General features: G+C 44.3%; 5 protein-coding genes across 6 annotated transcripts; 2 read left to right on the top strand and 3 right to left on the bottom strand.

The window, feature by feature from the left end:
- Window positions 1-28,157: 28,157 nt before the first annotated feature.
- On the bottom strand, window positions 28,158-29,544 carry LOC123401969. Its single transcript, XM_045095835.1, has one exon. It carries the CDS (start codon window positions 29,518-29,520, stop codon window positions 28,360-28,362), a length of 1,161 nt encoding a protein of 386 aa, XP_044951770.1. The 5' UTR covers window positions 29,521-29,544; the 3' UTR covers window positions 28,158-28,359.
- Window positions 29,545-38,765: 9,221 nt separating this feature from the next.
- Window positions 38,766-43,035, bottom strand: LOC123401968. Its single transcript, XM_045095834.1, has 2 exons — window positions 41,765-43,035; window positions 38,766-39,099 (listed from the first exon to the last, which is right to left on the bottom strand). The coding sequence occupies exon 1, from the start codon at window positions 42,955-42,957 to the stop codon at window positions 41,788-41,790; it is 1,170 nt and encodes a 389-aa protein (XP_044951769.1). The 5' UTR covers window positions 42,958-43,035; the 3' UTR covers window positions 38,766-39,099; window positions 41,765-41,787.
- Window positions 43,036-45,251: 2,216 nt separating this feature from the next.
- On the top strand, window positions 45,252-46,762 carry LOC123401695. Its single transcript, XM_045095546.1, has one exon. It carries the CDS (start codon window positions 45,353-45,355, stop codon window positions 46,514-46,516), a length of 1,164 nt encoding a protein of 387 aa, XP_044951481.1. The 5' UTR covers window positions 45,252-45,352; the 3' UTR covers window positions 46,517-46,762.
- A 7,523-nt stretch (window positions 46,763-54,285) lies between these two features.
- Window positions 54,286-55,772, bottom strand: LOC123403648 (transcription termination factor MTERF8, chloroplastic-like). The gene has a single exon (XM_045097564.1). The coding sequence runs from the start codon at window positions 55,690-55,692 to the stop codon at window positions 54,520-54,522; it is 1,173 nt and encodes a 390-aa protein (XP_044953499.1). The 5' UTR covers window positions 55,693-55,772; the 3' UTR covers window positions 54,286-54,519.
- A 3,581-nt stretch (window positions 55,773-59,353) lies between these two features.
- Window positions 59,354-61,217, top strand: LOC123402667 (peroxidase 45-like). 2 transcript variants are annotated; one of them, XM_045096608.1, is made up of 4 exons: window positions 59,354-59,676; window positions 59,750-59,875; window positions 60,469-60,628; window positions 60,719-61,217. In XM_045096608.1, the coding sequence occupies exons 1-4, from the start codon at window positions 59,452-59,454 to the stop codon at window positions 61,093-61,095; spliced, it is 888 nt and encodes a 295-aa protein (XP_044952543.1). In that variant the 5' UTR covers window positions 59,354-59,451; the 3' UTR covers window positions 61,096-61,217. The 2 variants fall into 2 exon arrangements, with proteins under 2 accessions (XP_044952543.1, XP_044952542.1); XM_045096607.1 differs by having other exon boundaries at window positions 59,750-59,926.
- The last annotated feature ends 10,872 nt before the right edge of the window (window positions 61,218-72,089 follow it).

The raw sequence follows: 72,089 nt of genomic DNA, 5'->3' as shown, positions 1-72,089 counted from the left end.
CCTCCACCACCGGAACCACGTCGTCTCCACCGTAACCTTCGTGCAAACTCCGGCTTCACCGGTCCGTCTCGTCACCGTCGGTGAGCCCCTCCTCGGGCTCCTCCCACCATGTCGATCTCCTCACCGTCCCGGTTCCGTTCCGGCAAACGGGACCTCGATCCGTCGACGGTAGACTCCGGTAGGAGGATTTGAACTTTAGGTTCTTCTATGGAGTTAGGAGAGAGTTCTCTGTCTGTGTTAACACAAAGAGAGATGAGTGTTGTGAGAGAAAAGAAAAATAAAAATAAAAACAATTGATGTATTAGATGCGTATGTATGTATGTATGTATGAGATGTGATGTATGTATTTGCGTATATGGATATTTAGAGGAATACGGTATTTGCACGGTTAGGTATCTAATAAAAAAATGGGAAAATAGCCTTAGGCCACTTACCGGTGGGGCCAATGCACCCGCTGTCTATGACAGGGAAGCCCCACGCGATAGTTACTATAAATAATAAAAAAATAATGTTTTATTAAATAAATAAATAGATATATTAGTTAAAATAATTAATTAGAATAATTAGAGTATGACACGTGGGTCCCTCGTTGAATTAATCTGATTAATAAATAATTAACCTTAATAAAAACTTGTGCCTATGACGTTCGGGACCCGCAGGTCAGTTGACCGGTCAAATGTTGATGTCAGCCTGACATCGCGGTGATGTCATAATATGATTGTATTTAAAATAGCTAAATCTGTTTTTAATTCCTAAATAATTAATAAAACTTTAAAAATTAATATTAAATAATCCGTAAGTCAGATCGAAATATTTTCAACATGAAAGTTGATCAGCAAAACGAGACGAACCCGGATACACGGCCCGTTCGTCTGTCACGCGTCCCTAGCATAGCAAACATGGAACTTTTCCATCGTTTCCAGTGTAACCGGTAGTAGCCCGAGACCTGGAAAATATCGTCAGATATTCTTCCGACCCGTCTATGACGGATGTTGCTGCGTTAGCTCATGTCTAGCCTGCATCTTTCCATGTCATGCTTTGTGTTGCATCGGTGCTATTATTTATTGTTTCTTCCCCCTCTTCTTACCGGTAGACCCCGAGACTGACGCTGCTGTCGGGTACATCTACGACCCGGCCGATCAGTCCTTTGCCGCAGAGCAGCAAGGCAAGCAAACTCCCCTTGATCATTCCTATATCGCCTATGTCTTTCTTCCTATTGCTTGCATTAGTATTTTGCTATTGTTGTAGTTAGCTCCTATATATGATGCATAGCCTATTTTTGATGAACTGCTACTTTCAGTCCTGTACTTTTAATATGCTTAGTATAGGTGGAGCAGTCATCCCCTCTGACCCCGTAGCTCAGTTGCCCCGCTTGTTTTCAATCTCGATCCCTGATCGATGAGCCAGACCCGACACAGCACATACACCCCCTTCGTTGTACGACGCTACAGCGATACTATCGGGTACCGAGGGTGACACCTCGCTAAGTACTCCTGATGATATCTCTGTAGTATAGCTAGTCGGTCGTGGTTATCGAGGGTGATTCCTCTTTCACCATTCCCGATGACGTCTCTGTCGTGCCACCCCGTGAGTGTGGGACCCCCGAGGGTGATTCCTCTAAGCCCACCTTGACGGGTACATCGTTCGGAATCCAACGAGGGTGATACCTCGGATTCCCCCCGATGTTACAACCACACAGTTACTCGACCATGTTGCTGGGATCATTGGTGATTAGTTGTAAGACGGGTGGATTCCCGTGAGACTGTGTTGTTGGCCTAATTAAAATGCTAATGGATTTGGGTATTTGATCTGGGTTGGTCGGAGACCTTTTCGCACTAACCGGCTACGCGGGAAGAATTATGGGTACTCGACGTCGCGGTATCAGCCGAAGCTTTTCAGATGCCAGCAATGTAGCGGCGCGCGCCCGAGTGGTCCCGAGATGCATCGCGCTTGTGATTAAGGGATGCTAGGACTGACGTCGGCCGCCCACGCCACGTGCAGGAGCGTGAAGGGGAACTGGGCCCATGAACCCTTTGTGCTTAGGATTTAGACCGGCGGGCTGGCCTCTCTGATTAGTCTTAGGTGGGGCTGCGACGTGTCGATATTCCGAGGCCGGACAGGACCCAGAAAAGTATGTCCGACCAGAGTGTTATCGAGCGTGACGGGACATGTGGTGCACCCCTGCAGGGATGAAAATTAACTATTCGGATAGCCGTGTCCACGGTTACAGGACGACTTGGAGTTGTGCCCCGATCTTTTACAACTACAATTGTTACTTAACTGGAATTACTTTGCCTCGGGATTGCTTCCTCGCAGGGAGTCGAGGGAGGATCTTTAGGCATGACCTCACTTTAATATTGCTGCAACAATATGACTATTAATGTGGTACCCCTGTTCTACTCTCGTCTATTGCTGCAAGACCCTGAAGATGCTAGTCTTCGATAGGACTAGGCCTTCTCTCTCTATTCTCGCATTGCTGCAGTCAGTCCACATATAACCCCCTTCTTTGATACTGATGCATAATTAGAATAGTTCTGATGTAAGACTTGCGAGTACTTTGGATGAGTACTCACCGCTGCTTTGCTCCCCCCTTGTCCCCTTGATCCGTTTGCTGCGACCAGATGATGAAGCCCAGGAGATGGAGGTCCCCGCCACCGACGACTGCTACCCCGACGGTGCCTACTACTACGTGGAGGCCGCTGATGATCAGGAGTAGTTAGGAGGTTCCCAGGCAAGAGGCCTCGCCTCGTTCGATCGTTGTATCTTTTGTGCTAGCCTTCTCTAAGGCACCCCTTGTTTTATGTCTGTACTCACATATTTGTTGCTTCCGCTGACTCGTGTGCTTATCGAGCTTTCGTATTCTAGCCCTCGAGGCCCCTGGCTTGTAATATGAAGCTGATGTTATTTTATTTTGTGTCTAGAGTTGTGTTGTGATATCTTCCCGTGGGTCCTTGGGTTTGATCGTACGCATTTGCGTGTATGATTAGCGTACGATTAGCGTATGATTAGCGTATGATTAGCGTATGATTTCCGGAATGGTCCTGAAACGAAGATTGATATATAGGATGACCTCATTTGATTACCGGAAGGTTTTCGAAGTTACCGGGAATGTACCGGGAATGACGAATGGGTTCCGGGAGTTCACCGGGGGGGGCAACCCACCCCGGGGAAGCCCATAGGCCTTGGGGGTGGCGCACCAGCCCTTAGTGGGCTGGTGGGACAGCCCAAGAAGGCCTGATGCGCCATAGGAAGAAAATCAAAGAGAAAAGAAAAAAAAGAGGAGGTGGGAAAAGGGGGAAGGACTCCTCCTTCCAAACCTAGTTGGACTCGGTTTGGAAGGGGAGGATTCCCCCCTTTGGCTCGGCCGACCCCCTTGGGAGTCCTTGGACCCCAAGGCAAGCCTCCCCCTCCTCCCCCTATATATACGAAGGTTTTAGGGCTGATTTAAAAAAACTTTGCGACGGCAGCCCGACCACATATCTCCACGGTTTTGCCTCTAGATCGCGTTTCTGCGGAGCTTGGGCGGAGCCCTGCTGAGACGAGATCGTCACCAACCTCCAGAGCGTTGTCACGCTGCCGAAGAACTCTTCTACCTCTCCGTCTCTCTTGCTGGATCAAGAAGGTCGAGATCATCGTCGAGCTGTACGTGTGCTGAACTCGGAGGTGCCGTCCGTTCTGCACTAGATCGTGGGACTGATCGCGGGACGGTTCGCGGGGCGGATCGAGGGACGTGAGGACGCTCCACTACATCAACCGCGTTCACTAACGCTTCTGCTGTACGGTCTACAAGGGTACGTAGATCACACATCCCCTCTCATAAATGGACATCACCATGATAGGTCTTCGTGCGCGTAGGAAAATTTTTGTTTCCCATGCGACGTTTCCCAACAGTGGCATCATGAGCTAGGTTCATGCGTAGATGTCTTCTCGAGTAGAACACAAAAGTTTTTGTGGGCGGTGATGTGCGTTTTGCTGCCCTCCTTAGTATTTTCTTGATTCCGCGGTATTGTTGGATCGAAGCGGCTCGGACCGACATTACTCGTACGCTTACGAGAGACTGGTTTCATCGCTACGAGTAACCCCCTTTGCTCAAAGATGACTGGCGGGTGTCAGTTTCTCCAACTTTAGTTGAATCGGATTTGACCGAGGAGGTCCTTGGATGAGGTTAAATAGCAACTCATATATCTCCGTTGTGGTGTTTGCGTAAGTAAGATGCGATCCTACTAGATACCCATGGTCACCACGTAAAACATGCAACAACAAAATTAGAGGACGTCTAACTTGTTTTTGTAGGGTATGCTTGTGATGTGATATGACCAACGATGTGATGTGATATATTGGATGTATGAGATGATCATGTTGTAATAGATAATATCGACTTGCACGTCGATGGTACGGCAACCGGCAGGAGCCATAGGGTTGTATTTATACTAACGTTTGTGCTTGCAGATGCGTTTACTATTTTGCTAGGATGTAGCTTTAGTAGTAATAGCATGAGTAGCACGACAACCCCGATGGCGACACGTTGATGGAGATCATGGTGTGGCGCCGGTGACAAGAAGATCGTGTCGGTGCTTTGGTGATGGAGATCAAGGAGCACGTGATGATGGCCATATCATGTCACTTATGAATTGCATGTGATGTTAATCCTTTTATGCACCTTATTTTTCTTAGAACGACGGTAGCATTATGAGGTGATCTCTCACTAAAATTTCAAGACGAAATTGTGTTCTCCCCGACTATGCACCGTTGCTACAGTTCGTCGTTTCGAGACACCACGTGATGATCGGGTGTGATAGACTCAACGTTCACATACAACGGGTGCAAAACAGTTGCGCACGTGGAACACTCGGGTTAAGCTTGACGAGCCTAGCATGTGCAGACATGGCCTCGGAACACATGAGACCGAAAGGTCGATCATGAATCATATAGATGATATGATTAGCATAGGGATGCTTACCACTCAAACTATACTCAACTCACGTGATGATCGGACTTGAGCTAGTGTAAGTGGATCATGAACCACTCAAATGACTAGAGAGATGTACTTGTTGAGTGGGAGTTTAGCGAATAATCTGATTAAGTTAAACTCTAATTATCTTGATATAGTCTAAGTCCACTTTGAATATATTTGTGTTGTAGATCATGGCTCACACAACAGTCACCCTGAATTTTAATATGTTCCTAGAGAAAGCTAAGTTGAAAGATGATGGAAGCAACTTTGTAGACTGGGCTCATAATCTTAAGCTAATCTTACAAGCTGGGAAGAAGGATTATGTCCTTAATGATGCGCTAGGAGATGAACCACCCGCTACGGCTGGTCAGGATGTTAAGAACGCTTGGTTAGCATGTAAGGAGGACTACTCAGTAGTTCAATGTGCAGTCTTGTATGGCTTAGAACCGGGACTTCAACGTCGCTTTGAGCGTCATGGAGCATTTGAGATGTTCCAGGAGTTGAAGTTTATCTTTCAGAAGAACGCCCGGATCAAGAGGTATGAGACCTCCAATAAATTCTATGCTTGCAAGATGGAGGAGAACTCGTCTGTCAGTGAACATGTGCTAAGCTGGGGATTGAACTCACGCAAGAAGCTATCACTGACAGAATCCTTCAATCACTTCCACCAAGCTATAAAGGCTTTGTGTTGAACTACAACATGCAAGGGATGAACAAGTCTCCCGGCGAGTTGTTTGCGATGCTAAAAGTCGCAGAGTGTGAACTCCGTAAAGAGCATCAAGTGTTGATGGTGAATAAGACCACTAGTTTCAAGAGAAACGGCAAAGGCAAGAAGGGTAATTCAAAGAAGAGCGGCAAGCCTGTTGCCAATCCGACGAAGAAACCCAAAGCTGGACCTAAGCCTGAAACAGAGTGTTGCTATTGCAAGGGTATTAGTCACTGGAAGCGCAATTGCTCCAAGTATCTGGCTGATAAGAAGGCGGCCAAAGAAAAATCAGGTATATTTGATATACATGTTATTGATGTGTACTTAACCAGTTCTCGTAGTAGTTCCTGGGTATTCGATACCGGTTCTGTTGCTCATATTTGCAACTCGAAACAGGAACTGCGAAATAGACGAAGGCTGGCGAAAGATGAAGTGACAATGCGCGTAGGAAATGGTTCCAAGGTTGATGGAATCGCCGTCGGCACAGTTTCACTTCAGTTACCATCAGGATTAGTTACGAACTTGAATCATTGTTATTTAGTGCCTGCGTTGAGCATGAACATTATATCCGGATCTTGTTTATTGCGAGACGGTTACTCTTTTAAGTCAGAGAATAATGGTTGTTCTATTTCTATGAGTAACATCTTTTATGGTCATGCACCCAATGTGAGAGGATTGTTCATATTGAATCTTGATAGTGATACACACATACATAACACTGAGACCAAAAGAGTTAGAGTTAACAATGATAGCGCCATATTTTTGTGGCACTGCCGCTGAGGTCATATTGGTGTAAAGCGCATGAAGAAACTCCATGCCGATGGACTTTTGGAGTCACTTGACTTTGATTCACTTGACAAGTGTGAACCATGCCTCATGGGCAAGATGACTAAAACTCCGTTCTCCGGAACAATGGAGCGTGCAAGTGACTTGTTGGAAATCATACATACCGATGTATGTGGTCCGATGAGCGAAGAGGCACGCGGCGGATATCGTTATTTTCTCACCTTCACTGACGATTTGAGTAGATATGGTTATGTCTACTTAATGAAGCATAAGTCTGAAACATTTGAAAAGTTCAAGCAATTTCAGTGTGAAGTTGAAAATCATCGTAACAAGAAGATCAAGTTCCTACGGTCTAATCGTGGGGGTGAATATCTGAGTTTCGAGTTTGGTGCTCACTTAAGACAATGTGGAATTGTTTCACAGTTAACACCGCCTGGAACACCACAGCGTAATGGTGTGTCCGAACGCCGTAATCGTACTTTATTAGAGATGGTGCGATCTATGATGTCTCTTACCGATTTGCCGTTATCGTTTTGGGGCTATGCATTAGAAACAACTGCATTCAATTTAAATAGGGCGCCATCAAAATCCGTTGAAACGACACCATACGAACTGTGGTACGGCAAAAGGCCAAAGTTGTCGTTTCTTAAAGTTTGGGGATGTGATGCTTATGTCAAAAAGCTTCAGCCTGAAAAGCGGGAACCCAAAGCGGAAAAGTGCATCTTCATAGGTTACCCAAAAGAGACAGTTGGGTACACCTTCTATCTCAAATCCGAGGGCAAAGTGTTCGTTGCTAAAAACGGAGCTTTTCTCGAGAAGGAGTTTCTCTCGAGAGAATTGAGTGGGAGGAAGATAGAACTTGACGAGGTTGTCAAACCTCTCATCCCTCTGGATGGTGGCGCGGGGCAAGGGGAAACCTCTGTCGTTGTGACGCCGGTTGAGGAGGAAGTTAATGATGATGATCATGAAACTCCGGTTCAAGTTTCTGTCGAACCACGCAGGTCGACGAGACCACGTGCTGCTCCAGAGTGGTACAGTAATCCCGTCTTATCAATCATGTTGTTAGACAACAATGAACCTGCAAATTATAAAGAAGAAATGGTGGGCCCAGATTCCAACAAATGGCTAGAAGCCATGAAGTCCGAGATAGGATCCATGTATGAGAACAAAGTGTGGACTTTGGAAGTACTACCTGAGGGCCGCAAGGCTATTCAGAACAAATTGATCTTTAAGAGGAAGACGGACGCTGACGGCAATGTGACCGTTTATAAAGCTCGACTTGTGGCAAAGGGTTTTTCACAAGTTCAAGGAGTTGACTACGATGAGACATTCTCACCCGTAGCGATGCTTAAGTCCGTCAGAATCATGTTAGCAATAGCTGCATTTTTCGATTATGAAATCTGGCAGATGGATGTCAAAATGGCGTTCCTTAACGGTTTCCTTAAGGAAGAGTTGTATATGATGCAACCCGAAGGTTTTGTCGATCCTAAGAATGCTAACAAGGTGTGCAAGCTCCAGCGATCCATTTATGGACTGGTGCAAGCATCTCGGAGTTGGAACAAACGCTTTGATGAGGTGATCAAAGCATTTGGGTTTATACAAGTGGTTGGAGAATCTTGTATTTACAAGAAAGTGAGTGGGAGCTCTGTGGCGTTTCTAATATTATATGTGGATGACATATTGCTGATTGGAAACAACGTGGAGTTTTTGGAGAGCATAAAGGATTACTTGAATAAAAGTTTCTCTATGAAGGGCCTAGGATAAGCTGCTTACATTCTAGGCATTAAGATCTACAGGGATAGATCAAAACACCTGATAGGACTTTCACAAAGCACATACCTTGATAAAGAGGTTCAAAATGGAACAGTCCAAGAAAGGGTTCTTGCCAGTTTTACAAGGTACGAGATTGAGTAAGACTCAGTGCCCAGCAACTGATGAGGATAGAGAGCATATGCGCTCCGTCCCCTATGCTTCAGCCATAGATTCTATCATGTATGCAATGTTGTGCACTAGACCGGATGTTAGCCTGGCCATAAATATGGCAGGCAGGTTCCAGAGTAATCCAGGAGTGGATCACTGGACGGCGGTCAAGAATATCCTGAAGTACCTGAAAAGGACTAAGGAGATGTTTCTCGTATATGGAGGTGACGAAGAGCTCGCCGTAAAAGGTTACGTCGATGCAAGCTTTGACACAGATCCGGACGACTCTAAGTCGCAGAAAGGATACGTATTTATTCTTAATGGGGGTGCGGTAAGCTGGTGCAGTTCCAAGCAAAGCGTCGTAGCAGATTCTACATGTGAAGCGGAGTACATGGCTGCCTCGGAGGCGGCTAAGGAGGGTGTCTCGATGAAGCAGTTCATGACGGATCTTGGAGTGGTGCCAAGCGCACTGAATCCAATAACCTTGTTCTGTGACAACACGGGTGCCATTGCCTTAGCAAAGGAACCACGGTTTCACAAGAAGTCCAGACACATCAAACGACGCTTCAACCTCATCCGCGACTACGTCGAAGGGGAGGACGTAAATATATGCAAAGTGCACACGGATCTGAATGTAGCAGACCCGCTGACTAAACCTCTTCCACGGGCAAAGCATGATCAACACCAGAACTGTATGGGTGTTAGATTTATTACAATATAATTCGCATGATGATGTGAGGGCTAGATTATTGACTCTAGTGCAAGTGGGAGATTGTTGGAGTTATGCCCTAGAGGCAATAATAAATATAGTTATTATTATAATTCCTGTATCAAGATAATCGTTTATTATCCATGCTATAATTGTATTGAATGAAGACTCATTTACATGTGTGGATACATAGACAAAACACTGTTCCTAGCAGCCTCTAGTTGGCTAGCCAGTTGATCAAAGATAGTCAGTGTCTTCTGATTATGAACAAGGTGTTGTTGCTTGATAACTGGATCACGTCATTAGGCGAATTACGTGATGGACTAGACCCAAACTAATAGACGTAGCATGTTGATCGTGTCATTTTGTTGCTACTGTTTTCTGCGTGTCAAGTATTTGTTCCTATGACCATGAGATCATATAACTCACTAACACCGGAGGAATACTTTGTGTGTATCAAACGTCGCAACGTAACTGGGTGACTATAAAGATGCTCTACAGGTATCTCCAAAGGTGTTCGTTGAGTTAGTATGGATCAAGACTCGGATTTGTCACTCCGTATGACGGAGAGGTATCTCGGGGCCCACTCGGTAATACAACATCACACACAAGCCTTGCAAGCAATGTGACTTAGTGTAAGTTGCGGGATCTTGTAGTACGGAACGAGTAAAGAGACTTGCCGGTAAACGAGATTGAAATAGGTATACGGATACTGGCGATCGAATCTCGGGCAAGTAACATACCGAAGGACAAAGGGAATGACATACGGGATTATATGAATCCTTGACACTGAGGTTCAAACAATAAGATCTTCGTAGAATATGTAGCATGGCATTGACTAGACTAATGATATACTGATCTTGAGCTAACCTAGCACATACTACGCATATAGTGGATACATCTATGCAGACAAGTAGTACTGCTAGGATAAATACGAACATGAGGATAAACGAGTCATACCCTCCAATCGGCCAGTTGGCCGTAGCAGCAGCGGCGGCGGCGGCAGTATCCTCTGCCGCCTTTTTCTCGGCTTCGGCCTTCTCGCGGAGACGGTCAGCTTCGCTTGGTGAAGACATGGCGATGATGAGGGCGACGCGGACGTAGACGAAGCAGACGGACGGAGGCGAGCAGTCGCATGATCGCTCCCCAAAAACCTAATCGCCCCTGTCCCGTACAGGAACCGGAGAGGCGACGTTTCGGAGGCCTGCTCTCCCGTCGACCGTGTACGCGGTAAACGGGACGGAGTCGCCGGCGGCAGCAGCAGATTAAGGACCGAACGCGTGAGGCAGATGTGATCTGATTCTCGTGACGGCTAGGGTAGGCGATCGCGTCGCGTCGCGTCGAGGCGTGGCGAGGCGGGCGGCGGAGGAGGAGTGTGCGAGGGCACCTTCTCTTCTCACTCTCCAATAGCATGTGGAAGAGAGACCCTTATAAAGGGTTCCAAACTCTCCTCCACTAGCGGGGTGGGACTAAACTCCCACCACCTACATGGGCCCTTGGAGATTTTTTCTGAAATTCTCTAATGGGCCTAAAGCCCACCTCCAAATTTCAACAAAAAGAACCCATCATAAACCAGATGAGCTAGAGTAAAGGGCTAAATAATTGACCCTACTTTCATTAAACAAGTTTGGTAGTAGCCAGGTTGGTGACACCAGCTTAACGATGTCTTTGTAAGGTAGGTTTTCATAAGTGCATGCAGTGTGACCATAGATAAACAGGAGACTAGTCTAGCATTAGGGCTTGTTGAAAGGGTGCTTTGGCTTTTCCAGGAAGACAGGGATGTATTGATTCCCCAACACATTATCCAATATGTTGTATTACTCCTAGATGTACAAATATACTACCTCTATTTTCATTTACTCTGCATATTAGCTTTGACATAAGTCAAACTTTACGAAGTTTGACAAGTTTATATAAACCAATATGAACATTTATAATTAAGAAAGTTGACAAAATTCGACTTAAGACGGTGTTAATATGCAGAGTAAATAAAACGGAGGGGGTACAAGAAAATTAAGCGGGTGTTACACGGCAGGAAACAAACTACTCCCGTATTTACATATAGGACAATGCTAACTTCTAGTCGAAGTGGATCCCATGCTCGCTTGCATTGATTTTTTTTTTCCTTCTATCAAAAACCGTAGTGAATTGCTAGTTGTTGTTTTTTTTTTGGTTTTTCGCTGCATAATATGGAAAGAAAATAAAAATGCTTGAAAGAGGAGTCAAACACAGGCCTATATAATAGCTATTGAGCCTAATAACCAACTAAGCCATCTTTTGTTGTTGTCTATTATAGGTAAGCAAATTTATTTGAACCTTTTTTATTTTTGCCATATTCGAAAAAATTATAAAGATTGGCTTGATAACTTTGACATGATCATACCTGGCCAAACGGCCGGCACGGCCCATGCTAAACGTGCCTGGCCCGGCACGGCCCGCCGCCGAGGCACGTTTAGTAATTGGGCCGTGTCGTGCCAGCCCGTGGGCTGCGCCTCCAGGCCCAGGCACGGCCCGGTTACTAAACGGGCCGGCATGTTCGCCCGATTAGCACGCTGGGCTGCACAATTTCAGCCTCATGGGCTTATTTTTATGGCTATTGAGCCATATATTATGTATATATATATTAAAAATATCTAAAAATATATAAAAAAACGGCTCGTGTCGTGCCGACCCGCGTGCCCAACCTCCAGGCCCAGGCACGGCCCGAGGCATGCCGCGTGCCTAGCACGGCCCGTTTAAATCGTGTCGGGCCGGGCCCGTGTCATGCCATCTTGGCGGGCTGGAGGGCCGGCCTATTTAGCCCGGCCCGTTTGGCCAAGTATGGACATGATCAATGTGATAAATATAGTATGAACAACATGATAACTATCCCATGATAAGGCTGGTGACTACAGTACGAGAAGGTTAAAGCATTGGGCAGTATGGTAATTTAACACAGAAATTACGGTAAAATGTTTTAAAACCTTTTTCCCCTTGGATGAAAGAAACCATGGTGCTTAAACATAAGATATTAGGCTTGTGATGCATAAAATTGTCATAAATTTACATGAAAGTTACTGGAAAAGTTATGTTTCAATTTTTTTCCGAAGTCAAAGTTAACATTGTTGGAATTATGCCCTAGAGGCAATAACAAATATAGTTATTATTATAATTCCTGTATCAAGATAATCGTTTATTATCCATGCTATAATTGTATTGAATGAAGACTCATTTACATGTGTGGATACATAGACAAAACACTGTTCCTAGCAAGCCTCTAGTTGGCTAGCCAGTTGATCAAAGATAGTCAGTGTCTTCTGATTATGAACAAGGTGTTGTTGCTTGATAACTGGATCACGTCATTAGGAGAATCATGTGATGGACTAGACCCAAACTAATAGACGTAGCATGTTGATCGTGTCATTTTGTTGCTACTGTTTTCTGCGTGTCAAGTATTTGTTCCTATGACCATGAGATCATATAACTCACTAACACCGGAGGAATACTTTGTGTGTATCAAACGTCGCAACGTAACTAGGTGACTATAAAGATGCTCTACAGGTATCTCCGAAGGTGTTCGTTGAGTTAGTATGGATCAAGACTGGGATTTGTCACTCCGTATGACGGAGAGGTATCTCGGGGCCCACTCGGTAATACAACATCACACACAAGCCTTGCAAGCAATGTGACATAGTGTAAGTTGCGGGATCCTGTATTACGGAACGAGTAAAGAGACTTGCCGGTAAACGAGATTGAAATAGGTATACGGATACTGACGATCGAATCTCGGGCAAGTAACATACCGAAGGACAAAGGGAATGACATACGGGATTATATGAATCCTTGACACTAAGGTTCAAACGATAAGATCTTTGTAGAATATGTAGGATCCAATATGGGAATCCAGGTCCCACTATTGGATATTGACCGAGGAGTCTCTCGGGTCATGTCTACATAGTTCTCGAACCCGCAGGGTCTGCACACTTAAGGTTCGACGTTGTTTTATGCGTATTTGAGTTATATGGTTGGTTACCGAATGTTGTTCGGAGTCCCGAATGAGATGACGGACGTCACGAGGGTTTCCAGAATGGTTCGGAAACAAAGATTGATATATAGGATCACCTCATTTGATTACCGGAAGGTTTTCGGAGTTACCGGGAATGTACCGGGAATGACGAATGGGTTCCGGGAGTTCCCGTGGGGGGGGCAACCCACCCCGGGGAAGCCCATAGGCCTTAGTGGGCTGGTGGGACAGCCCAAGAAGGCCCTATGCGCCATAGGAAGAAAATCAAAGAGAAAAAAAAAAGAGGAGGTGGGAAAAAGGGGATGGACTCCTCCTTCCAAACCTAGTTGAACTCGGTTTGGAAGGGGAGGGTTCCCCCCTTTGGCTCGGCTGACCCCCTTGGGAGTCCTTGGACCCCAAGGCAAGGCTCCCCCTCCTCCCCCTATATATACGGAGGTTTTAGGGCTGATTTAAAAAAACTTTGCGACGGCAGCCCGACCACATACCTCCACGGTTTTGCCTCTAGATCGCGTTTCTGCGGAGCTCGGGCGGAGCCCTGCTGAGACGAGATCATCACCAACCTCCGGAGCGTCGTCACGCTGCCGGAGAACTCTTCTACCTCTCCGTCTCTCTTGCTGGATCAAGAAGGCCGAGATCATCGTCGAGCTGTACGTGTGCTGAACGCGGAGGTGCCGTCCGTTCGGCACTAGATCGTGGGACTGATCGTGGGACGGTTCGCGGGGCGGATCGAGGGACGTGAGGACGTTCCACTACATCAACCGCGTTCACTAACGCTTCTGCTGTACGGTCTACAAGTGTACGTAGATCACACATCCCCTCTCGTAGATGGACATCACCATGATAGGTCTTCGTGCGCGTAGGAAAATTTTTGTTTCCCATGCGACGTTTCCCAACAGTGGCATCATGGGCTAGGTTCATGCGTAGATGTCTTCTCGAGTAGAACACAAAAGTTTTTGTGGGCGGTGATATGCGTTTTGCTGCCCTCCTTAGTCTTTTCTTGATTCCGCGGTATTGTTGGATCGAAGTGGCTCGGACCGACATTACTCGTACGCTTACGAGAGACTGGTTTCATCGCTACGAGGAACCCCCTTTGCTCAAAGATGACTGGCGGGTGTCAGTTTCTCCAACTTTAGTTGAATCGGATTTGACCGAGGAGGTCCTTGGATGAGGTTAAATAGCAACTCATATATCTCCGTTGTGGTGTTTGCGTAAGTAAGATGCGATCCTACTAGATACCCTTGGTCACCACATAAAACATGCAACAACAAAATTAGAGGACGTCTAACTTGTTTTTGCAGGGTATGATTGTGATGTGATATGGCCAACGATGTGATGTGATATATTGGATGTATGAGATGATCATGTTGTAATAGAAATATCGACTTGCACGTCGATGGTACGGCAACCGGCAGGAGCCATAGGGTTGTCTGTATACTTACGTTTGTGCTTGCAGATGCGTTTACTATTTTGCTAGGATGCAGCTTTAGTAGTAATAGCATGAGTAGCACGACAACCCCGATGGCGACACGTTGATGGAGATCATGGTGTGGCGCTGGTGACAAGAAGATCGTGCCGGTGCTTTGGTGATGGAGATCAAGGAGCACGTGATGATGGCCATATCATGTCACTTATGAACTGCATGTGATGTTAATCCTTTTATGCACCTTATTTTGCTTAGAACGACGGTAGCATTATGAGGTGATCTCTCACTTAAATTTCAAGACGAAATTGTGTTCTCCCCGACTATACACCGTTGCTACAGTTCGTCGTTTCGAGACACCACGTGATCGGGTGTGATAGACTCAACGTTCACATACAACGGGTGCAAAACAGTTGCGCACGCGGAACACTCGGGTTAAGCTTGACGAGCCTAGCATGTGCAGACATGGCCTCGGAAGACATGAGACCGAAAGGTTGATCATGAATCATATAGTTGATATGATTAGCATAGGGATGCTTACCACTGAAACTATACTCAACTCACGTGATGATCGGACTTGAGCTAGTGTAAGTGGATCATGAACCACTCAAATGACTAGAGAGATGTACTTTTTGAGTGGGATTTTAGCGAATAATTTGATTAAGTTAAACTCTAATTATCTTGAACATAGTCTAAGTCCACTTTGAATATATTTGTGTTGTAGATCATGGCTCACGCGACAGTCACCCTGAATTTTATACGTTCCTAGAGAAAGCTAAGTTGAAAGATGATGGAAGCAACTTTGTAGACTGGGCTCGTAATCTTAAGCTAATCTTACAAGCTCGGAAGAAGGATTATGTCCTTAATGCTACGCTAGGAGATGAACCACCCGCTACGGCTGATCAGGATGTTAAGAACGCTTGGTTAGCACGTAAGGAGGACTACTCAACAGTTCAATGTGCAGTCTTGTATGGCTTAGAACCGGGACTTCAACGTTGCTTTGAGCGTCATGGAGCATTTGAGATGTTCCAGGAGTTGAAGTTTATCTTTCAGAAGAACGCCCGGATCGAGAGGTATGAGACCTCCGATAAATTCTATGCTTGCAAGATGGAGGAAAACTCGTCTGTAAGTGAACATGTGCTCAAAACGTCTGGGTACTCAAACCGTCTAGCTGAGCTGGGGATTGAACTCCCGCAAGAGGCTATCACTGACAGAATCCTTCAATCACTGCCGCCAAGCTATAAAGGCTTTGTGTTGAACTACAACATGCAAGGGATGAACAAGTGTCCCGGCGAGTTGTTTGCGATGCTGAAAGTCGCAGAGTCTGAACTCCGTAAAGAGCATCAAGTGTTGATGGTGAGCAAGACCACTAGTTTCAAGAGAAACGGCAAAGGCAAGAAGGGCAATTCGAAGAAGAGCGGCAAGCCTGTTGCCAATCCGCCGAAGAAACCCAAGGCTGGACCTAAGCCTGAAACAGAGTGCTTTTATTGCAAGGGTATGGGTCACTGGAAGCGCAATTGCCCCAAGTATCTGGCAGATAAGAAGGCGGGCAAAGAAAAATCAGGTATATTTGATATACATGTTATTGATGTGTACTTAACCGGCTCTCGTAGTAGTGCCTGGGTATTTGATACCGGTTCTGTTGCTCATATTTGCAACTCGAAACAGGAACTGCGGAATAGGCGAAGGCTGGCGAAAGATGAAGTGACGATGCGCGTAGGAAATGGTTCCAAGGTTGCCGTCGGCACAGTGTCACTTCAGTTACCGTCAGGATTAGTGATGAACTTAAATCATTGTTATTTAGTGCCTGCGTTGAGCGTGAACATTATATCTGGATCTTGTTTATTGCGAGACGGTTACTCTTTTAAGTCTGAGAATAATGGTTGTTCTATTTCTATGAGTAACATCTTTTATGGTCATGCACCGAATGTGAGAGGATTGTTCATATTGAATCTTGATAGCGATACGCATATACATAACATTGAGACCAAAATAGTTAGAGTAAACAATGATAGCGCCATATTTTTGTGGCACTGCCGCTTGGGTCATATTGGTGTAAAGCGCATGAAGAAACTCCATGCTGATGGACTTTTGGAGTCACTTGACTTTGATTCACTTGACACGTGCGAACCATGCCTCATGGGCAAGATGACTAAGACTCCGTTCTCCGGAACAATAGAGCGTGCAAGTGACTTATTGGAAATCATACATACCGATGTGTGTGGTCCAATGAGCGTAGAGGCATGCGGCGGATATCGTTATTTTCTCACCTTCACTGACGATTTAAGTAGATATGGTTATGTCTACTTGATGAAGCACAAGTCTCAAACATTTGAAAAGTTCAAGCAATTTCAGAGTGAAGTGGAAAAGCATCGTAACAAGAAGATCAAGTTCCTACGATCTGATCGTGGGGGTGAATATCTGAGTTTCGAGTTTGGTGCTCACTTAAGACAATGTGGAATTGTTTCGCAGTTAACACCGCCTGGAACACCACAGCGTAATGGTGTGTCCGAACGTCGTAATCGTACTTTGTTAGAGATGGTGCGATCTATGATGTCTCTTACTGATTTGCCGTTATCATTTTGGGGTCATGCATTAGAAACAGTTGCATTCACTTTAAATAGGGCACCATCAAAATCCGTTGAGACGACACCATACGAACTGTGGTATGGCAAGAGGTCAAAGTTGTCGTTTCTTAAAGTTTGGGGATGTGATGCTTATGTCAAAAAGCTTCAGCCTGAAAAGCTGGAACCCAAAGCGGAAAAGTGCGTCTTCATCGGTTACCCAAAAGAGACAGTTGGGTACACCTTCTATCTCAAATCCGAGGGCAAAGTGTTTGTTGCTAAAAACGGAGCTTTTCTCGAGAAGGAGTTTCTCTCGAGAGAATTGAGTGGGAGGAAGATAGAACTTGACGAGGTTGTCGAACCTTTCATCCCTCTGGATGGTGGCGCAGGGCAAGGGGAAACCTTTGTCGTTCCGACGCCGGTTGAGGAGGAAGTTAATGATGATGACCATGAAACTCCAGTTCAAGTTTCTGTTGAACCACGCAGGTCGACGAGATCACGCGCTGCTCCAAAGTGGTACGGTAATCCCGTCTTATCAATCATGTTGTTAGACAACAATGAACCTGCAAATTATGAAGAAGCAATGGTGGGCCCAGATTCCAACAAATGGCTAGAAGCCATGAAATCCGAGATAGGATCCATGTATGAGAACAAAGTGTGGACTTTGGAGATACTACCTGAGGGCCGCAAGGCTATTCAGAACAAATGGATCTTTAAGAAGAAGAAGGACGCTGACGGTAATGTGACCGTTTATAAAGCTCGACTTGTGGCAAAGGGTTTTTCACAAGTTCCAGGAGTTGACTACGATGAGACTTTCTCACCCGTAGCGATGCTTAAGTCCGTCAGAATCATGTTAGCAATAGCTGCATTTTTCGATTATGAAATCTGGCAGATGGATGTCAAAACGGCGTTCCTTAACGGTTTCCTTAAGGAAGAGTTGTATATGATGCAACCCGAAGGTTTTGTCGATCCTAAAAATGTTGACAAGGTGTGCAAGCTCCAGCGATCCATTTATGGACTGGTGCAAGCATCTCGGAGTTGGAACAAATGCTTTGATGAGGTAATCAAAGCATTTGGGTTTATACAAGTGGTTGGAGAATCTTGTATTTACAAGAAAGTGAGTGGGAGCTCTGTGGCGTTTCTAATATTATATGTGGATGACATATTACTGATTGGAAACAACATTGAGCTTTTGGAGAGCATAAAAGGTTACTTGAATAAAAGTTTCTCTATGAAGGACCTAGGAGAAGCTGCTTACATACTAGGCATTAAGATCTATAGGGATAGATCAAAACGCCTGATAGGACTTTCACAAAGCACATACCTTGATAAAGTTTTGAAGAGGTTCAAAATGGAACAGTCCAAGAAAGGGTTCTTGCCAGTTTTACAAGGTACGAGATTGAGTAAGACTCAGTGCCCAGCAACTGATGAAGATAGAGAGCATATGCGCTCCGTACCCTATGCTTCAGCCATAGGTTCTATCATGTATGCGATGATGTGCACTAGACCGGATGTTAGCCTGGCCATATGTATGGCAGGTAGGTTCCAAAGTAATCCAGGAGTGGATCACTGGACAGCGGTCAAGAATATCCTGAAGTACCTGAAAAGGACTAAGGAGATGTTTCTCGTGTATGGAGGTGACGAAGAGCTCGTCGTAAAAGGTTACGTCGATGCAAGCTTTGACACAGATCCGGACGACTCTAAGTCGCAAACCGGATACGTATTTATTCTTAATGGGGGTCCAGTAAGCTGGTGCAGTTCCAAGCAAAGCGTCGTAGCAGATTCTACATGTGAAGCGAAGTACATGGCTGCCTCGGAGGCGGCTAAGGAGGGTGTCTGGATGAAGCAGTTCATGACGGATCTTGGAGTGGTGCCAAGCGCACTGAATCCAAGAACCTTGTTATGTGACAACACGGGTGCCATTGCCTTAGCAAAGGAACCACGGTTTCACAAGAAGTCCAGACACATCAAACGACGCTTCAACCTCATCCGCGACTACGTCGAAGGGGAGGACGTAAATATATGCAAAGTGCACACGGATCTGAATGTAGCAGACCCGCTGACTAAACCTTTCCACGGCCAAAACATGATCGACACCAGAACTGTATGGGTGTTAGATTTATTACAATGTAATTCACATGATGATGTGAGGGCTAGATTATTGACTCTAGTGCAAGTGGGAGACTGTTGGAATTATGCCCTAGAGGCAATAATAAATATAGTTATTATTATAATTCATGTATCAAGATAATCGTTTATTATCCATGCTATAATTGTATTGAATGAAGACTCATTTACATGTGTGGATACATAGACAAAACACTGTTCCTAGCAAGCCTCTAGTTGGCTAGCCAGTTGATCAAAGATAGTCAGTGTCTTCTGATTATGAACAAGGTGTTGTTGCTTGATAACTGGATCACGTCATTTGGAGAATCACGTGATGGACTAGACCCAAACTAATAGACGTAGCATGTTGATCGTGTCATTTTGTTGCTACTGTTTTCTGCGTGTCAAGTATTTATTCCTATGACCATGAGATCATATAACTCACTGACACCGGAGGAATGCTTTATGTGTATCAAACGTCGCAACGTAACTGGGTGACTATAAAGATGCTCTACAGGTATCTCCGAAGGTGTTAGTTGAGTTAGTATGGATCTAGACTGGGATTTGTCACTCCGTGTGACGGAGAGGTATCTCGGGGCCCACTCGGTAATACAACATCACACACAAGCCTTGCAAGCAATGTAACTTAGTGTAAGTTGCGGGATCTTGTATTACGGAACGAGTAAAGAGACTTGCCGGTAAACGAGATTGAAATAGGTATGCGGATACTGACGATCGAATCTCGGGCAAGTAACATACCGAAGGACAAAGGGAATGACATACGGGATTATATGAATCCTTGACACTGAGGTTCAAACGATAAGATCTTCGTAGAATATGTAGGATCCAATATGGGCATCCAGGTCCCGCTATTGGATATTGACCGAGGAGTCTCTCGGGTCATGTCTACATAGTTCTCGAACCTGCAGGGTCTGCACACTTAAGGTTCGACGTTGTTTTATGCGTATTTGAGTTATATGGTTGGTTACCGAATGTTGTTCGGAGTCCCGGATGAGATCACGGACGTCACGAGGGTTTCCGGAATGGTCCGGAAACAAAGATTGATATATAGGATGACCTGATTTGATTACCGGAAGGTTTTCGGAGTTACCGGGAATGTACCGGAAATGACGAATGGGTTTCGGGAGTTCACCGGGGGGGGCAACCCACCCCGGGGAAGCCCATAGGCCTTAGGGGTGACGCACCTGCCCTTAGTGGGCTGGTGGGACAGCCCAAGAAGGCCCTATGCGCCATAGGAATAAAATCAAAGAGAAAAGAAAAAAAAGAGGAGGTGGGAAAAGGGGGAAGGACTCCTCCTTCCAAACCTAGTTGGACTCGGTTTGGAAGGGGAGGGTTCCCCCCTTTGGCTCGGCCGACCCCCTTGGGAGTCCTTGGACCCCAAGGCAAGGCTCCCCCTCCTCCCCCTATATATACGGAGGTTTTAGGGCTGATTTAGAAAAACTTTGCGACGGTAGCCCGACCACATATCTCCACGGTTTTGCCTCTAGATCGCGTTTCTGCGGAGCTCGGGCGGAGCCCTGCTGAGACGAGATCATCACCAACCTCCGGAGCGCCGTCACGCTGCCGGAGAACTCTTCTACCTCTCCGTCTCTCTTGCTGGATCAAGAAGGCCGAGATCATCGTCGAGTTGTACGTGTGCTGAACGCGGAGGTGCCGTCCGTTCGGCACTAGATCGTGGGACTGATCGCGGGACGGTTCGCGGGGCGGATCGAGGGACGTGAGGACGTTCCACTACATCAACCGCGTTCACTAACGCTTCTGTTGTACGGTCTACAAGGGTACGTAGATCACACATCCCCTCTCGTAGATGGACATCACCATGATAGGTCTTCGTGCGCGTAGGAAAATTTTTGTTTCCCATGCGACGTTTCCCAACAAACATGGCGGTTAAATGTAAGTTATGAGGTTCCCGATGGATAAATGACCATGTTATTTACACAGAAGTTACCAGAACATGTTTCAGTAACGTTTTTCCCATGGGTAAAAAGTTATCGGTGTGTTGTATGTAAGTTATCGGGTGAATGATGCGTAAATAACCATGCTATTTGGACTAGGTTATCAGGGGATATTTCTAAAACTTTTCGCCCAAGGTGAAAAGTTATCAACGTGTTTATATGTAAGTTATCAGATTAGTTGTACGTAAGTTATCATCCTATTTACACTGAAGTTGCTGGTGGTATATTTCAACAACTTTTTCACCTCGGATGGTAAAAAAAGTGGTATCTTATTTGAACTTGTGAGGATCCAAGTAGTGGGTGAGTTGGCTAGTGTGCTGTGATCTTAATATTGAAGTTTTGAGTTCAATTCTCAGCTTTAGCATGATTTTTTAGGCTAAAAAGCTACAAGTATGGAAACTGCTAACATCAAGATCTGTTTCCAACATTTTTTTTTCTCCCGGTCAAAAATTTATCATGGTGTTTGTGTGTTAGCTATCATATTTTTTATGTGTATATCATCATGCTATTAATGTAAAAGTTATAACGGGTGTGTCTTCAATAACTTTTTTTCCTGGGTCAAAGTTATCATAATGTATGTACATAAGTTAGTAGGTCTAGGGTGTGTATATTATCATGCTATTTAGATAGAAGTTACCAGGTCTATGATGCGTACACAAATATCGCGGTGGATCCAACCTAGAGAAAAATCACGACAGTTAATGTCAACATCTCTGGAAATCTTCCCATTAAATGTGTCATCAAATTAACAACTCGTTCGGATTTTTAGTCCTAAACAAAGTGCTAGTACGCATTAAATTCAAAACGTGAGTAATTATCCTAACAACAATTGTCTAGATGGAGCGGTTAGTAAAAGATGTTTTCTTTTTGCGAAGTACTACCTCTAGTGATCTAAAATGTTTTATATTATTTTATTGAGGGGGTAAAAGTTATCACAATGTATGTACATAAGTTAGCAGGTCTAGGGTGTGTATATTATCATGCTATTTAGATAGAAGTTATCAGGTCTGTGATGCGTACAAAAATATCGTGGTGGATCCAACCTAGAGAAAAATCACGGCAGTTAACGTCAACGTCTCTGAAAATCTTCCCATTAAATGTGCCATCAAATTAACAACTCGCTCGGATTTTTAGTCCTAAACAAAGTGCTAGTACGTATTAAATTCAAAACATGAGTAATTATCCTAATAACAATGTCTAGATGGAGCGGTTAGTAAAAGATGTTTTCTTTTTGCGAAGCACTACCTCTAGTGATCTAAAATGTCTTATATTATTTTATTGAGGGGGTAATAAAGATTGTCTTGCCGCCAATCACGACCATCTGAGATTAAAGCACTCATGCGGCAGCATCTAATAAACGTATGGTAAATCTTGTGAAGGTTGATAGAGTGAAAAATAGGGTTAGTCACGCCACTTGCAAGGTGTGAGCAGAGAACAGTTTGCCTGGCTTCGATCAAGTCAAGATCAACAATGGGCATAATCCTCCAGGATTGTAATACCCTGTAGGCCTTATTTGGTTCATACGACAGGAATAGAAAAAACATAAAATGTGTGATGACATGTACTATCTCAATTCCTATGAAGGAAGAGGTGTCATTTAATGTATAGGATAGAAATATTTTCAATGAGTCTAAGCTAATATTCCTTTTCTTTTGAAATGTGTGTTAGGAAGTGTTAGAAAGCACTAGTATTGATCTAGGAGTCCTTATTAGTCTATGTTTATTTTCCTTGCACCTCAATTTTTGTGTAATATATATATGTACATTGGGCTTTCAATAAAGATAGTTGATTTCCTAACATGGTATTAGAGCCTAGGTTTAGGTCTTCTTCGAAGGCCGCAACTCGTCCTCACTCTTGATCGATTTTTTTATCCGTACAATCTGCATGTCTCTGATACTCGTCGATGAATTCTCTCGACCTCTTCCCGATCAAGATTTCCTCCGCTTCCACTCCAACCAAGGGATATTCGACCCCGACGGAACTCTGCCCAGCCGGGCCATTGTATCGATTCGCCGCTGGGCCTATACACGCGAGTTGTTGGGCAGCCACGGGCAGCCTCTGGATTGGGGCCGTCAACGACCGCCAGTGTTGCTCATCGATGGCTGCTCATGCGACTCCAGATCGACGCTAGCTGCCACCCCCTCCATGCATGTCTTCCCAACAAGATAGAGCGACGCCCCGCTCGTTCCAAAGATTGATTCCTATCCTACATATGAATAGGAATCCATTCCTACAAATGAAATAGCTCCAAAGGAATTTTTTGTTTAAAAATCCTATCCTATAGTATTCCTACAAAAATCCCTACAAACCAAACGAGGACGTAATATATTCCTTTACTTGGGAAAGAAAATCTCACACAACAGAAAACTGGTGTATTAAGAAAAGTTGTAAGAAGCAACTCATAGCCATGGATGATGGAAGAAAATCTCGCATCATAAATTGCATTGTACTCCCAACATTGGAGAAATAAAAGAGTGTTTGGATCACTAAAGTAGTGATCTAAACGCTCTTATATTTCTTTACAGAAAGAGTACTAGCAAATAAAATAATTTTACTGATTAATTAAAAAACCACATTAGGTCAAACAAATTGAAACAACACACGGCAAAGACCCCGGAGAAAACCAAAAGGCCCATGAAAAATATGCAGCCGCGAATCTGCATTTCAAGTTCCATCAACAATATTCTAAAAAAATGTGCATTCAAATCTAGCGGCTACTATTCACCACCAAATTCACATTCTGTATTGTTTTTTCTTTAAACAAGAAATTCACATTCTTTATTCGCGGCTACTATTCATGATTTGATCTATTATTTATGTTTTTTTATGTGCAAATCGAATTTAGGCCTGGATGTTGCTTGGTTGATGACCTACAGAAAAATTAGCTAGCCTGGCCTGGACACTCTCCTGGTAGCTTGTTTAGCCAGGCCTGTTGTCCCAAAAACCAAGATTACATATTGAAACAAAATTTAAACAATAGTACTACACAAAACTCAAATTTAAAATTCAAAACATAGTTTGCGCAACAAAAAATGAGAAACAAAATGTCAATAGCGATGATTGTTGAGTTCGATCGCAGCTCAATTTAGGCTTAGCTGCTATTCATCCAGAGGTTTGCCTCTCTTTTTTTTTTTGTCACAGCACGACCGATATGTATATACATTTACTTCCGCGTGCTAATCATTTTTTCAGAAATTTTGTCAGTCTCTAAACGATTACACTACTGAAACTTCACACTGGATTATACATTCTCTAACAACCGACACTCCGACGGCCTTCTCCACTCCACTGGCTACTGAGGCCTTCTCCACTCCACTGGCTACTGAAGCTCATCAGCCATGGAGCTGCTGTCCAATGCCCCCGCCGACCACTCCGTGCCGGACAGGTGTGTACGTCTTCCCGCTCAACAAGCACCCCTCCCTGCTCCCCGACGACCTCCCCTTCTCCGACCATCACAGCCGCCAGGCCACCGAGGGGATTGTCAGGGCCGGCAAGGCAGGATTCTTCGTGACAAATACATCAACTACTGCACTGTCCTGCCTAACAAAAACAGTTGTGCGGGCATACTAGTATATAAATTTGATTTTGTCTTTTTGAAGAAGACTGTCTATTCCAATGTAAACCTGAGAACACAACTCACCTCAAGTGCAGCATATATCGGAACACCTACTTCTTCAGTCAAGTGCAGTAAAAGACCGGTTGTAGAACCTGTTTAGTCAGAGTTGAGCAGTAGAAACCATATTATGCTCTACTATGGTTATAAAGGATAAGTATGACCTTGCTACCATTTGGGTAGGCTGAAGCTTGGCTTCAAATATTGACATCACCAAAATTCAGATAAAATGCAAGGTCATAGAACTCAGCAAATTATGCTTATTGAAGTTGAGGAAACTCTCCAAGTTTGTGACCAAGGTTATCTACCTCCATGTCTACATGAGTAAGATCATGCAAATAGCAAAACTCTGCTCTTAAAAGATACTGCCCTCCAACCTTTCAGTAGTTTGGTAAAGAAGTAATCATACATATGCCTTCTACATCTTCCATGCTTCTAAATGAAGGTCAAAATAGAATGAAGCACACAGCATCGACATGATAATTATAAGAGGAAAACTTCATGAAGGTTTTCCTGAAATGCATGGATTAGCCAGTTCGGCTGTTAGGATGTTACATGGTTCACAAACCTACCGTCCTGTAACCATCTCCATCTTCCATGAATGTCTTTTGTACTGTGACCATCACCTACATAGCGACGTTATTGTGGCAGCAACGAAAACAGTACTTTACTGTGTAAAAGTTATGTGCCTAGCTGTACCCCAAATAACCTGTATGGAAATCAAAAGAAAAAAATGAGGGGCAAATTAAGCAATTCCAGAAATTTGTTGCCAAATCACAAACAGCGGCAATCTGATAACCAAAGCGCAAGATCGCAGTACAAAGGAGCACTAACAAAGAATCTGTAAACAAGATGGTGAGCAGAAAATAGAACCACATAAAACAGAGGCACTATATAACCATGACAATATCAATTCTCCACATGACATGGTTTCCACATTCCAGTAGTTTGCAAACTATTAGCTGGAAAACTCTGCAATTCTGCAGCTATGAACAGCTAACAGCAAGGCATGAAATTAACTAATAAAATGAAGCAATGAGTGAAATTGAAAGCAAGTGCAGAATTTCACCAAGGAAATCAACTAATGACTGGAAGAAGCATATCTAAGTCGCATTAAAATACAGTACATGGATTTCTTACTAATAAAAGAACAAATCAAGCAGATAAAGTGAGCCAATGAGGGGTAATTCCCAAAAATGAGGAGCAAGCCGAGGTTGAGGCTACATCGGCTTCTTAGGATGTGTTTGGTTGGAGGGATAGGCTAGGGTGGCTGTGGGTATCCCCAACCAGGTGGCTGGGGATAGCCCTTTTTTTTGTTTGGTTGTAAGGGTAGGGTTATCCTTTTTTTTGTTTGGTTGGGAGGATGGATTCTCCCGCGCCGGCCGCCCTCCCTCGCCGGCCGCGCCGGCCGCCCCAGAGTGGTTGCCACCGCCCGCCCGTTTTTGGCGGTTGGCCACATCCCTTTTTTTTGAGAATATTCCCAGCATCTGGTTGACTCTGTCCCTCCTCGCCCCAGATCCAAACGCATGGCAACCACAGAAAAAAGTGGTTATCCCTGTCCCTGGAAGGATATCCCTCCAACCAAACACACCCTAAGTGGAAGGACAGCGTGTAGTATACCTGAGCACCATCTTGGCAGCGGTTTTGGCCAGTGCCCATGTATCTGAAGATGGAACGAATGCCGACACATCCCAATTACCTGGCTAAAATTTGGCATTAATAAAAATAGTACTCCCTCCGTAAACTAATATAAGAGCATTTAGAACACTACTTTAGTAATCTAAACACTCTTATATTAGTTTACAGAGGGAGTACTATAGTTGCACAATATTGGAGGCTAGAACAATGGATCATACATCATATGGAATGATTAAGGACTAACCTCATCCAGCACCTTCACTTAGGCAGAGGGGAGGGTGAGGTGCAGGGACATCAACATCAGACAAAGGAGCAAGATCAAGGATCACGGCCTTGGCTTCCAATGAGGATGGCATCTGATTCATCATGTTCCTTGCCAGGGCGCCATTGGCCGTCATCAAGGCCAGCTTAATCATTTCGCATTTACTGATTTAATATTCGGAGATATCTTGTCATCACAAATCAAGCTTACCATCTTAGCGTGCCCCAACCTAGCATAGGAAGGGCAAGCAGGCTTGCTGCTTGTATACAAAGTGCTGCATCTGGCCTTTATCTGTGTCATGTAGTACTACTTAAAAACAAAATTAAATTATCTGTTTTGACCTTGCTTGGAACCAAATCTATCTGCTCCAGTGAATCATTGCTTTCGTCGTATCATATCCTATGATTCATGTGAAACAACCTTCAGGAATTACAGCCACTCATGAACATTAGTGCCATTTATATTGTTCATCTTGCCTATCAAGCGCTGCAGTTACCATTTGCAGTTTTTTACACAAATGAAGTGATTGCTGAAGTTTTCTCGTCATTTTCGTATCGAAATGGCAGTGGCCTTTCATATCCTATGATTGCTGCAGTTTCTCGTCATTTTCGTATCGAAATGGCAGTTTTTACACAATTGAAGTGATTGCTGCAGTTTTTACGTTATAATGAACGGCGGGTGTAAGGTGGCAATGCCATGCAATAGCTTATAGGTCAGTTCCAAGCAACAAATTGGGCTGAATTTTGTGGCTTTGCGATTCTTAAATCTACAGTTTCACATTGGCTAGTTTTGCTACCAAAACATGTGTATGTGGTTTTGTGAATGGATATGGTTTTCACATATGCAAATGCAAGCACTGAATATTAGACAGATAAGAACAAAGAACTTTGTCCTTGGTCCAAGCAGCTTGCAGTGGCCAATTGTCATATTATTTTCTTCCTCCCCTTCCATCAACAAATATAAATCCATCCTTCATTGGATTTTCTTGTTATTTATGGTACCTCCACCGGTTTAGTTCCACTGACTACTGACAGATATACATGATAAGGCTAATTCATTTGTAGATCATGCTTTTTAGTCCCAGATAGGTTATCTTTTCCAACTTGAAAATTCACAACCAGAGTAAAGTCAACTATGGTAATTAGAAAAGGAGACAATAAATCCTTAGGAAAAATGGTAAAGAAATCGAAAGGCAAACAAAAAACAGATACCCATTAGAAATCTACTTCAAGTATAATCTAAATATTAAACAAAGTAAGATAGGAGTATGATGGAACCTAAAAGATAATGAAATGAAAATGGAACATGCATGATAGATAAATTTTGGCATGAAAGCAGAGCATACTGATACTGATACTGATACATTTCGGTGGAAAACGGCACAACATTATTCTAAAAAAAATTCTGGTTATCATGATCTTCACAGAAGTCAGAAACACAAATATATCAATGTACTTCTCATTTCAGGGATCTTCTCTAAGGAATGACAAGAGCAACATATCAGGGTTCAGGAATAAAATTATCAGTTCCAGAGGAGTTAGCATTTAGCAATGACCAAACTGGCATGTAACAGGCATACTACAGAAAATAACCAACATCTAGTTTGGCAAACAACGCCAAAACAGGAACTACCAGCTTATAACGCAGAGTGAAAACTTTGTTGCGCCATCACAATAATCAACTTCCTTAGCCCGTTTTCGGTTCAAGTAAATCCGAAATTAGTTGGCACCTCACCTTTGCAAGCGGTTGCATAGTCTTGAGCGAGGTGTGGTACAGCTTCCTTGTGAGGGGATATGAGTTTCTCGACAAATACCTTCTCAGTCATCTTGACCACATAACAGAAGCTCAGGTGACGATCTACCAATCCATTTTCCTTGAGGAACTTTAGAACATAGCACCGGGGCTTGACCCGGCCCTCCAGGCTATAATAGAGGATGACCGGGCAATGAGCAATGTACCCCGGTTGCAAGCCCGCCTCGGAGACCAGGAACTCGAAGCTACGCCGTAGGATGTATTTTGACCTCCTCAGCAGCATTGGAGCTGCAGAGAAAGCAATGAGAACCTCAGCATCAGACCAGCTGAAGGTCCTCTTCAGGTAGTCCACTTTTGCGGTGATGTTCCCCTCACTGCGGAACGCGACAGCCTGCAGTGCCTCCCTGAACATACCAGAGCCCCTGGGCACACCCAATCTTTCGGCACATGCCGCCATCGCCCGGACGCGGTCGGGGTTGGCGGTCAGCATCCTTGGCTCACGGATACACAGCTTGGCAATACTGCGACAATCTAGCCCGCACTCCTGCAGAAACGCGACATTGGGCATGACCACCTTGCCGAGGTTGAACTTGAGCAAGCGGGGGCTCTTGGTTAGAGCACGGAAGAGGTTCTCGGAGGAGCCGAAGAGGGGCAGGTGGTACTGCAGCTTGGAGACGATGGATCTGCAGCGGAAGCTGTCTTGGACGAGCGAGGCGAGGCGGGCGATCTCAGGACGCGACAGGCCGAGGCCGGTCAGCCCGTCGACGTTGTGTGCTAGGGTTGTCTCCACGCCGGCGCAGAGAAAAAGCGGGTCTTTGGCGACGACGGCCGCGGCGTCGGCGCCGGAGAGGCCGAGGCCGGCGAGGAAGGCGAGGACGGCTTCGGGGTTGGCGGGGGAGTTGAGGTGCGAGAGCTTCTTGGAGGCCTTGAGGGCCTGGGGCCGGGTGAGGCCGCAGGTGTGGACGAGGTACTCCTCCACGGCGAATCCTTGGTTTGGGGAGTTGGACGGCGGCGCGCTGGCGGAGAGGAGCCGGCGGAAGAGGGAGCAGATGGGAGAGGTGGATGGAGAAGAGGGGAGATGAGAAACCATGCGCTCCCGGAGACGGAGCATGCCGCCGGCGGCGGTGGCGGTGGCAGCGGCGGAGATAATCTCCGATGGGGAGTAGAGCTGCAAGTGGTCCGGGTGCGTGGGCTGAATTTTTGTCTAAAAGGCCGAGTGCATTTGTCGGAAAGGACCACCTGCGGACGAAAGTGGCAGAAAAGACACCCACCCATCGTGGCGGCAGGCGTGCCAGGCGACGCGTGTCACCTGCCGCCACAGCCTGAGGCGGCTGGGGCCTGCCACCATGGCGAGAGGCGGTCGGCGCGGATTTCCGTTCCAGCGTAGCCGCGACGGAACGGTGAGAAAGTGGTGGGACATGCCGCCACGAAAGGAGGCGGCCAGGCGGGCCCTGCCGCCTCGACAGCCGGCGGCCGGTATTGTGGATGACGGCGTTGATTCCCACCTGACAACGCTGATTCCCACGCTGTCGGCTGATTCCCATGCTGTCTGCACCGATGAAACAGTGTGAATTTTTCCCGCTCTCCACCGATAAAACAGTGTCAAAATTATTTGTATAAAGGAGTTGCGTCGCTGCCTCCTCTCTCACTCGTTTCTCTTCTTTGCTTGAACCCACACTGCTTCTCTTTCTCACTCTCTTCTCTTTCTCTCAAGAACTACTCCATATGACGGTTTAAGTGGCGATTTAGGACGGTTTAAAGTTAGATTTTGAAGACGTTGTAGTTGAAGAAAAGATAGATGAAGGTAAGAGTTTTCCATTTCTGATGGTCGTGTTTTCATGCATGATGTTTTTATTTTGTTTGATTAGTTTCTAAGTAGTATGTTTTATCTTTTGTCTTAGGGAGTGTATTATCATTTTTGTGGAACTATTTTATCATGCGATATGAACAACTAAGTTGAAGATCAAGTATGAGACTCTGTTCATATTTGTGTTCATGTGATAATAGGTCGACTCTGTTCATATATTATCGATGATTTGTTCGTGTTTGCATGCAACTGGTATTTAGAAAGGAGCCGAAAAAATGTGTATGTAACTAGCATTTTTGTTAAAAACATGTAATAATATGTTAGCTCCATTAGTATTATTACATGCAAGACGCGTGTGTAATATATTTGTTTATGTGATAGTTTGTCAACCCCGTAGAAATATGACTCGTGATATATATATATGCATGCAATATGTATTTTAAGACTTTGCTAGCACGGAAATAACTATGTGTGTAATATTTTTGTTTATATGAAAATAGGTGGAATTCGCTGATATTATTCTGGTGATATTTTGTATTCGGAAGGATATCCTTATTAAACCAGAGGTATGAATGACATATTGTAATTCATCTTCTATTTATTTTATAGATGTAGTGTCACGATAAATGGTACAATATAAATTATTATGCGTAGATGTACAATCGTCTGTGAGTATTTGTTAAATTGTTATATGTAAAAAAGATAAGTAATGGATGTTGTTATTACAATATAAATATAATAATATGATTTTTAATGGACTAACGATGTAAATATGGCTGCTCGTTAGGTACTATGGAAAATTTGTTAGTGTTTTATGGACACATCGTACGTGAGGGTCCTTCTGGTGTGGATGTGTCTAGGTGCGGGATGACTACGGTTGTAGTAAGAGACATGGTTAATGTAGAGTATGCGGCAGTTACAAGGTGCATCCGAGCGGTGTTTGGTTCAGCGATGAATGGTAAAAAAATGACCATGGAGGCTTTCGTGGTTGAGGGAGGAAATCGTTGGGTTCTGCGGCGGGTTATTGGTGAAAGAGCATGGGTGTCCTACATGGGTTTTGCAAGCAATCTCAATAACTCCGTGTATGGACAACCCATGGTTTATGTGGAGTTCATTTCTGCCAGTGATGTCGCCGAGTGCAGTAGCGGTGCCGGTGAGGCCAAGCTGGCCATAACTGTAGCCCCCGACGCCGGCCCATCGGAACCAAGGGGTGGCCAACAAGTGGACATAACTGTAGCCCCCAACGCCGGCCCATCGGAACCAACAGGTGGCCAACAAGTGTATGACACTGGATATTGGTCTGCGGTCGTTGACATGAGTGAACATGTCGAGGGATTGCCGAAGGCGCTAGATGATGACGATGATGGTCATTCTTCTGCCTCTTCGGAATCAGATGATGATGAAGTTGTTCCTCCTGAGAAGGCGGTCGCTGCAGCAATTAACCCAGAGTTTTTACAGGTTATGAGCATCACCAATGAATTTCACTCTGTTGCTGGCCTAGACGCGGGAAGTCTGGCCGTTGGACAGATTTTCCCAGATAAGAAATCTGCTAAACAAGCAATACATAGCTATGCAATTGCTATACACAGGCAACATAGAGTGAAGCAGTCTGATAAAAAGGAGTTGAAGCTCATATGCATCCATCGCGAAGCGGGTTGCCGCGGAAGAGTTATTGCTCGCCAGAAGCCTGGGGTATGTCAGCCATGGCATGTCACAAAAATAGAGCAACATGGTTGTGAGCAAACCGGCACTCTTTCAGAGCACCGCAATGTGACTGCAGAATATGTGTCACAGGTGATGCAAACCATTGTGCAGCAAAGTCTTAATATTAGTATTAGGGCTTTGCGTGCAACTGCATCTGATCTGATTGGTTTCCCTGTCAGCTATAGCAAGGCTCGTCATGCAAAGGAAAAGATATTTCAGAGGTTGTATGGAACCTATGAGGAGGCGTACTCTTTTGCCCCTAGAATGTTGCATCAGATTTCAGTTGCTAACAGGGGGACTCAAGTTTTCCGGAAAGAACGTCCAAATCCATTGAACCCAGACGAGCAAATCCTGGACCGCTTATTCTGGGCATTCGCCCAGACTATTCAAGCATTGTCGTCCGGTTGTATCAATTGATGGTACATTTCTCACTGGAAAGTACAAGGGCACACTCTTAGTGGCGATGGCAGCTGATGCAAACAATCAACTTCTTCCTATTGCCTATGCACTAGTGGAGAGCGAAAACAAACATAGTTGGCTATGGTTCATGTGTTGCCTGAAGATGGGTGTCATCAAAGATCGGGAAGGGGTTTGCATCATCTCTGATCGCAACACCGGACTATTAAGCGTGCTCGAGATAATTAAGGTTTCACAAGATCCAGATTGGGGGTGGCCCGATCTGGAGACAAGGTGGTGCATGAGGCATTTGGCAGCTAATTTTTATTCGAAATTCAAAAACAAAAGATTGGTTCAAGCTATTCAAGAGGATGTGCATGCAGAAAACTGCAGCAAAAATGAATGCTATCTGGACAGGTATCAATGGTGAGATCGAGCGCGCATCCCTCCCGGCGAGAGAAGACCGGAGGGGTCGTCAAACAGTAATAAATAAATTTGAGCCAGTCGATCAGTGAGAATTGTCCCAATTTGTACAAGTGGGCGCAGTCCCAATTGATATGGTATTTGGTTCGCAACACATGCCAGTGGAATGAGTGAGAGATAGTGCCTTTTGGATGACTCGCTGCAATTTACTCTATCTGTGGTTTGTGGAACCGTACAATCGTCACCGTGTCATGAGACAGTTCGGTCCATATCAAGATATTTCACCACCAGTTCCAAGATGTATCGACGAAGAAACTCATAAGTAAGTAAGATGTGACCTAGCTAAATAGATATTCCATCACCTATTCTTGAATTTTCTTTTTGTTATCTATAATTTCAGGATGAGCAATATGGGCAGATCTGGTGTGGACTGGAATGCAGAAAACATTCAATGGATAAATCAGTGGAATAATGAAGCTCTACAAAATATAGTGCCTCAGCAACGGTAATTTTACTAATGTTAAATTAATTATGTACTTATAAAATACAGAATGTGATGTAACTATTTATTTATGCAGAACGTACGATGCAACTACGACAGAATCGTACTATAATTGGTATCGCATGAGCACGCGTACTAGACTGACGAGTGAACCACCTACGATGCCAACACATCCAACGCATATGGAACAGTTGCAGAGACGGATAGACACATCATCAGCTTACTATCGTGACTCCGTGGTAATCATCAACATCTTGCTATTCAGGTCCATCATTTCATGAACAATTCAACCAACAAACAACGATTTTTTTTCAGATTGATATTTGCATCCAAGTAGAAGCGATGGCGAGGGAAGGAATGCGAGCCCAGGGAATTGATCCTAAAGGCAGGTCCTTCTTTAAAAGAATTAGCGAATTCGTCAGCACAAGGTTTATGAGATGCGGTACAGAGAACGACGTTGTCACTGGAGCGTACAACATTCCGGAACCGAGGTCAGCTAGACCGAGTGCGGCGTCGTCGTCGTCCATGCGGTGGGGAGAGGGTCCTAATACTACGCCGACACTTCCACGACATGACTCGTCTCTACTAATACATGGGCAGACATCACAGGTAAATGCTCCAGATTTAGGTTCGACGCCCGACATGATAAATGATTTTTTCGGGCAGGACGTTATTGGTCCATCTTATATCAATTCTGAGTCACAGTCATTCACCTACAATTTAGAATCATCATCTCAATATGGATTTCAGACTCCACCACCTATGCATGAGTCGCAGACACAGGAACACGAGGGACAATACGGCCGTGGTCTTCGTGAACACAGACCCCCTGAACGATTGTCACCCTCCGGTCGTCAGGCAAGGTCAGCTGGTCGTCGTCGCATAGGGTGATTCGTCTATCTATGTGTGCGAACTATTGTATCTCTTTATGTCAGTTTCAAACTTTCAGATGTACGTACAAGACATCTATGTAGTTTGATGAAATAAAAGTTCTCGATATATTTCGACGCAGTTTTTCAATTTAAAGTTGCTTCCATAAAATAAGATACATAAAATAAGATTCATAAAATAACATACATAGAATAAGATACATAAAATAAGGTTCATAAAAAAAACTACATAAAGTCGCCGTCATCCTTCGACGATGCAGAGCTCTCGCCCTTTGACGAAGCGCTACTCTTGGCCTTCGTCGATGATGCGCTCTTGGCCTTGGTACTCGGCATGAAGATATCATCTTCGTCCTCACTATCGTCAATCCATAAAAAGGGATGTTTTACTCCACCTCCATCGCGTATGTGTTGGCCTTTCTTCTTCCATCTTTCATTCAACCGCAGATGTTCTTTCCGAATCTCCTCATATGTCCTTGCAGGCCACCCCTTCCTAGCTAATGCGTGGGCAACCTCATTCAGTAGCGTGTCACTACTGATGAGTTCGTCCCATGAAACTATTCTATTATCTATCTTGAAATTTCTAGCTAAGCGCAGAAGACACTCGGACATACCACTGTGGAAACTACGATCGAAAGGATAATGAGACATTTTCAGGACACTCCTTACCCACCTTGGTCTGGAGGGGTTTTATAGGTGCAGCAAAGCGAGACGAATAACTAATGGCGGGAAAACGAGGAGGGAAAGCGAGGGCGGGAAAGCGAGGCGGGAACAAAATGGCGGCAAAGCTATACGCGGGAAAAAAATGGCGGGAAAGCGAGGCGGGAAATAAATGGCGGGATAAAATGAACATACACAGCTGAAATTAAGATACCCATTGCGGAAATGAAGATACAACTTGCCGAAATTAAGATAGACATTGCTGAAAATAAGATACAATTTGCCGAAATTAAGATACAACTTGCAGAAATTAAGATACAACTAACACAAAATAACATACATAAATCTACTGAGTCCAACGTGGATATTTTCCTTTTCCATCACCAGCTTCTTCTGAGCCCTTTCTCTCTTTCTCTCCCTCTCAGCTTCATGGGCCTGTTCTCGCTGTCTGTAAACCTCCTCCAGCCGAAGTTTCTCTTCTTGATTTTTCCTTTTCATCTCATCAATAAAAGCCCTCTGCTCCACACAGTAATCTTCTCACTCTTTCTTCTGCTCTGCTTTCTCCTCTGCTTCAGCCTTCTCGCGACGCTCTTCGAAGTCCAAGCTAGCCCATGCACGGCGACCTCTTTCACGAATCTCGGTCACCGCCCAGTCCGGCATTTCCTTGTCAATCCAGCGATAGTACATGCAGAGAGGAGGAGGAGACTAAAGGATGGATCAGATTCAAGTAAACAATAATATCAAGTAAACAATAATCTGGATGACTTGAGCATACCGGAGGCCTGGCGTACGCAGAAATAGATTCGGGTGGATCAGATTCATAATTGGCGCACATGGAAAACTTCATGCCCAACCAATCTGAAAAATCTGTCACCTCCTTCACCTTGCAGACATCTCTGCACCAACATCGAACTGCTTCCACCCCCCGAGGCAAGCTTGCACTCTGCATTTTCCTAGGCCTAATGCTCTGATCCGAACAAGGCAAACTCATACTGACTATGGAGGTGCAGGTGCTTTGAAGTCTGGCTGATGGTGAAGAGAGTTTCACTCCCTGCCTCCTTTTATAGGCTCTGCCGGATGTCTACGCGGGAAAAAAACGGCGCGAAAACCAGAAACTTCAGCGGGAAACTTAGGTGGGAAATTAACGCAGGAAACTTAGGCGGGAAAAAATTGCACTGCTCGTCCGTCGTTATCGCGTGCATGTGGCGGAAACAAATACAGCAGGCAGCCTTAGTTAGTGCAATCAGCTTTTAGGCCCTGATTGGAATGTCGTTCTATTTTTACATGTGCAATATTTTACAAAGGTGTCTATTATTTTTACAAATGTACTCCATCCGTTCATAAATATAAGTCTTTTTAGATATTTTACTAGATGACTACATACAAAGCAAAATGATAGAATCTACATTCTAAAATGAGTCCATATACATCCATATGTAGTCTTCTAGTAGAAACTCTTAAAAGACTTATATTTAGGAAGGGAGGGAGTATTTGGTAAATAAAATACTCATTTTGCTCTAGTAGAAACTATTAAAAGACTTAAATACTCTTAAAAGACTTATATTTAGATATTGTACTATAAACTATATACGGATTGACATATACATACTTTAGAGTATAGATTCACTCATTTTGCTCCGTGAAAGGTCTTATATTTTGGAACGGAGGGACTACATCCAAAGCAGGGCCTAATACTGCATGCTTGTGGCGGGAATGCGCTGACTCCGAGGCCCATTCACGCAGGAACCGGGATTCTCGGCCGGCCGCCTGGGGCCGAGGCGGCAGGGCCCACCTCTCTGTCGCCGTAACGTTGCAGCGGGGCGGGAACGGGATCTGGCGTCGGCCGCCTGGCCTCGTGGCGGCAGCCCTGCCGGCCGCCTGCGCCCGTGGCGGCAGGCCCCAGCCGCCTCAGCCGGTGGCGGCAGGTGGCACGTGTCGCCAGGGAGGGGTGGGGTCTTTTTCGTCGATTTCAGCCATAGGTGGTCCTTTTGGACAAATGCACCCGGCAAGTGGTCCTTTTGGATAAAAATTTGTGTGGGCTCTACTGGACCGAGGTTTCCTACGATGCTTGATTTTGGTCTCTCGTGGGCCTTTTTGCTTCCTGAGTTTGTTTTTGTGCAGAAAGCTGGTAGGTTTTTTTAGACTTTTTTTTGAAAGGTTTTAGACTGGTTATTAAATGCACGTGTGTTGCTACGGACGACAATGCAAGTACATAAATCATGATGATTAGGGCATCTCCAACAGTTTGTTGGTTAGCTTGTTGGTAAAATATGCCATGTCATCAGCCAACACCTTAACATACAACTACTCCAATGAATTGTATCTAGTTTGCCCAATAAGATGTGAGGTAATAAATAAGGTGCTCTCTCATTCTACATTGGAGCTTGTGCAAGGGTGTTGGTTAATTTACATACAACCTTGTTCTCTTTCCTCATTTATTGCAATGACACATCATCAAAAATCCTATGTGTCAAAATTACCAACAACTATCTTACAGCCATTGAAGATGCCCTTAAGTTACATAGTTGATACCATGATTGCATCTAAAGACACGGGGAACCTTGACCGCTGTTGGGGGGCCCTACCACCACCCTTGCTTCGTCGTTGCCGGCAGGGCAGGTCAGGGAACCGCGCCATGCCCGGGGATGGCGGCGGCAGGGCGGTTTTTCGTCTCCCTGGTACCGGAGGCCCCTTTCCCGTCACCCCAGATCCGAGCTGGCGCACAGCAGACTTCTCTTCCTCCAACAGTTGGCCTCTCCCCTACCAGTTTGGCGCGGTGGCACGGTCATGCCCTTGGGTGCTCCTCCCCGCCCACCCTTGCATCCCCCGTCGAGGCAGCCTTTCTTCGCGTTGTTGTTCATGGGGGCATGCACTAGGCCTTTGGGTGGAGGTGTCCAGGTTGGCCGGGCTTTGCCCTGCCCCGTGCAGGCCACTCTCTATCTCCGACGGCGTCTCCTCTGAGTTGTGGTGCCGACATTTGTGGGTGTGAAGTCACAGTTGTCTTTCTTGGCAGCGGTTGAAGCTTCATGGTGGATCCTTGTTGACTCTGCCCTGATGCCGGTAGCCATGGTCCTACGTTCTCTGGTGTCCATCGCATGTCGGCGTCCTCTGCCGACGCGGTTTCAACTCCTACGCTCAGGTTGATGCGCCCCTTTCTGCATTTTCCGCTCGCCGGTGTTCTCGTGACTCGGAGTTGCGCTCCCCTTCTGGTCCCTGACTTGCCAGCTGCGCCGGTCATCACCCCCACCCATCTATGCCGACTTTCTACCCTGTTGCTTCCCTGCCCCCTACACGCCATGTCGGCTCCAAAGCTCGTGTTTTTTCGATGATAGGTGCAACCCCACTTCCCCCCTTTTGAGGTGGCGATCGACCGGCGGGCGGACTTCCTCATCTTTGGATCCTTATTTGGTGGCTATGAGATTGCACGGACACAGGCCTGGTAAAATCCATGCTTAGCTTGCCGCGACACTCGTAGGTGTTGTTTCCTTTTTGGAGGCGCTGCCATGGGCTCTCATCGTGCTCCTTTTCAAGCTTCATGGCAAACCCTAGGTCCGGTTCTTCGAATCAAACGGCAGCAAGGTCACAACCTTATTTCCCTTCTCAGAGGCGCTATTTTGCTCGCTTACGACGTCCCAGTGTCAGCTCTAAAGATGTTCGACGTTGTGCTCATTTGGTCTACCTCTCTGGTTCTAGGCTTTGTGGGTTTTTAGAGATTACACTAAAAACTACGTACAGATATATATAGACATACTTTAAAGTGTAGATTCACTCATTTTGCTTCGTTTGTATTTCATAATGGAACCTCAAAAAAGACTTATGGACACAACACGGTTTTTGCATCTTGCAAGTGCACGTATTTACTAGTCCAGAAAATCATTTCCATGTTATTTATTGTAATAACTAGCAGGGTGGCCGAATACACAACATGGTAAAACTTTAGAGATGAGAACAACAATGCATGTGGCAGAGATGGTATATATCCAAACGGCAGCAATTTCACTCGCTTATAGTTCTACCATTTTCCTGCATTGATCAGCACAATTCTAATTACCCATCACAAGTTGAGAGCAAAACACCGTTGGCAATGCTAAAAACTTTGCCACCACCGTGGTTAATCAGAAATTTAAAGGGGACGGAGAAGATTACAGTTGTAGAACACATGGTTAATCGGACATAACTGGTGCAGAGCTCCCAGCTCAAGTAATAATCCAAGATGAAGATGGCAACCAGCGCCAGCAGCTTATGAGCAGTTCGCAACCTCGGTTTCAGTTTGAAGTTGGCCACTCAAAGATGTAAACAACAGCAGGTATCCTGAAAATTATTCCGGGGTTAGGAACTAAAAAGGATCAACAGCCGCCATTGTCCAAACAATTTCAGGATAATGAATCTTAAACATTACATGTAAACAGTACGGACATCGGCGTCCTGAAAATTTCAGCCAGTTGGAATTGAACATCAGAAACCATGCAAATAGGATGGAATCTAAACAGGAATCAAGTCACAGAACCAACAAAATTATCGCCATTAATAACTTATTGGGAATGTGTCGTAGTTTTTGTGTAAAAGTTGGACCAAATTAAGAAATATGGATGGTATGCAAGGGATCACCGAACCTCGCTGCCATTTGAGTAAGCCGGGGCCTAGCTTTAAATATCGACACCACCGGTTAAAATTCAAATGAAAAGTAAGATCGTGGGACTCACTAACTCATGTGTGTTTAAGTTAAGCCACTCCCCAATTTTGTGCCCAAGGCTATCTATCTCCAGGTCTACTACATCTAAGTAAGATCGTGCAAATAGTTTAAAAAAAAGTAAGATCGTGCAAATAGAAAAACTATGATCTTCAAATCTGCTGTGAACATTACCTACACAGTGACTTCACTGTGGCAGGAATTAAAACAGTATTTTCATTTCTATAAGTACGTACTCCAGATTTAACATGTATGGAAACAACAGAAAGCACCACGGGCAAAAAAAGCAACACCATGGAAATCTGTTACAAGATCACAAACAGCGGTAATCTGACAACCAAAGCAGACTAACAAATAATCCATAAACACGACGGCAAGCAGAAAACATCACCACATAAAAGAGAGGCAAAAACCAGGACACTAATTTTTTCACATTGTTCCAGTAGTTTACAAACCATTGGATCGAATTCCCTGCGGTTCTGCAGCTATGAACAGCTAACTGTAAGGCGTGAATTCAACTAATGACATGAAGCAATGGTAGGAAGAGAAGTAAGCGCAGATTTCAGCAACAAAATCAGCCAATGACCGGAAGAAGCATATCTAAATCACATTAAATTAGATGGATTTCTTACTAACAAAAGGATATCTACCAGATAAATTGAGTAATTCTCAAAAAGAAAAAAAAGAAAAGAGCAGAGTTTATGCCATATGCTCTCATATGGAAGGAGTTTGATCTCACTGAGCACCATCTTGACACGATTTTGCGAATTAGCTGAATTTTGTGGCCTTGCAATTCTGAAATCTACAGTTTCACATTGGCTGGTTTTGCTGCCAAAACATATGTATGTGGTTTTGTGAATGGATATGATTTCACATATGCAGACACTGAATAGTAGACAGATAAGAACAAAGAACTTTTTCCTTGGCCAAGCTGTAGCTTGCAGTGGCCAATTCTCATGTTCTTTTGTTCGGAACCTTCCCTCAACAAATATAAATCCATCCTTCATTGGATTTGCTTGTTATTTATGGGACCTCCATTGGTTAAGTTCCAATGACTACTGACAGATGTATATGACAAGGCCAATTCATTTGTAGATCCTGCTTTAGGCCTCGTTTGGTTAAGGGGGATTGGGGAGGTTTTGAGAGGGAGGGATTTCAGGGGATTGGGTGAATCCCTTTGTTCCACCCAATCCTCTCAAATCCCCGGGGCTTTGCTTCCACTAGTCCCTCGAGGAGGGTTTTGAAACACATGGATAGGAAGGGATTGAAGGGGAACGGAGGGGATTGGGCTAATCAAACCCCTCCTACCAAATGGGCGCCCGAGGATCTGTGGGGTTTCTGGCCCTCCCGGGGATTTTCCTCTCAAACCCTTCCCAATCCCCCTTAACCAAACGAGGCCTTAGTGTCCCAGATAGGTTATCTTTTCCAACTTGAACGTTCAGAGCTAGAGTAAGGTCAACTATGTCATTTAGAAACAGAGACAATAGATCCTTAGGAAAAATGGTAAAGAAATCAAAAGAAGAAAAAAGACACGCATTAGAAATTTATTTCTAAGTAACATAAGAGTATGATGGAACCTAAAACATAATGAAATGAAAATAGAACATGCATGATAAATAACTTTTGGCATGAAAGCAGAGCACTGATACATTTGGGTGGAAAACGGCACAGCATTATTCTTTGTTTTTGTGGTTATAATGATCTTCCACAGAAGTCATAAACGCAAACATATACCTGGACTTATCATTTTTAGCGATTTTCTCTAAGGAATCAAGAATAGAATTATCAGTTCCATAGGAGTTAGCATTCAACAATCAACATCTAGTTTGGCGAAGAACACTAAAACAGGAACTACCAGCTTACTACACAGAGTGGAAACTTTGTTGCCCCGTATGCAGTAACCAATAATTTCCTTAGCCCGCTTTTGGTTCAAGCAAATCTGAAACTAGTTGGCATTTCCCCTCTGCAAGCAGCCGCATAAATTTTGCCATGAAAGCAGATCATACTGATACATTTAGGTGGACAATGACACAGCAATATTCTTTTGTTTTCTGGTTTTCATGATCTTCCATAGAATTCAGAAGCACAAATTACCCATGGACTTCTCATTTTCAGTGATCTTCTCTAAGGAATGACAACATCAACATATCAGCATTCAGGAATAAAATTATGAGTTTCATAGGAGTTAGCATTCAGCAATGACCAAACCAGCGGCAAGTAACATGCATACTACAGGAAAATAACCAGCATCTAGTTTGGCATAGAACAACAAAACGAACTACCAACCTGGCCCTTAGCCCTTTTCTGGTTCAAGTAAATCTGAAATTACTTGGCATTTCCCCTCTGCAAGCTGCCGCATAGTCTTCAGCAAGGTTTGGAGCAGCTTCCTGGTGAGGGCATATGCACTTCTTCATGAAATACTTCTCGGACCTCGTGACTGCAGTATAGAAGTTCCAGTCGTGATCGAGCAATCCATTTTCCTTGAGGAACTTCAGAGCATAGTACCGGGGCTTGAGCCGGCCCTCCAGGCTATAATAGAGCATTACCGGGCGATGAGCAATGTACCCCGGTTCCAAGCCCACCTCAGAGACCAGGAACTCGAACCTGTGCCACAGGGTGTCCTTTGACCTCTTGAGCAGCATTGGAGCCATAGACAAAGCAGCGACCACCTCGGCATCCGACCAACTGAACGCCTTCTTCAGGTGGTCCACTTTGGCGGCGATCTTCTCCTCGCTGAGGAATGCGACGGCCTGCAGCGCGACCCTGAACATGCCGGAGCCACGGCGCACGCCCAGACGTTCAGCGCACGCCACCATTGCCCGGACGCGTTCCGGCTTGTAGCCGAGCAACCTCGGCTCGCAGACACACAGCTTGGCGATATCGCAATCAGCTAGCCCGCACTCCCGCAGGAAGACGACATTGGGATTGATCACCTTGTCCAGGTCCGACGAGAGAAGGTAGGATGAGCGCCGGAGCGCGCGGAGGATGCTGTCCAGGGAGCCGAAGAGGGGCAGGTAGTAGTGCATCTTGGAGACGACGGATGTGTAGCGGAAGCGGCTGCCGGCGAGCGAGACGAAGCGGGCGATGTCGGGACGCGACAGGCCGAGGCCGGTGAGCCCGGCGACGACGGGGGCCAGGGTTTTATCCACTTTGGCGCAGAGGAAAAGCGGGTCTTTGGCGACGACGGCGGCGGCATCGGCGCCGGAGAGGCCGAGGCCGGAGAGGAAGGCGAGGACGGCGTCGGGCTTGGCGGGGGACTTGAGGTGGGAGAGCTTCTTGGAGGCCTTGAGGGCTTGGGGGCGGGTGAGGCCGCAGGTGTCGACGAGGTACTCCTCCACGGCGAAGCTGCTGGGGTTTGGGGAAACGGGGGCGGCGGCTGCCGCTGCGGAGAGGAGCCGGTGGAGAGGTGAGATGGCCGGGGCAGAGGTGGAGGAGGAAGAGAGGAGATGGGAAACGATGCGCTCTCGGAGGCGGAGCATCGCGCAGGCGGCGGGCGGCGGCGGCGGCGGTGGCGGTGTCGGGAAGGGGAAGAAGGAAAGAAATGGGGGCCGGTGAGAATGGGCTGCCAATTTTCGGTTCTTGTCGTTGGGTTCAGCAATCAGCACTGGGCTCTAATTGGACCCAATTTTTCATACCATGGGCTTACCTCTTCGATTTTTCCTTTTAAAATCGCTCTTGTACGTGTAGTTTTTTTTTACCTTCGTTGGAGGTGGCATATTTGCAAACAAGCATCCATGGAGTGGAGCCATGGCGAGCACCACCATGGCAACTGAGAAATCGGGAGGTGTTGACGGCGATGCAATTCGGCGCTCGTCGACGACCGTCGGTGCTGCAACGCAACAATGCGTCCAGGGCCGCCGGGCTCCGGCGCAACAACTCAACCATGTCCGTCCTGTTGCGATGCAACCTCGTCGGCGCTATTGGTGCTGCAAGTCACCGACGACGAAGCACCAATGGAGCGCTCATCAGACGAGTTGTTGCATTCGTCAAGCGACAGAGGAGAGGCACCATCTCAGCGAATGAGGGGATGTCAGGCGGCCATCGCCTGATTCATCCTCACAACGTCGGGGTTGTAGTAGAGCGCCAAGCGAGGTTGTTGAAGCTCCACCATTGCTGCATTGACGTGCCAACGGAGCTGCATCGCAGCTTCCGACGTCATCAGAGCTGCAATGTAGCATGTCCGGGGCCATTAGAACTCCACCACTGTTTGCAACGGAGCTTCGCCAAAGTTGCAATGGAGCACGACCGGGGATGCAATGGAACTTCGACGGGGCGTCGACGGTGTTGCGCGCGTCCGAGCTTTTTTCGCATCGTGGTGCTGCCATGGAGCTTTAGTGAAGCTTCCTCGGTTTGTGTCGTCGGCATTGCAAAGTTTTTTTTCATCGACGTGCTGCTTCGTTGGAGCTCTCAAGTGGCTGGGGTGCTCGCGCCACGGTGGGTGCATCCTTGCTTCGTTGCACCATCAATGCGCTCGCTGTAGAGGATGCGCGGTGTGGATTGGCGACGAGCTGCTGCATGTGATATTGAACCAATCTAACAGTTATGCATTGGTCAATCTGACGGCCAGCAAGGTGGCTGAAGAATTTTTTTTATCACCCGATTGATTCGTAGCACTGGCGGAAATTTAGATCCAGTCGCCTCCGACTGCCATCTTCCCCAGGGCCGGGCCGGGCCGGCGAAATTCGAGGTCCGGTGCGAAACTTTAAAAGGGTCCCTACCTCACTAAAAAAATATATAACTATAATTTAATGTAGAGATCATAATATCTTACGGAGTAATGAAAAAAATATCCAGAATCATACTTGTTCTTGGTTGTAAGTCTTCACTTAAATAACATCATTCTTTTAGTGTTCCTTGAAATAAAATCTTCAATAATATCCTCATAATCAATCTTCTCCAATACTTCACTCTCAAGTGCTATTATGGTCAAATCAGTAAGTCTTTGTTGTGTCATGATAGTACGCATATAAGATTTCAATAGCTCCAATTTTTAAAAGCTTCGTTTGGCTGATGCAACAATCACTGGAATGGTCAAAAGAACTCTATATGCAATACTTGCATTGGGAAAACAATCGTGCCGCTTCAAGAACTTTAAAATTTCAACGGGGCCAATATTTTCTTTTGGGATGAAATTTTGAAGAAACATCAGCTCCACATACAGTTCATTGGCTTCAATGTTGGATTTGCTTAGAATCCAGAGGATCCCGATTTCTTGGATCAAATATATCAATATGAAAAGAATCACCAACATTTGCGGTAGGTGTAGTATTCAAGTTGCCATCAACATTAATATCCTCAATATTATCACGGTTTTCTTCACATTCGACATTATTTTCTGTCTCATGATCATTTTCGACATTATTATCACGTGCGGGCTCATGATCAAGTGATTGGTTATCGGAGGACACTCATGGCTTTTTTTACAACAAACTTGTCCATATTTCCATACTGAGACCGAGTTAATTCCTTGTCTTTTTGTCTCTTCAAACGCTTTTGATAACCAAATTCATGTTTTCTAAGCAATGCTAGACGCCCAATTGATGAAAATAAGTTCCATCCAAACATGAGCAGTGGTTTTGAATATCTCAACGTGAGAAGTAAAAATAGTTTGTGATTTGAACATACAGTTGAAAAAATTGAAAAATAAAAACAAAGAGATCAAATTTGAAAAAACTACCAGACACATTAGGGCTCATCACCAAGTTTGTTCTAAACTCATAAAATCAGATAGAGTCCATAAAAGACCATAATTTGCATCGTAATAAACGAGCCCAGTAGAGTAGAGTCCACACACCGCAGCACAGAACACAGATCCCAGGCGAGTACTTGCAAATCCCGTCGGAAATATCTTGCTCGCCGCCGGCCGCCGCTGCCATGCTCCGTCTCCGGCGGCGCATCGTGTCCCATATCCTCTCCTCCTCCTCCACCTCCACCTCCGCCATCTCCCCTCTCCACCGGCTCCTCTCCGCATCCACAGCCCCCGTTTCCCCAAATCCCAGTAGCTTCGCCGTGGAGGAGTACCTCGTCGACGTCTGCGGCCTCACCCGGCCCCAGGCGCTCAAGGCCTCCAAGAAGCTCTCCCACCTCAAGTCCCCCGCCAACCCCGACGCCGTACTCGCCTTCCTCTCCGGCCTCGGCCTCTCCAGCGACGACGCCGCCGCCGTCGTCGCCAAAGACCCGCTCTTCCTCTGCGCCGGCGTGGAGAGAACCCTGGTCCCCGTCGTCGACGGGCTCACGGGCCTCGGTCTGTCTAGTACTGACATCGCCCGCCTCGTCTCGTTCGCCGGCAACAGGTTCCGTTACAGATCCGTCGTCTCCAGGATGCACTACTACCTGCCCCTCTTCGGCTCCCTGGACAATTTCCTCCGCGCGCTCCGGTGCTCATCCTACATCCTCTCGCCGGACCTGGACAAGGTGATCAAACCCAATGTGGTGTTCCTGCGGGAGTGCGGGCTAGCTGATTGCGATATCGCCAAGCTGTGCTACCGTGCCCGGAATATCCTGACCGCCAACCCGGAGAACGTCCGGGCGATGGCGGCATGTGCCGAAAGATTAGGGATTCCCAGGGGCTCTGGTATGTTCAGGGAAGCGCTGCACGCTGTCACATTTGTCAGCGAGGAGAGGATTGCTGACCAAGTGGATTATTTGAAGAAGACGATCAAATGGTCTGATACTGAGGTGGCCATTGCTCTGTCTAGGGCTCCAATGTTGCTGAAGAAGTCTAAAGACATGCTTAGGCACAGGTCCGACTTCTTGATCTCTGAGGTGGGCTTGGAACCCTGGTACATTGCTCATCGGCCGGTGATCCTCTATTATAGCCTGGAGGGCCGGCTCAGACCTCGATACTATGTTTTGAAGTTTCTCAAGGAAGCTGGATTGGTCGATTGCAACATGAGCTTCTATACTGTGGTCACGAGGACCGACAAGTATTTCGTGGACAAGTTCATATGCCCTCACAAGGAAGCTGCGCCACACCTTGCTCAAGACTATGCAGCCGCTTGCAAAGGGGAGGTGCCAAGTAATTTTAGATTTACTTGAACCAAAAGTGAGCCAAGGAAATTTGTTATTATGTAGTATCACGCAACAAAGTTTTCACTCTGCATTAGTAAGCTGGTAGTTCCTGTTCTGGTGTTCTTTGCCAAACTAGATTTTTAGTTATTTTCTGTAGTATGCGTGTTACATGCCGGTTTGGTCATTGCTAAATGCTAACTCGTATTCTATTCCTGGACCCTGATATGTTGATGTTGTCATTCCTTAGAGAAAATCTTTGTGTCTTCCTGATAATTTTATTCCTGAACCCTAAAGTCTAATTATATTTTCCTAAATCATGGTTGAGCGAAATATGTGTTGCCAGTTACATTCTGTCATGTGTTCAGATTTTAAAAATGATCTGGGAAGTGGACTTTGCCGGCATTCCTCCTTCAGATACGTGGACATGAGCCAATGCAGCCTGCCAAGATGGTGCTCAGTGAGATCAAACTCCTTACACATAAGAGCATGTGGCATAAACTCTGCTTGCTCTTTTTTTTTTTCTTTTTTTTTTTTAGAATTACTCCTCAATTTATCTGGTACATATCCTTTTCTTAGTAAGAAATCCATCTGTTTTAATCTGATTAAGATATGCTTCTTCTGGTCATTGGTTGATTTCATTACTGAAATCTTCACTTGCTTCTCGTTGTATCATTGCTTCATGTCATTAGTTTAATTCATGCCTTACACTTAGTTGTCCATAGCTGCAGAACTGTAGGGAAAATATCATGTGGAAAAATTAGTGTCCTGGTTATATTTTACCTCTCTTTAATGTGGTCCTCGTTTTCTAGTTTACGGATTCTTTGTTAGTGCTCCTTTGCATTGCAATCATGTGCGTTTGTTGTCAGATTGGCGCTGTCTGTGATCTTGTAACACAGTATATACTTATACAATTGAAAATACTGTTTTTATTGCTGCCACAGCAAAATTGCTGTATTGTTAATGGTCGCAGCAGATTTGGAGAGCATAGTTTTTTTTATTTGCAAGATCTTACTTAGCTGACCTGGAGACATTGGGCACGAACTCGCATATCGCCTTAAGTTAAATACACATGATTTAGTAAGTTTCACAATCTTACTTTTCATCCGAATTTTAGTCGGTGGTGTTGATATTCGAAACTAGGGTCCAACTTACTCAAATGGTACTGAGGTTTGGTAGCCTCCTTTCTGAAGAAAAGAAGTTGTTAATGGGACCTTCGCTGGCAATCAATCCCGAAACACAGTCGGGAGCATGCCCAATCCAAGTCAGGTCAGCACCTCCGGTCCTAAACCCATACGCAGCCAGTTCATGAGTTACATTATTACTGTTAAGCTTCATGCACTGGCCAACACAATCAAAAGTACGAACTGATGAAAAGGCTAGTGCAATCCATATATACTGTAACATCCCCTCTCACGTGTGACGGGAAAGACAAGTGACTCAACTGGCTTCTACGTGGACACAAAGGGAGGCTACCAACAATTTTTTAAATTGCAAAAGCCAGGACTTGAACTCAAGACCTTAGCTCTGATACCATGTTAAGCTTCATGCACTAGCCAACGTAATCAAAAGTCCGAACTGATGGAAAGGGCTAGTGCAATCCACATATACTGTAACAATTACATCCACGATGGCAGAAACTAAACTTGAAAGACTCAAAGTTTGCATAACATAGTTGATTGGAGACATGGGAGGGTTTCTCCTCCCGCCCCCGTGGTCGCAGAAATTTAGGGAAACTCTCTAATTCATCTGACTCATTTTTTGTCTCGTAAACCTCTCTTTCCACGTGCCCCGTGTGAAGGTGCCGCACACCACTTTCCCACCCTTATCTCTAGTGAAGCAACCTCCTCCACATATCTCTTTCTTCCCCTGCCATCTCATTGAAGGAGCCATGGCGAGACAACCACTTTAGCTGGCAAATTGAAAAGGGTTGCCGCCGTAGTCGACGCTAGCGTCCACTGCTCCTCTGCTGCATCATCGGAGGTGGCATAGTTGCAAACAAGCATCCATGGAGTGGAGCCATGGCGACCACCACCATGGCAGCTGGGAAATCGGGAGGTGTTGCCGGCGATGCAATATGGCGCTCGTCGACGACCGTCGGTGCAACAACGCAACAATGCGTCCAGGGCCGTCGGGCTCCGATGCAACAACTCAACCATGTTCGTCCTGTTGCGATGCAACCTCGTCGGCGCTACTGGTGCTGCAAGTCGGCGGCGGCGAAGTGGCAATGGAGCGCTCATTAGATGAGTTGTTGCATTCGTCAAGCGACAGAGGAAAGGTACCATCGCAGCGATTGAGGGGACATCAGCTGACCGTTGCCTGATTCATCCTCACAACGTCGGGGTTGTAGTAGAGTGCCAAGCGAGGTTGTTGAAGCTCTGCCATTGCTGCACTGAAGCACCACCGGAGCTGCATTGCAGCTTATGACGTCGTGAGAGCTGCAATGGAGCATGTTTGTGGCCATTAGAGCTCCACCACGGCTGCAATGGAGCTTCACCGAAGCTGCAATGGAGCACGACTGGGGCTGCAATGGAACTTTGACGGGCATCGGCGGTGTTGGGCGTGTCTGAGCCATTTTCGCGCCGTGGTGCTGCCATGGAGCTTTAGTGAAGCTTCCTCGGTTGTGTCGTCAGCATTGCAAAGCTTTTTTTCATCGGCGGTGCTGCGTTGGAGCTCTCTAGTGGCTCAGGTCGGCGGCAGTCATGCCATGGTGGTTGCTTCGTTGCACCATCAAAACGCTCGCTGCCGAGGAGGTGCAGTGTGGATTGGCGGCGAGGTGCTGCATGCGATATTGAACCAATCTAACAGCTATGCATTGGGCAATTTGACGGCCAACAAGGTGGCTTAAGAATTTTTGTTATCACCCGGTTGATTCGTAGCACTGGCTGAAATTTAGATCTTATCGCCTCCGGCTGCCATCTTGGCGCTCAGAGGTGGGGGGCCTCGGATCTTTAAGACCTCTATATTCCTCATCGATGTCTAGTGATCATCATAATTTTGTAAGAATAATTTTTCTCTTGTTTTTTTATGGTATCATGAAATTAGAGAGTTTTCTGTCCTCGCAGATCCGATGAGTTTATGTTGTCGTGTCAAGCTTTTTGTTGTCATTCTGATTCTTTGTGGAGGTGAAATCTTCCATCGACGCCATGGTGAAGATATAGTGATTCAACGGCCTGCACTTCTGGGGATCACCCTCGGCGAAAGTATGTTCATCGATCAAGGTGTCCCGTCATATTGGATGGCCGATTCAATGCACTTTTACAAAACCATTAGTACTAATGTTCATACAGTCAAGCACAGATTCATACCATCTAGAAGGTGTTTACAAGAGATTTCTTTGTAATTCTTAGTCATATCGTTGTAAGAGTTACTTTGTATTTTGTTGGACCTATGTCCAAATCAGTGTATCTGTAATTGTCATGAGTATGAATAAAGGTATAGGTGTTTCTCAAAAAAACTCTTCAAATTTTAATCGTCGACACCGGACTCTCCTCTATTAATGGTCCAAGATCCGGCAACACTCGAGGTGATCACTTGTAGGGATGCGATCATTTGCAGAATCCAGCAAAAAATTAGAGGATGGTCGATTTTATCGAATCACTTTCAGGCGTTACATACGAATCCGTCTGCCATATCTACAGTTATTATAGTAGACAGGTTGTTTTACCAGATCTGCTAGAGATGCTCTTATATCCTTGCAAAAGACCTTCTCCCTCAGCAACTCACTGTTGCTTTTGATTCTAAGTAGTGGAACATATCAATAAATGGCAATCAAGAACGTTATTGTCCCATTTAAGTGAGATACAACTACGAGCAACTATTTTCAATTGTAAATTTACATTTGAAGGTCGTGATTCGAAAAATGAAGCACATATTCTAGTCAAGTTTCCGCATTCATTAGATTAGGACGCCATGCGTGGCTAGGACAACTCCATGATTCGAGAAGTATTCTTTATTTTGTGGCATTTGATCAATAAAACTCGGCTTTATACCCCTACAAATATTAATGAGTTTATCTTCTCAGATAAAAAAAAGGAGTTTCTCTCCCTTCTCTCACGCAGTGATTTTCTCCTTCTTTGTACTTAAGTAACTCTTTTCTTTAAAACACAATGCAGAAAGACGCTCGCAACACACACACACACACACGCATACTCATCCTTATGAACACGCGGAAAGAACCGTAGCTCTATGAGTACTTCAGAGTGACGTCCAACAAGCATCACGGCCACAATTGGATGGTTGAAAGAAGTCGATGCTTTGGTCTCCTCCACTGGAACACTCCAAGACATCAAACACCTCTGCCTCGATTACCATCGTGAATATTATGGAAATTCTAGGCAACCGGAGTCATTACCTGATCCTTAGAAGCGTGTCGAGGTACTTGATCTAGCAAAATGGAAGTTCGATAGAGTTCCCAAATGGATTTGTGAGCTATGTTGCATCTAGTTCCTCGATCTATGTGTCTTACAACTTTCGAGTGATGACGTTCGTTTTCTTGGAGAGCTTCCCTTCATGGTCGATGCCACGTGTTGGATGTCTCCCAAAAAAAAGTCATGGTCAGCACGGGGTTGTTCCTAGTTTTAAAGTATTTAAGTTTCGAGTTTCGAGGCAGGAGCTATGGCAAGTACCAACGCCCGTCGTGAAATTCGGCTACACGGAGTGGAGAGGCGCTACACGAGTGGGTATGGAATGTTTGCCCTGCCTCTAGGACATCCGCACCGCCACACGTGTCTCATCAACAGCAGCACCGAGTCCAGCAAACAAGAAAAGAAAAAAGTTGATCCAACCGCCGACCCTAAAGCCTCAGTAAATGCCTAGCTATCCAACACTCCTTAGGGCATGTACAATGCATAGCCTCAACGTGATGTCTCGTATGTCATGTAGGAGATCAGATGTCAGGAAAAGTAGATTCGGATGAGCAAGCAAGATCCTTTGTAGGAGGCACGTGCTTGAAGAGAAAAAGTATTGTCCGGTATAAAAAGCGGAAAAAGTTAGAATAGAAAGTAAAGGTGCATGTGTATTAGTCTTTATTTTCTATTTTTTGATGAGACCCACTAATAGCAGCTTGCATTGCAGAGAAAAAACAATATATACGCCACACGTTAATTTTTATCATGGAACATATGTATCCATATGTCATCACTATACATGCTTATATTGCCCACAAAGAATTTGGTCCAACATGGACAACATTTTCTCTTTGTTTATTCTTCTCCTTCTTTCTCTCACTCCATCTGCACCAATGACATACATGACCGGATGGATAGGGAAAAGGTGGAGAACATGACTGTGAAAATGAAAATTTGAGAGGTGACAAAATTAGGCGTACACGGCCGTAGATGCTCTGTCACTTTTATGTTTATCAATGGTTTACCAAATTTGCATCGCACTCAGCACTCTGCATTTCAACGTGTTTAACTATGGTGGCAAGTGGCATTGAATTTGCTGAAGCACTGAACGCTTTTGTTGCATTTGCACGTACATGGCAATGCTCTGAGTTTGGAACTCTGTAATGCCCCTGAGGCCATGCTTGGAATGGATGTACTCACTCCATTTCTTTATACAAGGTCGGAATAAAAAATACATTTTACATCTATATAAAGCTCCTTCCAATGTTTCATCTTGTACGGATGCTAAGACTGCCGTGTAAAAAAATATGATGTGGCAAATTAATTAATAGAAGAGATATGAGTGTGGTGACCCCAAAAAGTTACAATACTAAGCGCATAAACCTAGGCAAAATATTTAAATGAAAGAAGCCCACCAATGCATGAATAACCTCAGTTTCAAAATCATTAAATGAAGGATGCTTAACAACAACAAGTTAAGCAGCAATGCATTGGGGCTTTACCGCTTTAGTTACTAAACTTTTAAACGTGCTTAGCACCTCATGTAAGCACCTTTGCATTGGAAGAGGCCTAAGGCCACTAACAGTAATTAAGATACAAGTTAATGATGTCTTTTTTGTACTAGCAACTTGTTTAATGCTTGCATCCATGTAATCATAATGACACTTAGCTGCTTTCTTCTCATTTTCTTCCTTGGGTGCATGCAATATATTAATGATTTCCGTTAAAGAAAAAAACAGCTGGCTTACAAAATAGTCATTAAATTTACCTTGATACCTATAATCTAAGTTTGTGATTTTGTATAAAGGAATGAATGGAGTATTTCGATACATAGGTGTATTAAATACACCTGTAACTTAGTAGCCATTGTGCAAATTCCAGCCGGAAATGAAACGACGGACACATATGTATACTTTTTTTACAAGTGCATTTAAAAGACAAACGGTGATCCAAATATGGCCAGGATATACATCACACCCTAAACAAATTAACACAGAAACAACATCACATTTATCACCAAATAATAAACTGACATCATGCAAATTTATGGAATTTTCTGGTTGCAAGCTTTCAAATCTGCACACTGAAGCTTCTACAATGGGAAAGCATAAAGTTAAAAGTAGCAACAATTTCATTCATTTTCAGGGCTATTTGACCAGAGCACCTGTAAGCCGTGTTGCCAGAGCTGCATGCAAATTTCTTGGCAAAAAACTCCATCGCCATGGTTACACGTCTCATATCAGAACAAAACCATTCACAATACTCAAAAGTCAAAACGCATGGAAATTTCCTGCCCATGAGGTCTGATGGTGACCGCTGCGGCGGAAATTTCGAGTAAGGGATCGGAGCAAAAATATTGGATGGTTACAGCAGAACGCATTGTTAGCCGGACATAACTGGTGCATAACTCCCAACTCAACCAATCCAAAAATTTCAGCTTGTTAGAATTGAGCATGAAAAACCATGTTATGCTCTACTATGAAGGGAGTCTGGAATCTAAATGCTAATGAACCACAGAACCAATAAAATTGTTGCCATCAATAACTTTTTTTTAGAAAGGAGGCTACCGAACCTCACTACCATTTGAGTAAGTTGGACCTTAGTTTCAACTTTCAAATATCAACACCACCGACTAGAATTTGGATGAAAAGTAAGATTGTGAAACTTACTAAATCATGTGTATTTAAGTTAAGGCAATAAGCAAGTTCGTGCCCAATGTTATCTATCTCCAGGTCTACAGCTAGGTAAGATCTTGCAAATAAAAAAACTATGCTCTTCAAATTTGCTGTGACCATTAACAATACAGCAATTTTGCTGTGGCAGCAATAAAAACAGTATTTTAAATTGTATAAGTATATACTCTGTTACAAGATCACAGACAGCGGCAATCTGACAACAAACACACAAGATTATAATGCAAGGGATCACTAACAAAGAATCCGTAAACAAGAAAAACTGGACCACATTAAAGAGAGGTAAAGTATAACCAGGACACTAATTTTTCCACATGATATTTTCGACATGAAGCATGAGTTCAACTAATGACATGAAGCAATGATACAACGAGAAACAAGTGCAGATTTCAGTAATGAAATCAACCAATGACAAGAAGAAGAATATTTTAATCGAATTAAAATAGATGGATTTCTTACTAACAAAAGGTTATCTACCAGACAGATTGAGGAGTACTTCTCAAGAAGTTAAAAGAGCGAGCAGAGTTTTAGGGCACATGCTCTTCTTGCTGGAAGAAGTTTGATCTCACCGAACACCATCTTGGCAGGCTGTGTATCGGAAGGTGGGGTGCCAGCAAATTCCAGTTTCCAGATCACTCTTTAAATCTGAACACATGAGAGAATGGAACTGGCAACACATGTTTCCCTCAACAATGACTTGGGAAAATATAATTAGACTTTATGGTTCAGGGATAAAATTATCAGGAAAGCACAAAGATTTTCTCTAAAGAATGACAGCATCAACATATCAGGGCCCAGGAATAGAATTATCAGTTTCATACGAGTTAGCATTTAGCAATGACCAAACCGGCATGTAACAGGCATACTACAGAAAATAACCGACAATCTAGTTTGGCAAAGAACACCAAACCAGGAACTACCAGCTTACTAATGCAGAGTGAAAACTTTGTTGCGTGATACATACTAACCAATTTCCTTGCCCACTTTTGGTTCAAGTAAATCTGAAATTAGCTGGCACCTCCCCTTTGCAAGCGGCTGCATAGTCTTCAGCGAGGTGTGGTGCAGCTTCCTTGTGAGGGCATATGAACTTCTCCACGAAATCCTTCTCGGCCTTCGTGACCACATTATAGAAGCTCCTGTCTCGATCGTCCAATCCATTTTCCTTGAGAAACTTTAAAACATAGTATCGAGGCCTGAGCCGGCCCTCCAGGCTATAATAGAGTATCACCGGCCGACGAGCAATGTAGGCCGGTTCCAACCCCAGTTCAGACATCAAGAACTCGGACCTGCGGCTAAGCATGTCTTTAGACTTCCTCAGCAACATTGGAGCCTTAGACACAGCAATGGCCACCTCAGTATCAGACCATTTGATTGTCTTCTTCAAAAAATCCACTTTGTCAGCAATCTTCTCCTCGCTGAAGAATGCGACAGCGTGCAGCGCTTCGCTGAACATACCAGAGCCCCTGGGAATCCCTAATCTTTCGGCCCATGCCGCCATCGGCCGGACATGCTCGGGGTTGGTGGTCAGGATCCTGGGCACACGGTAGCACAGCTTGGCAATATCGCAATCAGCTAGCCCGCACTCCCGCAGGAACACGACATTGGGATTGATCACCTTGTCCAGGTCCGACGAGAGAAGGTAGGTTGCGCGCCGGAGCGCGCGGAGGATGTTGTCCAGGGAGCCGAAGAGGGGCAGGTGGTAGTGCATCTTGGAGACGACGGATCTGGAGCGGAAGCGGGCGGGGGTGAGGGAGACGAGGCGGGCGATGTCAGGACTAGACAGACCGAGGCCCGTGAGCCCGTCGACGACGGGGACCAGGGTTCTCTCCACGCCGGTGCAGAGGAAAAGCGGGTCTTTGGCGACGACGGCGGCGGCATCGGCGCCGGAGAGGCCGAGGCCGGAGAGGAAGGCGAGGACGGCGTCGGGCTTGGCGGGGGACTTGAGGTGGGAGAGCTTCTTGGAGGCCTTGAGGGCTTGAGGTCGGGTGAGGCCGCAGGCGTCGACGAGGTACTCCTCCACGGCGAAGCCACCGGGGTTTGGGGAAACGGGGGCGGCGGCTGCCGCTGCCGAGACGAGCCGGTGGAGAGGGGAGATGGCGGAGGTGGAGGTGGAGGTGGAGGAGGAGATGATATGGGCAAAGAAACGCTGCCGGAGACGGAGCATGGCGCAGGCGGCGGCGGCGGCCGGCAGCAAGGAAGATATTTCCGATGGGATTTGCAAGTTTGTTTTTTTTAGACAAGCAAGGACTATAGATCTAAAAAAAAGGAGGACTTTGTTGGGCTAGTTTCCTACGCTGAAATTCAGTCTTTTATGGGCCTTACAGCACGTGAGTTTGTTTGTGTCTCCTCTCTCTTTGTTATTTTTTAAGTTTTTCAAGATCACTGGTTAATGGTTAAGGGTACCTCACTCTCACTTTGTATGTTGGTAACAAGTGGCGTATCAACATGTGGTTGGATGCTTAGGAGAACAGTGGTATTCTCTGCCCATCGGACTTTAAGTCATAAACTTGACATTGATGCTTGCGTATTTCTGGATTTATTTCAGGTCTTTTCATGACGTACGTTCAGTAAAAGGAGATGTTTCCATCGACTGCAAATGCGTCTATGACGGCTTTGTCAATCTCAAGACAATGTGCTAGTTCTGTCTCTTAAAGGTGGTCATAGGAAGATGATGTGTGTGCGTGCATTTAGAGATGAGTGTATGTGCGTATGTATGAGCGTCTGCATTCATACCATGTTAAAAAAAGTGACGTCCTATATGTATGATACTTATGGCAACCCGAGGGTTTTATCTTTTTTTTTTCATTGGTTTTCTCAGAATGTTTTTTATTTCTTCAACTGTGCGTACAAATCACACACCGTTTTCACCACTGTGTTTCTCGTGTTGAGATCTTTAAAACTAATACTCAGTTTCATAATGTAAGACATCTTTAACATTATGATAATATCAAAAAACGTCTGACATTATAGCATGGAGGTAGTACTGTTCATGTTTGGATGAAATTCCTTTTAAGAAGAGACTGAAGAAATTCAAAACTAAAAAAGATAAAGAAAATTAACAAAACATGAAAACAATGAAACCAAGAAACCCTAAAAAAAGTGTGAAAAACACATATGTGCTTTTTACTTTTGGCTGGAGTGCCTCAACGCATGTCCGCTAGGGTCACATTTAAAACTTGAAGAATTTTTGTTTGACACAGTAGCGGGACACCAGGATGTAAATGGCGGGGGAGACCACTTGTTCCGCATATGCCGTCCATTTAAAAGAGGCTAAATGATGTATCTAGACTCCCATTGAAATTAAGTGAAATACATGAACATCCCATGAAATTCCGCATACACCAGTCGCAACCAGCACCAAATCCTTTCTTAAGTTCTGACACCAAAAGTTCCGACGTCACCCAGCTACAACAATAATTCTACACGTGTTTCCACTCCGACACACGGCCCACCTTCCGCAAGCTTCAGTATTGATGTGCATATAGTACCAGCCGAGCTGCTTAGTGCCAACCGCTTCTCATCTGCGCTTGGAATCACCTACGACCACTCTCCTCAGGTTAATTCCGTATTAAGTGGTCATATGTGAATGCCACATTAGCCACATATATATTAAGTGGTCTTTGACATAATCCCGTATAAACACTAATGGCTAGCACGGGCAAGTCCCATATAGTCGAGTGATCTTCCACTTACATCCTAAGCGGGACCGTCCATTAGCTGTGTCGCTCGACGGCTTCTCGCTTCGCTCGATCGATTCGTTCTGGTTTCTTTTTTCTTTCTTTTCGTTTACTGTTGTATTTTTATTCGGCTTTCTTTGTTCTTTCTCAGTATTCTTAGTTTTTTTTTCTTCACTACATTTTCTATTTTCTTTTGTTATTGCAACATTTTTGGGTTTTATTTCTTCATTTATACTCTCTTTTTCTTTGTTTTTTTCCTTCCATTTTTTGGGGTTGTTTTGTTTTTTTGTTCTCTATTTGTTTCATTGTCGGATTTGTCGCTTGTCTTTCTAACAAATGTCTAGTTTTCTCATATATGTTGTACATTTTCCGTATTCATGTAAAACATTTTTTATACTTGTTTATTTTTTTTGTTATACATGTTTAACAATTTTACCAAAATATGTTTTAAATACGTGTTAACTATTTTTCCAATAAATATTGAAACTCTTTTTGATTGATAATATACATTTTTTATATCTGTGCAATTTTTTTCTGAAAATGTCATGAATAAATTACTGAAACTTGTGAATATTTATTTAAATGCGACATACTCCCTCCGTTCCTAAATATAAGTCTTTCTTGAGATTTCACTAATAGACTACATACGGATGTATATAGACATACTTTAAAGTGTAGATTCATTCATTTTGTTCCGTATGTAGACTCCTAGTGAAATCTCTTAAAAGACTTATTTTTAGGAACGAAGGGAGTACATTTTAATGCATGGAACATTTTTTTGAGCTACATTAACATTTTTTAATTGTCACGTACTTTATTCTTTGAAATGTGACATTTTTTAGTTTTAACAAACATTTTTAATACACATGATAAACATTTTTTAGTTTTCACAAACATTTTTAATACACATGAATGATTTAGGTGGGTTACCAAATCAAACAACCGTCTTTTACTAAGCAAATCCTGCCCTCGTTAGTTATTATTTGAGAATTAGACTATGGGCTTAGATGCCTAGCCCAATGTACTCTACTATCTTGGTTGGCCTAACTCCCGCACACCATTCCGTGCGGCCTTGGGTCATCCACAATTTTGTTGCAGTAATATGAGTCACAACAGTGTGCCATATATGACGATCAACATGACACGACGAGTTGGCGGCGGCACTCCGGGGCCTTCGACACCGTGCGAATCCTGCAGGTTGTCGTCGACGCGCGCGCCTTGTGGAGCGCCTGCACGAGGCGTCTGTTTAAGAAAACGTTATGACAATTCCATATTTTTTCCAACATAAAACACATACTCTTAGATGGATCTAGGCTTTATGCTTAGTGTGAGTATGTGGTAACAAGCTCCGGAGCATGCTTGTTATGCTCGCCCATGGTGGAAGGTTAAATTTACATGAATTGTGCGCTATAATAACCGAGTGAAAGGACATGAGAAAATAAGTGGTGTGTTGATTTATCGTGGTTATAGTAAAACACCTTTCACTGTCTTGCCATATGTGCACTGGCCAGTTTTTCGTCGCCAACATATTGATTTTTTTATAGTGGTTACTTTGAGTTTCCAAATGTATTTTGTGTGAGACATGTAACACTCTTTGACCATCCCGGCATACAAAGAATGAACACGGTATATACCGGACATAAGACATCTGGTTCATACATGTGGATCTGTTACCTGCCGTCAACGTATTAACAAGGCAGGGCAATGCTGTCCATGCACCACGCATCTTTCCAAAACCTCGTGTCTTTATCATTCCGATCCACGAACGAAACCTGCACTAAAGAAATCCTGCTTAACTTGTACTCCCTCCGTAAAGTAATATAAGACGTTTTATAGAGGTAGTACGTTATCACATGAGACAGATTTTGAAGTGGGCACATGCAATTTGGAAGTATGTTTGGTGAACACTTTTGGCGGCGACGACGCGGGCAGTTTGAAAGTACGTTCTTTTGAAGGGTTTTGAAAGTATGTTCTAGAGAAAAGAGAAATCCAGTTGTCACCTTCAGTAAGGGTCCAGCGTAATCGTGGCGTGACAAGCAATCGTACTTGGAGTGAGCTTCGTTGCAGTTTTGCTTTAGTCACGCCTGCGGGTGGACGCACGCGCGGCTCCGATCGACCGTGGGATATATATGCTGGAGTAGGGTGGAATTCACCATCAGTTTCTTGTAGTGCTTCTCGTAGAAGATCACGCAAAGCAGCACTCTTAACAAAAAAAAAAGCAGTTGCTTGAAGGGTCGATCCATTCCATGGCGAACCTCGGGGCGTTAGCCTCACTCGCCGCCATCGTCGTCCTCGCCGAAGTCGCCATCCTCTCGTCGTTCGCGGCGGCGCAGCTTCGGCCGGACTACTACGCCGGCGTCTGCCCCAACCTGGAGGGCATTGTCCGGGACTCCGTTAAGCAGTCCATGGCCAAGTCCCCCATCTCCGCGCCCGCCACCCTCAGGCTCTTCTTCCACGACTGCGCCGTCATGGTATATGTGCTACACATTGACGCAAGTAATCGATGGCTATGGGCAAGACTCACCGGCACTTGCAAGCGTGCAGGGCTGTGACGCGTCGGTGATGATCGTCAGCCCGACCGGCGACGACTATTCGCTGAAGCCGGAGGGCTTCCAGACGATCCTGGATGCCAAGGCCGCCGTGGACAGCGACCCTCAGTGCCGTTATAAGGTGTCCTGTGCCGATATAATCGCCCTCGCCGCAAGAGAGTCCGTCTTCCAGGTAGTGTTGGTCTAGCCAAAAGCTATGAAAATCGATAACCAAGCTATAGTGAAACAAATTAATATCATATATACAGATAAACTTGACAATTGACATGCATACATATATGATATATCATGTATACTTGACAGCCATAACAAAGTAAACACTGGCATACAGCCAAGTATAGCAACAAAGCGTTGAACCATAACAAAGGCATAGCAGAAAGCATCCAGCCATAATAAAGCAAAAGCTTGGCATGTACTCCCTCCGTCTCAAAATAACTGTCTCAACTTTGTATTAGCTCTAGTATAAAATTGTACTAAGCTTGAGACACTTATTTTGGGACGGAGGGAGTACTACTATAGCTTTAGAGTGACGCTGAATTGACGTCCAAATTTAGTACTAACTCACACTATAGCACATTGTTATCAACAAAATCAGTTTAGCACATAACACGTCTAGCTTTTGCGCAATGGCCAGTTATTCCAAATAAAATGCAGTAGTTGGACCACCATCTTCCTTCGCCATGAGACGGCCATGCATGAACCAATGTGTTGCAGAGCGGAGGGCCGAACTACACGGTGGAGCTGGGCAGGTACGATGGGAAGATCTCGACGACGAACAACGTAACGCTCCCGCACGGCGACGACAACCTCGACAGCCTCAATGCCTTCTTCTCAACCTTGGGCCTCTCCCAGGCCGACATGATCGCATTATCAGGTACGTGATTCAGCTGAAAAAATGTCATCAACTTGTGAATCTGATCACGTCGGCCAACCAGTTGTTCACCATCATCTACCACCCCCTCAGGTGCCCACACCTTGGGCGCGGCGGACTGCAGCTTCTTCCAGCACAGGACCAGGGGCAAGGACCCGAGCATGAACCCAAGCTTTGACGCGCAGCTCCAGGGCACCTGTGCCAGGCAAAACTTCGCATTCCTGGACGACGTGACACCGGTGGGATTTGACAACTTGTACTTCCAGCACCTGCAGAACGGCAGGGGCCTCCTGGGCTCCGACCAGGTGTTGTACACAGACGAGAGATCACGCAGCACCGTAGACTACTACGCGTCCAACCAGGGCATCTTCTTCTATGACTTTAGCGTCGCCATGACAAAGCTTGGCAGGGTAGGGGTCAAGACGGCCGCTGACGGCGAGATACGCCGTGACTGTCGGTATCCAAATTAGATACTTGTATGGCCTCAGAAGATTTCTCATTGTCTCAACATATCGCTGTCTATAAATGGTGGACTATAAAATGTTTAAGGGTCAATCCCATATATGCCATTGAAAGTTTACCCATACCCTCATATGCCATTCCAAATTTTCCTCTCGCAAATATGTCACTGAAATATTGCACCACGTACACATATATATGCCACTACCGTCAGTTGATTTGAAAATACGATTTTGCCTTTGGTAATATCCTGTGATGATTTAGCCAAATGACTGAATTTTGCAGTGTAGTAAATATATCGGAACACGGGACCCGCTCATAACTGCACTTCTATGTGATGATTTAGCTTGCCATTTTTAATTTCATAATCCATAATCAAGAGAAAACAAGATTTACCCATTGTTAAAATAACAATTTCACCATTTCATAGGTTAAGAGAAGAACAGATCTGAGCATAAGAACTCGTCCAACATAATACTCCCTCCATTTCCTTATATAAGGCAAGAAACTCAGATTACAGGTATCAAGGTAAAAATTAATGACTACTTTGCATTTTAACTTTTCTTTTTGTTAACCGTGATCATTAATGCGCCACATACATGCAAAGGAGGAATGAGAAGAAAGAAGCTAAGTGATGTACTCGGTGTATTTTTTAGATGACATTTTTGAATGCCATGTGGAGCTCACTCGAGCGTGCTGGCAACCTAGCTCCGCGTGAATAAGCTTTTTGCTTGGTCAACACTCAAAACAAACAATGAATAAACCAGAGCATTGCCGTAAGCCAGGACTGGTTCAGCCACAAGTCATACCCCCAGATCCATGGCACACACACATATGGGATTTCGTGGAAGTCTTACCCAAGCCTTGGGGTTTTGATGTGATCCTTGTGGTTATCGATAAACTAACAAAGTTCGCCCGCCTTTTGTCTCTCAAACATCCCTAAACAGCTCAACAAGTGGCGCTGTTGTTCTTTTATCAGGTCTACCGTCTGCATGGTATGCTGCCGTCTCGGATGATTTCTCATCGTGATCCGGTGTAGACCAGTTTGTTCAGGCAAGAATTGTTGAGGCTTTCAGATACTTTGTTGAACAGGAGCTCGACCACACATTGTGGACTTCTACGCGGCCAACCAGGGCACCTTCTTCTCCGACTTCGTCATCGCCATGACGAAGCTCGACAGGGTCAGGGTCAAGACGGCCGCTGACGGCGAGATACACCGTGACTACGGGTACCCAAACTAAGGCTGAACGACCCGTGGAACTGCACTAGCTTAGCAGTGTTGGAAAATAAATGAGCAGTAAAATCGTTGGAATAATGATTTGCTTTACTTAAAAAAGTGAATCTAATCCCTTCACTTTAGTAGTTTATTATGTACAATATTCAGAGTAATCTACCTATCTTTTCTTCTTTTATAATCGGTATGCTATCTATCTATCAATATATTGATCCAAAAATGCCGTTTAGAGCTCAGGCTACCGGGTAGCCTGATATCTTGTTTGTTTCGATTGCCTCGTGATGCCAACTTATAGCATGTTAGTCTTCTTATGTTGAGATTTTAGCACAGTCCACGTCCCATAGCCCGGCCTAGAAGACCAACTTGTTTGGCCCATATTTCCACCTCGTCGAAGCACGTGGTATGGGCCTGCACTTTCATCTCACCGTCAGCACCATTAGTCATGGGAAGAGAGAGGGAAAGGGAGAGAGGAGCACGACAAAATAGAGAGAAAAAGCATCACACGTCGACACGACCATGACTTGTTACGTACACTCCGACGGCGACAAGAGTAGCTTGTTATGATACAAATGAAAGCATCGCATACACTTAGCTCACTCAAATCTGCAGGAAGAACTCTCTCTTAGTGCCACATCGACAATTCAACATTTATGGCTTGTATTATGTATATGTACTTTCTTTTTTAGTTTTATTATTGTTTGAGAAACTAGCTAGTAGTAGCTTTCTTGAGCCATGCTGAATAGGTCTGTAGGTTGTCAATATTTGCATTGATCGTATGCCTTAGCATATATAGAGGACATGGGCAAGGATATCTCAACCATATCCCCTATACAATGAAAGGATCGGGAGATATCTGTAAGACTAGGAAATAACAAACATAATCTTAGCTGCCTAATGATGTACACGTGATGATCATGCTCAACAAGGTCATCTAGCACGCTCTCTCTACTTGATGGATTCCAATACTTGGTAAGTAGCTACACCCTACTTTTTATTAAGATCGCGCGAGTAATATTGGTTGGGATATTTTTGCATAAAAGATGGTGCCACAGTGGAGCACTAAGAGCGGCCTTATTAACCAACGCTACATTGGCCGGTCAATAGCATCCCATGATCAGCCAGCCTTTTCATTCCATGCTACTGATCCTTCAAAAAGATCAGCCAGCTCCACCTGTGTCGTGCAGTTATATCAGTTAACAACATGATCTATACGGGGTATTATACGGACTCAAGTGTTGACACCTAACTCAACTCTTAATCCGTGATGATCGATCACCATCACGAACAGGAACTCAAGCAATAACACTAGTCAATTAGCTAGCAACTTAGAAAGGACCCCTATACATGTGGAACGTGAGATGGGGAGGTTCCCCCTTGCGAATTTGTTCACTATAGGGAAGGAATGATCCACGGGTTATAGGGCGGAACACGCCCAAATACTTAGCAACAACCGTGTTTCATGTAGAATTGCGAAAATAAAATTAATCATGGCAAACACAACACAATGTCACAAACATGACACATGATATTATCTTAGCTACTACACAATGCAGATAACCCAGAGTCTTGACGATGTACGACAACAATAAAACCTTGAACAGAAAACAAAACAAAATCATGTAGCAATCCCGAGTAGCAAGTACTCCCTCGGTGTCCCAATGTAAGTGTCGTTGCAAATCAACGACATTTATTTTGGAACGAATAGAATACTAGTTATTTAGTTGTTGCGGCCGGCCGTCCTAATCATATGAACGATGGTGCCGACGGCGGGGTATTATATCAGTTAACAACATGATCTATGCGGGGTATTATAAGGACTCAAGCATTGACACCTAACTCAACTCTTAAGCCGTGATGACCGATCACCATCACGAACAGGAACTGAAGCAATAACACTAGTTAATTAGCTAGCAACTTATAAAGGATCCCTATACATGTCGACCGTCAGATTTGGAGGTTCCCCCCTGCGAATTTGTTCACCAGGGGAGGAATGATCTATGGTTTGTAGGGCGGAACACGCCCAAATACTCGGCAACAACTTTGTTTCATGTAGAATTGCAAAAATAAAGTTAATCATGGCGAACGCAACACAAAGTCAGAAACACGACACATGTTATCTTCGCTACTGCATAGTGCACACTAGTAGAAAATGGGTCTTTCGGTCGAAGCCCAAAACCATATTAGCCCCGGTTCAAACTAAAACCGGGACCAATGCCAGGCATTGGTCCCGGTTCGAGCTACCAGGCCCTAGCGGGGCAATAGCCCCGGTTCGGTTCGATGCATTAGCCCCGGTTTGCGCCAAAAACCGGGACTAAAGATCCAGCGACTCACACGTGGTGTTCCGCGGTGGTGGCAACCGTTCGTATCCCCCTTTAGTCCCGGTTGGTGGCTCAACCCGGAACTAAAGGTCTGACACGTGGCCTGCCGTAGTGGTGGCAACCGTTGGTATCCCTCTTTAGTCCCGGTTGGTGGCTCAACCCGGGACTAAAGGCCCAAACGGTTTGCATCCCGCTTCCCAAACCACAACCGAAGCAGAGTCTCTGTCGCGTCGCCATTTCTCTGTTCTTATTCCTCTCTCGCTCTCGCTCTGTTCTTCCCCTCTCTTCTTCCCTTCTCTTCTTCCACCATGCCAACTCGCTTTGGAGAGGTGCTCGCACATGGCAAGACCAAGCTCGATGTCGTGTACACGAACGAGAGCAGGGAGGTGCCACATTTTCTTAGACAGTTGAAGGAACGATGGCTTGATGCCGCAGTGGATCATGAGAAGTTCTTGGGGCTTGATCTGGAGTACACGGCCGATCAACATGGTGTTGCCATCATCCAACTATGTTTCAAACACCATGTCTTGATCTTCCACTGGGCGAGGTAAGTTTTGAGGCTTTCTTTGATCCAAGGTAATGACATTGTAAGTTTATTTGTTTCAATCATAGTTGGTTCCCTTCAAATAGTTGTAGTGAAACAATTTTGATTAGTTGAAGGGGAACACAATTTGGCCATCATCCAACTATGTTTCAAACACCATGTCTTGATCTTCCAATGGGCGAGGTAAGTTTTGAGGCTTTCTTTGATCTAAGGTAATGACATTATAAGTTTATTTGTTTCAATCATAGTTGGTTCCCTTCAAATAGTTGTAGTGAAACAATTTTGATTAGTTGAAGGGGAACACAATCTGATTGGAATAGTGTTCCATAATCTGAAAAATCTTATTAGAATCAACTAGTGTTTAATATGTTCCATTGGAATCATAGTTGGTTCGCTTCAAATAGTTGTAGTGAAACAATTTTGATTAGTTGAAGGAAACACAATCTGATTGGAATAATGTTCCACAATCTGAAAAATCTAATTGGTTCAATATGATCCAAGGTTATGAAAATTGCATATAGCTAGTGATCTCTCTAGGTTCCATTGGATAGCAATATGATATTGTCATAATCATGAAAATTGCATATAGCTAGTGATCTCTCTAGGTTCCATTGGATAGCAATATGCAATATGTCTAGCTTATTGAATATTTGCAAAACCGTGGGAGAATATATATATATATATATATATATATATATATATATATATATATATATATATATATATATATATATATGACATAGTTAATTTACGGTTTCTTGATCAATTCATAGGATACTAAAATTGCATAGGATAGCAATATGTTCCATTTGAATCCTAAAGATAATTTTCTCTTTAGTTGTAGTGAAACATGTTTCCTTATTGCAGCAGTATGTAACATTTGTTCCATTTTAATTTCTTTCTGATGCAGTAGTGACAAGCATTGTCCAGAACTCATGGACTTCCTTCGCAGCGGCATCACTTTTGCTACCGTTGACATAACGAACGACAAGCTGAATATGAGGTACAGCTTCGGTATTGAGATACCAACTTGTTGCCTCATTGATCTCCAAACGGTATTCAGGCTTCGACATGTCAGGACTTCGATGGCTCATGTGGCAGTTGCCTTGATCGACGAGGAGTATGGTAATATGAAGACCAATTTCCCAAAGTCTCAGCACAAACTTTGGGAGAAGGTCCCACTTGATCGTGTCAACATTGAGTATGCAGCAAAAGATGCATACGTTTCATACGAGTTGTACCGCAAGATTCGAGTCATCAACTATGGCCAGCGTCACCTCGAGGAAGGTGGACATTCTGATTCAGACGATTCAGACGAGTAGTGTTCTCAACGTCGAACACTTGTATATATATCTATGGTAGCTATTATTATGTACTGTTTGGACTAGTATCATGTACTACTTGGACCAATTTATACATGTCTAGTTTCTGTTTGTGCCATTATAGTTTCCAAATTTGGATGGTTTAGCCCTTTCTAACTTCATTTGCTACTTTTGAATGGTTTAGCCCTTTCTAACTTCATGGTATCATGCATTTCGACCATATATATATATACAAAAAGTCTTCAGTTCAAATAAGTTCAAAAAATGAAATCCCTTTTGTAACAGATCTGTTTTTGATCAAAACAGTAATTTTAAAATGAAAGACCATTAGTCCCACGTGGCGTGCAGCGGAACCACGTGGCGTGCCGTGAAACCACTTTTGTTGTGGGGGTCGCTTTTCCTTCTTCTCCTTGTGCTAGATATTTGTTATGCATTAGGGAAAGAAGGAATAGCGACCATCATCGACGGTCGAAAAATCAGGTGAGGGAGTGTCCACCATACATGAGAGAAGAAGAATGCCGACTGTTGTTGTGGGGGTCGCTTCTCCTTCTTCTCTTTGTGCTAGATATTTGTTATGCACTAGGGGAAGAAGGAGTAGCGACCATCATCGACGGTCAAAAAATCAGGTGAGAGAGTGTCCACCATATATGAGAGAAGAAGAATGTCGACTGTTGCTGTGGGGGTAGTTTCTCCTTCTTCTCCTTGTGCTAGATATTTGTTATACACTAGGGGAAGTAGGAGTAGCGACCATCATCGACGGTTGAAAAATCAGGTGAGCTAGTGTCCACCATATATGAGAGAAGAAGAATGTCGTCTCTTGTTCTGGGGGTCGCTTCTCCTTCTTCTCCTTGTGCTAGATATTTTTTATGTGCCTTTGAATGGTGCATTTTGAACACACAAAAAGTATGGAGTTTAAATAAGTTCAAAAAATGAAATCCCTTTGTAACGGATGAGTTCTCGTTTGAAACCGTGATACTTCGAGAGAGATTATCCGTTTTGTACACGAAGTGCATCCAGTTTTTGCCGTAACCCTCTCAACTTTCTCGCACATGCTATGTGGGTGAAATGATGATACCATGCCAACTTGGAACCTTTTCAGAGTTCATTTTCAAATGCTTTTCAATTTCATGGTCTTATAGCTCGAAATAATCAGTAAATGCATGAAAAATAACAAATGAAGTCAGAAAGGGTTGTAAATTGATGATGTGGCTTTGAATGATGCATTTTGAACACAGAAAAACTATGATTTCAAATAAGTTTAATAAAATAAAATTCCTTTGTAACACACGAGTTTCCGTATGAAACCCTGATACTTCCAAAGAGATTGTTCGTTTTGTACACGAAGTGCATCCAGTTTTTGTCGTAATCCTCTCAACTTTCTCGCACATGCTATGTGGGTGAAATGATGATACCATGCCAACTTGGAACCTTTTCAGAGTTCATTTCAAATGCTTTTCAATTTCATGGTCTTATAGCTTAAAATAATCAGTAAATTCATGAAAAATAAAAAATGAAGTCAGAAAGGGTTGTAAATTGATGATGTGGCTTTGAATGGTGCATTTTGAATACAGAAAAACTATGGAGTTCAAATAAGTTTTAAAAAATGAAATCCCTTTGTAAGAGACGAGTTTCCGTATGAAACCGTGATACTTTCAAAGAGATTGTCCGTTTTGTACACGAAGTGCATCCAGTTTTTGCCTCTAGTATTATTGAAACTAAAATTATATAGAATTTTGTTACAAACTTTAATAGCAAAAAGAATTATCATAAAAGAAAATAAATAAGTAATTAGAATTTTGTTCAAAACATTAAAAGCAAAAAGAATTATCATAAAAGAAAATAAATAACTAATTAGAATTTTGTTACAAACTTTAATAGCAAAAAGAATTATCGTAAAAGAAAATAAATAAGTAATTAGAAACAAAAAAGAAAGCAAAAAACATGAAATAAAATTAAAAAAAGTGCCACCTATAGGGCCACCAGGGCATGGATACGACTAGAAACTCATTACTAGGGCCAGGATGCAGGCCCGCAGTAAGCCCAATAGGTCCACAACTACATAGAGTTATTTTAGGCCCGTAGAGAGGAGCTCGAAGTGGTTGGTTCGGCAGGGCTTATAAACCACTCCGAGCCCCTCTCGGCTAGCGAGGTGGGACTAAACATAGCACCGTACCGCGCAAGGCCTTTGGTCCCGGTTGGTGGCACTAACGGGGACTAAAGGGAGGCATTGGTATCGGTTCGTGCCACAAACCGATACCAATGCCTCTGCTTCCCGCCCTTTGGGCTGCTGAAAAGATACCTTTGGTCCCGATTTGTGCCACCAACCGGTACCAATACCTCTGCTTCCCGCCCTTTGGGCTGCTGAAAAGAGACCTTTGGTCCCGGTTGGTGCCACCAACCGGGACTAAAGGTGGGGCTATATAAGCGACAGTTTAGAAATTTTGATTTCTCCCCCTCTCTCCATTCGATCCCGACGCCGTCAGGCTGTCCGTCCGTCTCCGCCTCGCCGTCGTCGTCGTCGCCCCGCGTCGTCCCACGCCGCCCCGACGCCGTTCCGCGCCGCCCCGACGCCGTCGCTGCCCCCCGCCCCGCGCCCCGTGCCCCGCGACGCCGCCGGCCCCTGCCCGTCGCCGCCCCGCCCCGGCCCGCGCCGCACCTCACCGTCGACCGTCGCCGCGCCGCCCCGCCCCGCGCCGCACCTCACCGTCGCCGTGGCCGTCGCCGTCCCCGACACCGTCGCCGTATATTATTGTTATTCTGTTAAAAGATTTTTTTTCTGTTAAAAGATTTTTTTCGTTATATTATTGTTGAATATGTATGTTTTTATGTTCATATATATGCAAAGATCGAATATGTCAAAAGGAAAAAAATAAGAAGAGAAAGTGTTTAATATAATTAGTTAGAAAAATAATAGAACTATAGTTAAACTAGTTTATTTTTAGTAATTACTACTATATTTTATTTATAGTAAGTGCTTCATATATAGTTGAACTAGCTAGTTGATTTAATAAACTACTTTATTTTACTATATATAAAAGTAGTTTGTTTTTGGTAAGTACTACTTTATTTATTTATAGTAAGTGCTTAGTAGTTGAACTAGTTGATTTAATTAATAAAACTACTTTATTTAACTATATATAGAAGTAGTTTCCGCATCGACGTCGACTTGTTGTTATATATAATCGTGACACACTTTATTTAACTATGTATGATGATAATTAATTAGTAGGACTTGTTGTTATATATGATGATGCATGATGCGAGCATGAAGAGTTATTATATATAGATGTTCAATTCTTTTGATATATATAGTGTGTCACGATTATATTGTTGTTTACACACATTTGCCACATTAAAACAAGAAATGTTTGACGATGGATATTGCGAGTGTGAATATTGTGGCGACTCTCGGGGTATATGCGACATGCCTCACCTGCGAGACGATAGGTTCTTCAGCATGAAGCTTGACGATAACGGCGATATGTACCTCCCTTGCCATGCAAGAAGATATGTGTTGGAGAGGCTCGGTTTCGAAGACCACGAGAGAATTGAGACGAGGAGCGCTAAGCTGAGGACTATACATGATCACACATTTATTATCCAAGTATTTAATTCAGTTTTTCGAACAGAATTTGGGTGCCCAAAGTGGGAAGATCTTTGCAAGGCATATGGATTTCAGAAGGGAATGGAAATCACCTTTGATCTTCGTCCTAAAGATAATATGTGAGACAACATCGATATTTGGGTGGTTGTCGATGATATGCTTCCTGTTTATCTCTATGTGAGTTTCTCAACCATATTTTTCAAGTAATTTGCATTTATATTTATAAATAGTTGGTGTAGTCAACCTGTTTTCCTCTCGCAATTTACATGTCATGTGGTGTTCATCGTCTATTAAAACTTTGGCAACACGTTGCAGGTTCCTAGTTATTGGACCATAGTTATAATTATATCATGTTACATGTTGTACAAACAATCACAACAACCCAAATTGTCCTTTGAATGATCATAGCACATGTGGTCGTTTTGAATGGTTTATATAATGTCCACATCTTGTGGACAATTACAAAATTTCTAAGTATTTTTGAAACATTAAATTATTATAAAATTTGGATGGTTGTCGATGATATGCTTCCTGTTTTACCTCCATATGAAGTAATTTGCATTTATATTTAAAAATAATTGGTGTTCATCTATATACTAAATTTGTTAAATTATAATTTACAGCTTATTTCGTTGCTTTGACTGAATTACGAAAATTAATTGACACGACACACTACACATATGGATCACATCTAACTTGGAAGGAGAAGGACCATCTTCTCCACTTTCTTGTTGCGGGTGTTTTGGCTTCTAGGGATACCTTCCCGTATCATTTTGGAATTGGCCAAAATTATTCATTTGACATGCCACTAGTGCATAGGTTGAGTTCAGATGACATTTGTCGAAATGTCTTGGTAAGAGTTTTCTAATTAAGTACGCCCCACCATTGCATAAATTGTGTTGATTACATTGCTAACTACTCCCTCCGTTCCTAAATATAAGTCTTTTTAGAGGTTTCACTAGTGGACTACATACGGATGTATATAGACATATTTTAGATTATACATTCACTCATTTTACTCCGTATGTAGACTCCTAGTGAAATCTCTTAAAAGACTTATATTTAGAAACGGAGGGAGTAGGTTATTATTATGTTCTTCAACAGCAACTGCCACATGATGTAGTGCCTCCGTTAATGGACCCAGAAGGTCAAATGAGAATTAGAAGCCCGCTGAAGGCTGAGGTCTATGCTTCATACTTGATTAACTTCAAATCAAGATAAAAAAGACTCCAAATTGAAGCATGGAGAGAAATAAAGATGGTTCGCAAGCCACAAGCTGGAGACCGTTGGATCTCTGTGATTCATCATGGAGCCATATGTGTTATTCTGTTTTATGACATTATATCTAAGAGCGAGGACTAGGTCTTATGAGAGACAAGTTATTCTAGTTTGTATTATTACTTGACATGATCGATTAATTAGGATGCATGATGCATATGATGACTATATATATATTATGATGTTTCTCTGTTTTATTTTATGTGTATCATATGATAACTTTTTTTTTGAAACCTATCATATGACAACTTGGTATATGATCAAGTTGATGATGAGTTGTTAGATGATCGATTAGAATACTATTGCCATTCGACGAAAATGATATGAAATGATATAGTGTAAAAAGATGCATATATGTGCATGTAACTCGTGTCTACATTCTGTAAATATGTTCGACAAAGCACGACGGATGACCAAGCACGGAGATATATAAGAGAGAACACTTTTCTCTATTAGCTAGCTAATAACAATCTAAATTAACCACTAAACCAGCCCCTTTAAAAAAACCTCAGCTCCAGTCAGGTGCTGACGCGTGAATGCCTTTTGGTCCCGGTTGATGTCATCAACCGAGACTAAACGCCCCCCTGTCTGGCCTGGCCGCATCGGCCACGTGGAGGCCCACCTGTCCCGGTTCGTGTAAGAACCGGGACTAAAGGCAAATGGCATTAGTAACGACCTTTTTGTCCCGGTTCTAAAACCGGGACA

Source organism: Hordeum vulgare, chromosome 6H, assembly GCF_904849725.1.
Source record: "Hordeum vulgare subsp. vulgare chromosome 6H, MorexV3_pseudomolecules_assembly, whole genome shotgun sequence".
Classification (NCBI taxonomy): domain Eukaryota; kingdom Viridiplantae; phylum Streptophyta; class Magnoliopsida; order Poales; family Poaceae; genus Hordeum; species Hordeum vulgare.
The sequence above is the reverse complement of the archived record's forward strand: the minus strand, read 5'-3'. Positions and strand labels throughout refer to the sequence as shown.

Bases quoted from the DNA above. Each gene is read 5' to 3' on its own strand.
- LOC123401968 (XM_045095834.1), bottom strand. From the start codon at position 42,957: ATGCTCCGCCTCCGAGAGCGCATCGTTTCCCATCTCCTCTCTTCCTCC.
- LOC123402667 (XM_045096607.1), top strand. From the start codon at position 59,452: ATGGCGAACCTCGGGGCGTTAGCCTCACTCGCCGCCATCGTCGTCCTC. The intron at 59,677-59,749 runs GTATATGTGCTA...GCAAGCGTGCAG, and splicing joins TCCACGACTGCGCCGTCATG to GGCTGTGACGCGTCGGTGAT. The intron at 60,629-60,718 runs GTACGTGATTCA...CCACCCCCTCAG, and splicing joins CGACATGATCGCATTATCAG to GTGCCCACACCTTGGGCGCG.
- LOC123403648 (XM_045097564.1), bottom strand. From the start codon at position 55,692: ATGCTCCGTCTCCGGCAGCGTTTCTTTGCCCATATCATCTCCTCCTCC.
- LOC123401969 (XM_045095835.1), bottom strand. From the start codon at position 29,520: ATGCTCCGTCTCCGGGAGCGCATGGTTTCTCATCTCCCCTCTTCTCCA.
- LOC123401695 (XM_045095546.1), top strand. From the start codon at position 45,353: ATGCTCCGTCTCCGGCGGCGCATCGTGTCCCATATCCTCTCCTCCTCC.